The sequence below is a fragment of the Electrona antarctica genome, assembly GCF_951216825.1.
Source record: "Electrona antarctica genome assembly, chromosome: 4".
In the NCBI taxonomy this organism is placed as follows: domain Eukaryota; kingdom Metazoa; phylum Chordata; class Actinopteri; order Myctophiformes; family Myctophidae; genus Electrona; species Electrona antarctica.
The window spans coordinates 43168517-43240605 of record NC_136809.1 but is presented as its reverse complement, the minus strand read 5'-3'; the positions used below and the strand labels follow the sequence as shown (position 1 = coordinate 43240605).

The 72089-nt window shown below is 42.2% G+C and overlaps 5 protein-coding genes across 5 annotated transcripts; 1 reads left to right on the top strand and 4 right to left on the bottom strand.

Annotated features, from left to right (window-relative positions):
• Positions 1-6358: 6358 nt before the first annotated feature.
• nxnl1 (nucleoredoxin like 1) lies at positions 6359-12038 on the bottom strand. Its single transcript, XM_079498548.1, has 4 exons — positions 11722-12038; positions 9543-9792; positions 9301-9390; positions 6359-6782 (listed from the first exon to the last, which is right to left on the bottom strand). Exons 2-4 carry the CDS (start codon positions 9776-9778, stop codon positions 6401-6403), a joined length of 708 nt encoding a protein of 235 aa, XP_079354674.1. The 5' UTR covers positions 9779-9792; positions 11722-12038; the 3' UTR covers positions 6359-6400.
• A 2953-nt stretch (positions 12039-14991) lies between these two features.
• On the bottom strand, positions 14992-30029 carry LOC306921420 (procollagen galactosyltransferase 1-like). The gene is made up of 12 exons (XM_079498545.1): positions 29600-30029; positions 25748-25858; positions 25348-25465; positions 22319-22453; positions 21224-21428; positions 20971-21090; positions 20724-20800; positions 19188-19294; positions 17777-17909; positions 17418-17545; positions 17076-17282; positions 14992-16922 (listed from the first exon to the last, which is right to left on the bottom strand). Exons 1-12 carry the CDS (start codon positions 29818-29820, stop codon positions 16652-16654), a joined length of 1833 nt encoding a protein of 610 aa, XP_079354671.1. The 5' UTR covers positions 29821-30029; the 3' UTR covers positions 14992-16651.
• Positions 30030-31257: 1228 nt separating this feature from the next.
• Positions 31258-35552, bottom strand: LOC306921326 (protein Niban 1-like; the record flags this gene model as incomplete). Its single annotated transcript, XM_079498435.1, has 8 exons — positions 31258-31535; positions 31806-31917; positions 32169-32267; positions 32416-32532; positions 33306-33386; positions 33706-33792; positions 34514-34692; positions 35447-35552. 8 exons carry the CDS (start codon positions 35550-35552, stop codon positions 31258-31260), a joined length of 1059 nt encoding a protein of 352 aa, XP_079354561.1.
• An 8951-nt stretch (positions 35553-44503) lies between these two features.
• Positions 44504-47923, top strand: LOC306922064 (E3 ubiquitin-protein ligase TRIM35-like). Its single transcript, XM_079499452.1, has 7 exons — positions 44504-44769; positions 45544-45639; positions 45954-46184; positions 46295-46317; positions 46451-46569; positions 46814-47004; positions 47113-47923. Exons 1-7 carry the CDS (start codon positions 44527-44529, stop codon positions 47908-47910), a joined length of 1701 nt encoding a protein of 566 aa, XP_079355578.1. The 5' UTR covers positions 44504-44526; the 3' UTR covers positions 47911-47923.
• A 1744-nt stretch (positions 47924-49667) lies between these two features.
• On the bottom strand, positions 49668-61557 carry LOC306921419 (long-chain fatty acid transport protein 1-like). The gene is made up of 14 exons (XM_079498544.1): positions 61426-61557; positions 60120-60312; positions 59763-59901; positions 59274-59529; positions 58867-59034; positions 58053-58122; positions 57133-57224; positions 56810-56919; positions 54994-55203; positions 54155-54281; positions 53287-53424; positions 51676-51840; positions 51202-51348; positions 49668-50867 (listed from the first exon to the last, which is right to left on the bottom strand). The coding sequence occupies exons 2-14, from the start codon at positions 60287-60289 to the stop codon at positions 50710-50712; spliced, it is 1950 nt and encodes a 649-aa protein (XP_079354670.1). The 5' UTR covers positions 60290-60312; positions 61426-61557; the 3' UTR covers positions 49668-50709.
• Between the last annotated feature and the right edge of the window lie 10532 nt (positions 61558-72089).

Sequence of the window (72089 nt, the reverse complement as noted above, 5' to 3'; positions counted from 1 at the left end):
GACATTTAAAGAGAGCATATTGTACGCAGCGGTCTGTATGTCGGCAGTGCTTAAATGTTGTGTTTAGATGTTTTATATGTCTCAGTCTGAAGCGATAAATTTTTACCTCTACTAGACTACCCGATTCTGTTCTGCCTCCTTTTGGGTTTTTTGCTTTGATTTAAATAAAATTTGAATTCCAAACAACAAAATGTAAACACCAATCCAAGGTAGGGCTTTCCAAACTGCGCTGGCCAAAGCAAGGAGAAGACAGAAATTGGGCTGCACAGCAGCAGTAAGGGGCGAATCCCTATGCCCCCACTTGCCAGCCTTTGTCTTAACCCACAAACATTTCACCAAAAAATATATATATATTTAGTTATATTAGGGTGCTTTACCAGTAGTAGTTATATAGCTGTCCTTAAAGCTCTCATATTGTTACAGTCCAGCCTATGGGAATGACAATGTGTGACCACGTTGTGACCACTCAAACCACCCAATGAACCACCCGCAAGCAGGAATTTAGTCATGTTTTTTTTGTCTTCAGAGTGAAGACAACTAAACAATACCTACCCTAACTTAACTACAAAAATTACCGGTAATGTAACCAAAAGACAACTGTTAACCTAACTAAGTAAAAACAATGTTCAACCACCTTTTAAGTAGGCTTTTAAGTAACTAACTTCAGCAGTATACAGAGAACAGAAATGGGCATGTTTGCTGGCTAAGTGCAAGAGAATAAAGAAATATGCTGGTGTTAAGAAGAGTTGGCCTTTTATCTTCCTCCACCATCAGCCTGAGACCAATGACCTCCTGGTCACCACCTACTCCTTCAATCAGTCGTTCAATCACTCAGATCTAACACCTGCCTCTGCCACTCACTCATCACACACCTGCCACACATCACTCTCAACAGGACCACCTGAGACATGGGCACAGAATTGGTATTGTATTTTATATCATTTTATTTGTTGATTAGTCACCTTTACAACGAGGTATAGCTTGTAAGGATCGTGCGTTCGTGTAATGAGCAACACAGCTAAACGTGTGGGTAGCGCCTCCAAAACAAATGCCAAAATGGCAAGTGGTTGGTTGAGTTGCTTAGTGAATTGGATGATTGCACTCTCACACAGTAATAAGGAAAAAAAACACATATTGGCCATTTTTACACTTTATTAATTTTACACTCAGTGTTAGGGAACTCAGTAGGGTCTGGAAGATCCATATGCAGCCACAACTCCTCATGCTGGTCACCAACTAGCCACATTTTGCTGTGCAGGGCTGGACTGGCCATAGGACGTACCGGGCATATTCCCGGTGGGCCGCGACCGTAGGGGGCCACCATGATTTGTTTTGGACAGGCAGGCAGGCCAATAGGCGGCAGGCCACCAGGAAAGGTCCGGGCATGCTGCCATTCTGCCAGTGCCATCATGATAATTTCACTGTACTTGTATCAGTGAGTGACAAAACCCTCTTCTATCTTGAATCCTTTTGCCAGCATGATTCTTGTGAGAGCAACTTGTGTAGTTGTCTGTTGGTTTGTATCATTTATGTTGTTCTGTAAAAGTGGTGGTATTAGGGCTTGTTTGTTTGTGTGTGCCTCGACGGAGCGGGCGGTATAGTTTCTGCTATCTGCGCGCTGGTTGTGGTGGGCTGGTCTGGGCCAAATTCGCGCGGAAATGACCCGGCCGAATTTTTGTCCCAGTCCAGCCCTGGGGATATGGCATCCCATTCCTCAACCAGGATTTGTTGCAAGTCAGCCAACGTGGTTCTGTTTGTCACTCTAGCACGTACAGCATGCCCAAGCTGATCCCACAAGTGTTCAATTGGGTGCGAGGTCTGGACTCACGGCAGACCATTCTATCCTCTCCACTCACAAATTCTGGAGGTACGTGATGATCCTGGCTCTGTGGGGGCGAGCGTTGTCATCCTGGAGGAAGGTGTTAGGTCCCAGATTCTGAAGATATGGGATCGCCACTGGCTCCAAAATCATCCCGATATCTCACTGCATTGAGATTGCCTTCAATGATGACAAGTTCTGTGAGAGAGAGATACTGCCCATTGTGCCCAATACCAAGTGTTGTGGCTGCATATGGATCTTCCAGACGCTACTGAGTTCCCTAACACTGAGTGTAAAAATGGACATTATGTGTTGTCTTTTACCTTATTACTGTGTGAGAGTGGAATCATCCAATCCACTAAGCAAATCAAAGCAAGGGTGAATACCAACCACTTACCATTTTGGAAAATTCTTTGGAGGCACTACCGGGTAGGCGGGTACCCACATGTTTAGCTTTGCTCATCCTACGAACGCCCGATCCTTACTAGCTATACCTTATTATAATTAATTAATTATAATCTAATCAACGATTAAAATGATATAAAATACAATATCAATTGGTATTATTAAAGTGGAGAAATAATGGACCAAACTTTCCGAACTTTTGTTGCTGCGTTTATATAGCACTTGAATCAATAATGTTGCCAAACGGTTTGATATGGCTGGACCAAGTGGACCATGTGCTGTAGCCTACTGCTGGATAATGGAAATTAGTTTTACTGTTCCTAACCACAGTTTAAAGGGCCATGTATCTGCCAAAAACACTAAACAAAGGGCACTCCAACTAACAATTGGCTGTGTTTGTGGGTGGGAAGCCATGATTGTGTCCTTGTCAATGCACTAGCAAGTAGCAACGCCAGTGCCTCATAGACAAAATTTCAGGGCCCCCCTCGGCCGCACGGTGCGCAATTTGGGGGTATTTTGGTTTAATTTTGGTTTAATTTTGGAGTACCCAACCCCCAAAAGAGACAGACAGACAGACAGACAGACAGACAGACAGTCTGTAATGGAAAAACCCTATTCCTCTTTTCAGGTCTGACTTCATCGCTGTGGTGCTCTCCCTCCTTTTCCCATTCTCCTTCCCATCTCCTCCTACAGTATCCCTCTCGATCTCAACCTCTTCCCCATCCTCTCCACGTCTGCCCTACCCGCTACCCCCATCGCCTTTTCTGTGCATGGCTTTCTCTGCAAATTCTTCATTGATCAAGAAGTTCCTGGCCTGGGCCGCAGCTGAGCGTTCCAGGCCGGTAATCCAGACTGACGGCGTGTCGCGGGTTCGAGTCCCGAGCCCGTCGGCCTTTGCCGCATGTCTTCCCTAGCCTGGCGCAGCCAGACTTCATCCGCCCCTAATGCATATGCATATGCCCCGAGGCAGATGTATGGCAAGCCGTTTTAACATTAACGCGAGGCTATGTCTTCCCCCCCATCTATCTCCCCTTTCCTGTAATACTGTACCCTATCAATAAACATTTTTTAAATAAATAAGTTCCTATCAATGAGCTCTGACGCTTCCTGTCAGTTGCGGAACTTGCGGAGGCAGTTAGGGCCGAGGCTGCTGCGTTCAGAATGATAATGGAACAGTCAGACCACTGTGGGCAGCTGCTGCACCTCAAAAATAGTTTCTAGATCCCAGAGGAGAATGGAGATAGCATGCACACACATGTGATGATTTCCTGTATGTAGCTAAAGTGGTTGTGTTTATTTTACATTATACAGTACTACCTCATGGCTCCCTAGCTATTCCCACCCACCTCCTGTAGGGGTCATCATATGTCAGGAACAAACACTTTTTGGACAGCTCCTTAAGAGAAAGCTCTCCAGCTGTTCCTCTGTCTAGTCCAAGCTGGGAGAAGAAAGAATAGGATATTAATTTGTTCCTGGCTTTGTGTGTGTGTGTGTATGTGTGTGTGTGTGTGTGTGTGTGTGTGTGTGTGTGTGTGTGTGTGTGTGTGTGTGTGTGTGTGTGTGTGTGTGTGTGTGTGTGTGTGTGCGTGCGTGCGCCCGCGTACGCGTGTACGTACGTGCATGTGTGGTGTGTTTACATAACATGCAAGTGTGACTCACATATACCCTCCGCTCTACATTTATATTCGTGTGTGAGTGTGTGGATCTCTGGTATATCATAATGGGCACTATGGTTCTGAGCCTAGTGTTCCATGCCACTGATTGCTTGGAATGTTGACAATCTAGCAATTCCATTAGTCAGGGAATATTATCAGTATTACCAGTCAAATCTGGGAATACATTTCTTACCAAGAATTTTCTTCACCAATGTGTTTGTAAAGGTGTCTACTAATGTATCCCACATTGGTTTATATTCAACCACCCTAGGAGAATTTTTGACAGCTGCTGAAAGTTGGGGTACCATCAACAGTCATGGCAAAATGTTCTACATTTCATTATGCTTTAAATAGCATGTGACGTGTCAAACTAGGGGGTTTTCATCATTCTGAATCCATTCCAAGCATTTGTTTTGCACGAAAAACACTCCTTGGGCTAAAAACGGCCATAGACACTTGCCCAATTGTGCCCAAATGTGCTGATCTCATCACATTTGTGATGACGTCTATGGCTTTTTTAAGCCCAAGGAGTGTTTTTCGTGCAAAACAAATGCTTGGAATGGATTCAGAATGATGAAAACCCCCTAGTTTGACACGTCACATGCTACTTAAAGCATAATGAAATTTATTTGTTTTTGCCTTATAATGGTTGTATGGTACCCCAACTTTCAGCAGCTGTCAAACATTCCCCTAGGGTGGTTCAATATAAACCAATGTGGGATACGTTAGTAGACACCTTTACAAACACATTGGTGAAGAAAATTCTTGGTAAGAAATGTATTCCCAGGTTTTATTAATATACCCTGACTACATGGCTTCACTTGTCATAAGCTTCTGACAAGTGTGTCCGTGCTTGTTGTGCATGTGTGCGACGAGCGTGGGCCCACATATGTCTTTATGTTTACATATGCATCTGCTATACCTGATGTACTGTACAGCAGAACCAGCTGTGCAGAATGATCAATGTATCACTCATCTGTTAAGTCTGTAAGTGTTGGGACAAACTCCTTGGCAGCTCTCACACTCAGCAGATGCAACGAACAGCATCAGTACGCACTTCTGTAGGCGGTACTGGTCCTGTGTGTGTGTGCGCGCGTGCGTGCGTGTTTAATATGCCGCATTTACAGTATGTGTAATAGCAGGCCTACAGACTATAAGACCAGGAGCCTATAAAATATCCTGCAGATTGTCTTAAGATTCTCTGTTTCGGAGGCTGGAATCAATCCACATTTGAATCTAATTACAGTATCATTATGTCTTGTGCAGTTTGCTTATCATTCCGCATACGCCCTTTTAATTACCAGAGTCCATCTTGTTTTGGTAGCAGATAATGGTCTGGTAATCCTATATACAGTAGTTGTTTCGTCAACTTTACAACTCACAGTAAGTGATTTCTTACCTTCAGGCTGTAAACCCAACAGTTTGTTGCTGCGTTTCTTTCCCTTTCACTTTGTCTCCCTGGACTAACTGTGCATCTGTCACCTTTCTCCTCTAACTTGATGGCATCTGCCACTGCCACCTCCTACACTCCCTCCCTCCTCTGTTCCTTTGTGTCGCTCCCTCCCCTTCTCTGTCTGGAGAGGGAGATTACAAGGTCAGGTGATGAAGGGATAGAGAGATAAGAGACACACTATACTTTAGACTATGTGTGTGTGTGAAGAGAGGTGTGTCAGTGACACAACAAGTGTAGCCATTATGATATGCACATTATTCACTTATGCGTGTAGTTATTTATTAGCATTAGAAATGTGATAATTGTTAAATTAAAAATATACTGTACAATATTTGTTATAGAAGGAAAACTTAGAGTGATAAGTAAATAGTAGTAAAATGTATATAGAAAATCATTAAAATAACCTCAACTGAAAACATATTAAGCATAAACAACATCAACAACATCTTCATTTATCATGAAACCATAAAGTCAACTTTGATGGTTGTATTATTAGGCTATGCATCCAAAATGTTATAGATTAGACACTGGCTAGTTGAAGGGTCTGTGATGGGCAACCAGTGAGAAATGGGCCACATCCACCCATGTAGGCCTTCAACTTGAATCCTACAGGCACCAGAGTCATAACTCATAATCGATTGTGGCTGGGATCGATTTCAGCACCCATAAGAGCCATTCACTCTCACCTACTAGCTGTAATTCAATGGTAATTCAACAGTTGAACACCACTTTAAAACATGACTACCGGTAGCTTTAAAAAATGAATGGGACAGCTAGGAGCTAGATAAGTGAGAATTTGTATTTCAGTGCCATTGAAAAAGTTTGGTTGTTTTCCTTAAGAAGAAAACTGAAAGCGAATTATTTATAATTTACAGTATACTGTGAAAATAAACATATAGGCTTCATCCAACTCATCCATGTCAAATGTGTGAACTGAAGCAGACCTTTAGTAGACCTACTCGTGGGCATAGAAAACTTGATTCATGTGAGGAATGGGAATAGTTAACTAGGTATTGTTCTAGAGTCCAGACACGCTTGGCTTTCACTACAAGTCTTTTCTACCCTCTTTCATTTCAATCTTCTCCCCCATGGCCATCTCCCCCCTTCTTTGTCCTTGGCCCATGTTCCATCTTGCTGTTCATCCTGTCCTTCATATCCCTCTTTCTCTTTCACCCACGGTTTCCACCATCTCTTTTTCCTCTTATCATGTTCAACCGTGTACTTGAGTCTTCTCACGGGGTCAGAGGCACTGTGCAAATTCAGGTCTTCAAACTCCTCTCTGAGCATGAAGGACCTCTCGATGATGTTTGCCGACTCATGCCAGTTTCGGAAGCTGTCGGTGCCGTAGCGGCGGATCTCCTCCACACCATTGGAGGACAGGATGGAACTGTCCGGACGGAGGACCATGACTGTAGGTACATCCTTCACTTTAAACATGGCCTGTAGTTCACTGAGGAGAGAGAGGATACACATTTAACATCTTTATTTGCATTCACATTTAACAAGAAATTCTTGAACAATAGTGGATGCGCAAAACTCTACAACAAGTGCTTCAGGAGGATACAGATCACGGGTACAGAAAGCATCGCCTTCTCCATATATGGCGACTGCCAATTATTGCAGACGCTGAACAGAATTTTGCAGATGCCTTAGCTCTCGGCTTGGGCATGCCTGCAATCTGCAGGCCCCTCACGACTGATTTATGGACATTACCACGGCTTCCAAATATGAACAGTAGTTTACATTTGTAGCCAAGCTGTATAATAGCATCCTTAAGATGCTGGTACTTAAGCACACACACACACACACACACACACACACACACACACACACACACACACACACACACACACACACACACACACACACACACACACACACACACACACACACACACACACACACACACACACACACACACACACACACACACACACACACACACACACACACACACACACACACACACACACACACACACACACACACACACACACACACACACACACACAAACAGGAAAGCAAGCAAGATATGGCTTCTCATTAAATCTACAACAAAATACCATTCATCTGAAATGGCAGAATCAACTGTAATGAGGACAAATGCAGAACTCTGTAAGATTTTCTTCCATGCATGTTATTGTTTACTTATCAGTGTGTACATTTGAATGGGCTGACTTCAGGGCTATGTCCACAGAAAGCTTTTTTCCTGAGCTGCCAGTACCTTTCAACCATACATTTCTATTGTAAAGACACTCCTCTTCCCTGGGCCGTGCATTTAGGACAGTCAGCTAAAAAGGGCCGTGACCCAAAATAAATTGCAATAGTAATCGTTCAAGCTTTTTTTATGATCCTTAGGGTCATCCAAATAACATATTAAAATTTGATAATTTATTGTATAAACTTTGGATCATGGTAAATTCAGGGGTTGGATGTTGAGCGTACCATTGAAAACATAAGGCAAATATTTCACATTTGAATTATGCTTTAAGTAGACATGTCAAACTAGGGGTTAAGCCCAAACCACACCAAAGGTCCGGGTGTTGGGACAAAACGTTTTTTAAGGTAGACCATACCAATGCAACTCATTGCAACTCAATGAGTTGCATTGGTGTGGTTTACCTTAAAAAACGTTTTTTCCCAACCCGACCCTTTGGTGTGGTTTGGGCTTTATTCCTGATTCTGCATTAGTTTAGCACAAAAAAATAACTCCTGGGGCTAAATTCGGCCATAGCCACTTGCCCAATTGTGCCCAAATGCCGCTTTTAACCCAATAAGGAGTGTTTTTCGTGTTAAACTAATGCTTGGAATGGATTCAGAATCATGAATAACCCCTAGTCAATGTCTATGTCACATGCTACTTAAAGCATAATTCAAAATTGAAATCTTTGCCTTATATAGGCCTAGGTTTTCAATGGTACCCCAACGTTCAACCCTGTTCTTGGTTTTAGTTATTGTTTTACTTTTCTGTTGTGTTCCTGTGATTTTGAAGTATTGTGTTGTTCCTAGTGTTTCCTGTCTGCCTTGTTTGCTGTCACCTGCCTTGTCTCACCTCCCTGTATTAGTGTAACCCTAGTCACCTGTGTTCTGTTTGCCTGTTAGCCTATCCTAGTGTTGATTGTCACTTGTGTTCACCTGTGTCCTGTTTTTCCCTGCCTTCCCCTGTTCTGTCAGTTCCTTGTCCGATTGTCTCGGTGTGTTCTGTTCCTTGAGTCTTTGTTAAATGAAACTGACTGGCCTAGTCAGTACTTGTGTTTCAGCGTTCTCAGCACCCAGCGTCTTTTGGAAGTGCGCTCTGGGCTGTAGAAAATACCTTTGGTATCGAGCGCTGCTCATTTAGTGGCACTTTTTTTCAACAAAACCAATCAAAATTGAGGAGAATTAAGTGGGACTAAGAACTGTCATTTAACCTTGCTCCCCTCCTTTACCTAATATTAAGTGGATAATCGACAAAGATACACAAGTATCTATGTTTGCTGTTTCTGGATGGGGGGAGGGGGGAGGGGTACAAAAACGGAACTGTAAAAAGGAATAAAAACTAATACCAAAGATAAGCGGTTGATTCTGGTTGTGTCTGACAACCAGAATCAACCAGAATGTTAACTATTTGACTTTGAAGTGATACTAGACCAATGAAGTCCCTGCTCAGTAAGAAGCACTCTGGACATAAAATAAACGTTCCTCCACTCAAATATCGCTTTCTGTGGACACAGCCCCTCTGCTACCTGGCCACTTTAAAGTCTTGTTTTGTGATTTTCCCACACCAATTCAACATTAATGGTATATTGTATACCAGAGAATACATTCATGTAGCCTTCAAAATCTCTTCAAAATTGGCTAGACAAAATTAGACTGGTATGGTCCTATAAGCCGCAAATAATTAATTTCAGGCTTTTTCGCTCGAAAATAAATCCCTTTACTCTTTTTGCTTCCACTGTCACACTCAGTCTATCACTATTTCCACCCACTTCCTGTATGGGTCCTCGTGGGCCAAGAACAAACACTTCTTGTGCATTTCCTTGAGGGTTCTCTCCTGCTGTTCCTCTGATTTGTCCAGACTATAGAAGGAAAGGGAAAGAAAATTATGAGACAATAACTCTGTGAGCTTGTGTGTGAGTGCGTGCGTGCGTGCGTGTGTGTGTGTGTGTACGTGCATGCATGCATGTGTATGTTTATGCAACAGGCCAAAGGTTAGATGGAGACCAGCCACCTGATGTAGATCAAGGCCAGCAGCGCTGGGTATTCTATGTAGAACGGATCTTTGAGACGTTTGAAGAAGTCATTCAGCGTGGGGAGAAACTCCTGACACCGCTCGCACTCAGCAGACGCAAAGAACAGCATCACGATGCGGTTCTCCAGGATCCCAGTGATCTCACGTTCAGTGTTCAGCTCATCCTGGTCCCAATTATTCTCCACCAGAACCCGGCCCATGAAAAGGTCCACCATAGTGAATAGGTTCACTAGCAGGGACGTGCAGAGAATGTTAGAGAGGCTGGGGCTTGAAATTCCCCAAAAGGGAATTGTTGGCAAATAGAAATGCGAAAATAGCGGATCTACAAGCTCACAACGTGTTGCATTGAGAGCTTGTAAATCCACATTTTTCGGGGCTCGAGCCCATACACTCTTTAGCTACTGGAGATTTCTACACAAAGGACAAATTCTTTCAACGTGAAATTCTGTGTTAAAGTTCAGGAGGGTTCGGAAAACAACTGCTTTCGGGTAGGCATGGAAAGGGGGGGCATTTGCATATCTTTCACCATAGTAAATGATGCATTCATGGTCTGGAGAGGGCAGTTTTGAGTACAAGGGCAGGGGCTAGAAAGCCCCTTTTGATGTCTATGTGTGCACGTGCCTGTTCACTATATTGTGAAACCACCAAAGCCCTATTTTATACTTGGTTGTAATGGTATAACGTGCAGGAAAAATAGCTCATAAGTATGTGCTATTCTCACTATCCTTGAATTGTTGCAAGGTTTCGCCAACTGTATATTGAAAAGCCCAAAATATAGGAATAGCAAATGGTTAAAATTACAATTTAGGCATTTAGTATTTAATCAGACTGAGTAACTTAAAGGACCACTTCACCACTTTTCAACCTATCTTCATATAATAGGTCCTCACTAATAATCATGATAAAATGGCACGATTTCTTTCTACTCAGTCTGTGTCTCATAGGAGGGCTGTGGGCAGTTTAGAAACCGTCCACCAGTGACATCATCATTAGGCAGATTTCTTTTTTAAACAAGATTTCTTTACAAAAATGTTTAGATTTTCATTATCGTGAGAACGATGGCTTCCATTTCCGCATTGCAACTTTTCAGGACTAGAAAGCCTGCAGTTTCTATTAGCTTGTATTCCCCATCGATGATGTCACTGGAGGACGGTTTCTGAACTGCCCACAGCAGCAGCTGAGACACAAAAAATTGCATCATTTTTTCATGATTATTAGTGAGGACCTATTATATGAAGATAGGTTGAAAAGTGGTGAAGTGGTCCTTTAAGTGCATGATCGGAATAAGTGTCATGCCACTTAATGTCACATCGGAGTAATCCGATGACTAGATTGACTATAGGGCCTCCTATAGACAATAAACGACAGGGTAATTAAATAGTGCAGAGAAAACAATTAACTGATACCAGGATAACATTAACGCCATCAAACCTAGCATCTGACATAACCAACAGGCTGTAAATGACATACTGTAGCCTCTACGGACAGGTTTTTGAATGGAGGTGCACCTCCATTTAAAAACCTGTGCCTCACATTCAAAAACCTGCAGTATTGTTTCTCGTGCCAGACAGCATAGTTATGGGTTCACATTTTAGGTTAGCTCTTTTGGCCTTGTCTCTAACTATTATTGTAATTATAATGATTATAGACTTTAGGTTGGAGGCAGTGTTTTGGGGTTTGGAAAAGTGTTACTGACAGAAGAATATGAATGCATATTTATTATGAGCAATTGGTGTGAACAGAAACACTGATCATCAATCTGTACTATTCTCAAATTGGCTTTAACAGGACTTTAGGTCTTACGCTACTTGCTAAACACTACAAACACTGAGGCAGCACACAGACAGGGTTATTTGACTTTGAGTCAAATAACACATTCAGGTAAAGCACTAAAGCTCAAACAAGCATTTTGTGTGTCAACAAACTCGGCCTGCATTTCATAGTATAATGATTCACTGCACGTCCTACTGTTTTTTGTTTTTTTTACTTCATTTTTTTAATATATTTCATTGTTATTGGTTTATTATTATTTGTCAAATCAAATCAAAATGCTTATTTCACTTAACCTTTTACAACATATTCAATGGTTGCAGTTGATGTTATGCTATAAATCTTTGTTGTTATTACAGCAGCTTAACAGTTAAGTAATTTCCCTCACCTTGAACTCAGGGCGGGAGAAAATATCCAAGTGGTTCTCCTCTATTTTATGCCATTTTAATTCCTTAGTTTATTTCCCCCGCTTTCTTCGTCCTTCACTTCAGCTTCACTGTCTTAATTCCTTGAAGCCGCTCCAAATCTGTCCAGTTTGTATTCCTCTTACATAATACTGTTGATCAGTGTCCCCTTGAATGACGCCTTGCTTCATCTTCCTCTCTCCGTCACTTGTCTACCCTACACTCTCCTGTCCACAGGGTGAGATTATAGGCTAGTACAAAGTGGAACAATGTAGGATGCCAGGCCGACAGGGGGCTTGTCTACTTGTGTATGTGTATAGCCGTCAAAGCTCCAACGGATCAACATGAACAATCCCATTACTTCAAAGGAACAAGGGAGGGAGTGAAAGGAAGAGAGGGATGAGAAAAAAGAAGGGCCAATTGGATTGTGAGGAGGCAAAATAATTGATATAAGTCACGGTAAAGAGTGAGAAGAACAGAGAGAGAAGTCTGTTGTGCTGCAGCTATAGAGGACAGAGAGATAATAGTCTTCCTCCACCACCACAGGTCAAACAGGGCTAGTTATATGATTAACTTTACTGCTCTCATTTTCCAATGCCTTTGTTTCCACCAACATTTCATGGTGTTTTGTTTTTGTTTGTTTGTTGGCCCTGATGCAGAAAGGTAGCTAGCTATTGATATGCACTGGCACCTGCTGAAAATACCTGTTAATCTCACAGAGGGCAGGTGGAGCAGCTAGAGAGTAAGAAAAAAAGAGTAGATGTAATAGGATTAGTCTGAGACACACACAGTCATGCGCAATTGCATGTTGTGGAGCCCTGCAAGGCTTGTTGTGGCATATCAAACACATTATACACGTATACACAAAGACACCTGCTGTGTTTTCTTAATAATTCCTTAGGTAGGCTACATGATTCAGTTCAGACCTGTCATGTTTATGATCCATTACAACTTACAATATCTTCCTGTGCCCAAACTGTCATAATTTATAATGATAACAAATAAATGAGCTTGACAACCTGCAGGAGAACTTGGACAAGGTTTAGCTACTCACCAATATTATGGTCAGTAGCAATATTATGCATTATTATAATAAAATGCAAATCACTTTGCCCGATACTGTATGTAGAGCCTACAGTGTAGTTGGTGACCCTATTGATGGGCAGTGGTTGTGGTGGTCACATGAGTTTATGAGCATGTCCTGTCATGTAAACACACACACACACACACACACGCGCACACACACACACACACACACACACACACACACACACACACACACACACACACACACACACACACACACACACACACACACACACACACACACACACACACACACACACACACACACACACACAGGAAAGCAAGCAAGATATGGCTTCTCATTAAATCTAACAAAATACCATTCATCTGAAATGGCAGAATCAACTTCTTACAGTACATCTGCTGTTTACGTTATAGTCAGAAAAGAAGACCTGCATATTTTAGTGAGCTTGCATGCTGTATCGTTTTTTTGGATAACAAAGTCCTTTGTGAGCATGCCAAGGAAGGACAGAGCAGGTGTGCAGTGAACACAACATCAGCGAAAGGACAAGACGTGTGGGAAGATGGTGTCATGCTACTATGAAGGTGATGAAGTTTGAGTGAATGGTGGAGGAGAAAATGAATGAAGTATAACTACGCTCAGCATGCAGCAGTGGGCAGACTGGGACTGTCCATATCCTTGGAGAAATACAGTGACATATACGATATTGAGAAGGCTCACTTTGATATTTTACGGATGATTGTTCTTGCTAGAATTATATACCCATAAATCGGACAGGGTTAAACTAAAGACCAGTTTGATTCTGGTCATTTAAATACTTTTCCGCTCATCTGCACGTCCCTCACTTTGGTCTGAGGAGGTGCATTGCTATATCTTATACGTACGGTGAGAAAACTTTAAAATCCATTGCGCTTAGACCACTTACAGTAGCCTACATCCAGAACTACAACACAGCAGATATTTTGGTAGCACTTGATATGCATTCCATGTGTATAATACATTTTATGTGCCACTGTGCATCAGTATCCTCTATTCTACAGTATATAGGGCCCAATGTACTGTACCTTTAACTGAGCTATGCAGGGCTATCTATCGTAAATGTACATTCCATTTTTGGATAAGCTAAATGACTGTAAAATGACATTACCAAACAACCCTTTCGTTACAAAAGTCATTTATTCTTTGGTAGGCACAACTTAAAAAGTGACTCAATGTGTTAGAAATGTTAGGAAGATTAGATTATTGTTGAAGCTATACTTCAACAAACAAAATTTTGTTTATTTAGTTTGGGAGGAAACATTGTTCAAAAAGTTAATATTTGCAATGTCAATGAATGTGGATTTTTAGCATAAAATACATATGAATTGTGTCCTATTGATGAACTATTATCTTATGAATGAACACTGTATAAAAATAATGTACATACATTATCAAATCCTTGAAAGCAAACAGTGTGGTGAATCAACCATACAGTAGGAAGGTACAACCACCACACCACATCAAACAGTGTGGTGAATCAACCATACAGTAGGAAGGTACAACCACCACACCACATCAAAAATGTATACATGCAACTTTAAAGGGATAATGAACTTCTTCTTGGATTGTATAGGTACCCGTCCATGAACTACAAATATTGCCAATATGTTCCTATAGTAAGGGCATTTTATCAGGTATTTGACCAATCTGGGAACTAAATCGTTACCAAGAAATGTCTTCACCAATGTGTTTCTAAATGTGTCTAATAACATGTACTAAAAGTTTTAAATTCAACTCCCGTGGGAAATTGAGTTATTAGCATAATATGTGACCATACCCATAACATCCTATATAAGGCAAAAAAGTCCAAATTTCATCATTCTTTAAGTAGCACGTGACATATGAAACTACAGTAGGGTGTTTTCATGATTCTGAATCCATTCCAAGCATTAGTTTTGCACAAAAAACACTCCTTGGGGCTTGGGCTAAATTAGGCCATATCCACTTGACCAAATGTGCTGACCTGTGATGACGGCTATGGCCGTTTTCCTCCCAAGGAGTGTTTTTTGTGCAAAACTGATGCTTGGAATGGATTCAGAATCATGAAAACCCCCTAGTTTCATATGTCACATGCTACTTAAAGAATTTGGACTTTTTTGCCTTATATAGGATGTTAAGGGTAACGATTTAGTTCCCAGATTTTCATAGATTTCTCTTACTATATTATCTGTGAGTGAGTTCTCTTCTATCATTATAGAACTTAGAAGCCTCATCCAGTTTGGTGACAGATTGCTGGTAGTGTGGTAAAAAAATAAAAAAGGTGAAATGTACTATTCATCTGAGGATTGCGCTGCCTGAGGCAACCACTGAACAGTGACAACATTTGTTACTGTCAACTGTACTATATAGTATACTATAACACATTCTCTACGGGCCCTCATTCAAGGTGATTTTCACTTTCTTTAATTTCATGCCAATATTAATTAATTAATGTAGGCATCAACATTTTTCTGTTTAGACTAATCTTACAAGAGAGAGAGCTATTGCGTGCCAATGCACCAGGGTGGTAAGATTTATTTCAGATAGGTCAGTGAAGACAGATGGGCCTTGCGGCCATAGGAAGCAGTCCAGCTGAGCACTTTTACACATACTGTATGATAAATTAATGTGAGTAAATCAGATTGTGAGTATTTAAAAACGGCTTATATTTGCGAGACATGGCCAAAGCATTTCCGGGGGTCCCCAGCCAAAAACCTTGAGAACCCCTGGTCTATATAATATGGATTTATAAATTATAAGGTTTTAAGAAAATATTGCGTGTTCAAAAATATCTTCATATCGTATTTTTCTTTAAAAGAAAAATAAATCAATTAGGGAATGTACTATGTACTATGTACTGTGATGACAACATGGACTGGAAGGGGCTAAAAGACATCAAATGTTTCTGGATCAGGCCTCAAGGCCCTTTCAGACACGACACACTATACAGCACACACTTTGGGGGAGTTGCGGAGGACAGAGCAAAATAAGCAGTTTTCAAAACTTTTAGTGGGACTACTACATAATAAAATGCTCTGTATGATAATTATACGTCTTTACCGCATTACCTCAATTAAGACACTTTAATGGGTGTGTAGATCTATCACAGGGAACACATAACAAATCTAAGCTAAGTTTGTTTACCATACTGTAGGCTAACCTAGTCTTGTGAAGCCAGACAAACAGAGATTTTTGCCAATCATAGGGAATCCTACCGTAAATGCAAGGTAGTTGCTGCAATGTTGAGCGAAGTGTATTGAGTTAAAGACAGACTTGTAAGTCTAAGGCAAACCCTTTTTTAACGACTGGTAAAACATATTTGACATGCCTTAGTTCTTGGGTGGAAACATGTTTCCAAGATATGATTTCCTCCTGAGGTCTTAATACAAACAAACATAATGTCATATGTTATGTCATATACTTGAGGAAATTCAGATACACACATTATCATTTCCTCCATTTTGCCTTCCATATTGGAAATAATGGGTTAATTGCGCAGTCGTGCCTCTGTCCTATTGTGTCTGAAAGCCCCATTAGTCAAAAGACAAGAGAAGCAATAAATAAAAGAAAATTTGCTAGTTGACTTTTCAAGAATTAACTCTACTCAAACGTCCTCTTGAGGTTGGGCATAAGGAAATTCCTCTTGACAATCATTGTTTGTCCCTCATATACCCTGTGTCCCTCTGCTACCAAACTGCCCCATTTAATTCCATTAATTTACCCCCCTGTCCTAAACCCCTGTACCCCTAAATTACAGCACCTCCCTTCTAATCCCGCTTTATCACAGCTTTTTTCTATTTCTATCCCAATTTCTATCTGCCAGTACCCCCCCCCCCCCTTCCCCTTCATCACAGCTCATCCCGTGCACTCATATTTTCCAGTTCAGACTGCAGGACGTCAGAGTTCTGAGCCTCGGAGCTCAGCACCTCCTGCTCCTGGGTCTTCCTGGACTTGGCTCGGTCCCAGTCTGTGCGGACCGACTCGTTGTCCCAGACTACAGAGGTCTCTGTGTCGCTGATGTAGCCGTCGTCTCCTGTGTAGTGGGTTGGATACACCAGGAGCGGCTCGGCGGAGAATGCACGCAGGTCCCGCTGCTCAAAGTGTTCCATGTACTCCGACCTGGTGAAAGAGACAAGCCTGTTGTTAGTTGAGTTAATAAAGAAAAAACAAAAAGGATAAGGAATAACGGAGGAATAAAGAGGCAAAAACTAAATTGAAAATGATATATAAAGCGGTAGAAAAAGAGGAAGAGCAGAGAGTGGGTGTACTCACACAGGATGTTTATTGTACATAACAGGAAGGAACTCATCCACCGGAAGCAACTTCAACAGGGGCTCTGCCCTAAGGAGCTTCTGGGCACCTTGTAATGTTATCATATAACCCAGAGTCCAATAAGAATAATCTGCCTCCACCAGATTGCGTATTTTTGGAACAGATGTTTCCGGGTGCTCCACTTGCATCCGCTTCCTCCCAATGTAACTGTGTTGAAGAGTTAAAAACAGAGACTTATCAAGAGACAGGCAGGCAGAACCATGAAGACAGCTAACGCTACTACAGAAATAATCAAGTCTTTCCTTGTAAGTATGGGCGTCTGCTTTTGAGGGCGACACTCACATGAGGTCCCAGTCCAGTTTGTGCTTGGTCACCTCATACAACAGGTTTTGGAGACGTCGTTTGAAGAACACCTCGAAGCGAAGGTCATCTTCTATGACCAATGAGGTGTGGAGACCACGATCTACAATCTATATACACAGACATATACACATTTGCCATACCATCTAAACTTAAGTTGATCACAGAGCTTCTTTCACTATCAATATTGGTATGTTCCTTAATATATATACCACGTCTGCATTAGTATTGCCAAATTGCTCTCACAAACATGCAATTTTTGCTATTTTTCTATTTTATTTTCATTGGGGTCAAAACAAAAAGGTATGCCAAGAAGCTTGTGGCTTGCCTGAGCAGCTCACCTCCTTCCATATGTTGTAATGGGAGAGGAAGCAGCCAAGCTCGCCTTTGGAGAGCGGCCGACCGTGGTAGGGGTCCTTGTAGCCTGGTAGCATCGCAATACCCATTGTCTCGATGTCACTTTTATTCAGGGCCCTGCGAAAAGCCAAGTGGAAAACCAGGCAATGAGGTGAGGAAGGTGTAGGAGATGTAAGTAAGGCAAGTTAATTTGAGGACTGTCATTTTGCTCTTACATCATACAGGGTGGGGTAGCCCACACTCACAATTATGATGTAAGAGCAAAATGGCCAAAAAGGATGCAGGTACTATCTATGCCAAGTTAGTCATTCTTTATGACTTTTGGACAAATATCAGAAATAATGTACAGTATATATTTGGTTCAATCTATAGTGAGTTGTACAGCGCACAATAAAGGTGAATAGAGTGATGTCATATATGGCCTTTGTTCTGGCTGGACTGCATTGAAATTTGATTTGTCACAAAACACTGAATGTAGAAAGAAAGCATCTATTAAACAGGGCTGTGGAGTAATGTTTCCTCAGGGGTAGTAAGGACAGAAACATCTAACATTATACACTGGAAAGGTCAAAAGGTTGTTTTCAGTATTAGTTGCGATCGCAGGTCGCATTTACTATGAAAACATGCATTTCACGTCAGTTGGTTGGTTGGTTGGTCCGTCACCCCAGGCATGACCATATTGTGTATTTGTGACATCATGTGACATGGGATGGAGATCCCTGATGTCATCAATATTAAGCCTATATGGGAATGCCCATATATGGAGATCCCTGATGTCATCAATATTGGCCAGCAACTCTACATCTAACCTCAAACCACAAACCCTTAGATCTCCAAATATGGAGCTGACCTGTTATGACATTCCATATGTTGATCCTTCCCCATCCATCCTTCCTCTTCGATGTCTCCCTTTTGATACCTGTCCATTTAAACTGTAGACGGGCCTGCCCCAAAGTTATTTTGGCAGCCGGCGAAAAATAGAGTTCTCAACAGGCCCGAATATTAAGGCCGGGCCCTACCTGGGCCCTCATTAAACCCTGTACACTCAAGACACTGCCCCCGCTGCCACACTAGAGTTCTCATCAGGCCCAAAAATTAAGGCCCGGCCCTACCTGGGCCCTCATCAAACCCTGTACACTCTCAAGACACTGCCCCCGCTGCCACCCTTAGATCTCCATATATGGAGCTGACCTGTTCTGACATTCCATATGTTGATCTGACCTCATCAAACCCTGTACACTCAAGACATGCTCCATATATGGCCAGTACAGAATTCATTTCATACCTTTATACTGTATGTTTACCTTGTTATCGGCATAGCCCTGTTTTTCCAAATATATGATATGAGTGAAGAGAGAAATGAGGGGAGATGGTAAGTAAAGATGAAAAACGTACTTGCCATCCACAGCAGCAATGACCTTACAGCTGACTTCTTGGTCGTATAATGACCTTAGCATTCGTTCACGCCGGTCCACTCTCTCTACCAGGTTTATCATGAATACCTAAACACACACAAGTAAAACTGGAGATGATGATGTACACAGTATCATACTGTATGTGACGGCCCTCCTGCTTCAGTAGGAGTATTGGTTTTAGCCTATATTTTATTTTATAATAATTACGTTGATATATTTTTTTTAAAGCCTGAAAAAGCCTTTTGTGATGATGAAGGCTGCAGATTCTACCAGTGTCAACAAGTTGGAAGTGGAACGTTTTCAAATAAAAATATATTCAATACATGTTCAAGCCGTTTATGTTGGGATATGGGCCGACATTTCAATAAAGGTGCATCCCTAGTTTTGGAATAAAGATACATTGCTTTTTCAAATTCAGTGTTTATAAGCCTTTTTCAGAAAGGGCTAATGACTAAGAATGAGATCATATCGACATTGGTTCATATTGTTTATCGTCTGTAAAAACAATTGATTATAACGGATAATCTATTTCGGCCAGACCTGGTGTCATCCCAAATTGTTTCACATAATAACTTACTCCATCTACCATAACTTGCCAACTCGGGCGGCATGCTCGATCATTGGATGCACAGTGTGGGCACTCACATGCCTATGGCTTGCCTGCCTTGTTTTCAAGTGATTTTAAAAGTCATGCACTGGTTCCTGTCCCCTTGTTTGTCTGTTATACTGCTGCAGTTCCCTGGTGGACTGTAATCAGCACAACTGGGAACACCTGGCCAGTTTCCCAGGGGTATTTAAGACCTGGCTGTTCCAATTCGCACAGCTTCTGCCACTTATTGAGCCCATTGCACTCACAGAGTCCATTTTCTTTCCACAATGAGATGACCTCCTGAACACCTACAGCGAAATTAAATTGCTGTCTGACAAAGGGCTGCGTCATTTTGTTTTCCCCAATCTAACCCAGTTCGAGGCCAACATTTGTTTTCACCGGATGTGTTAAAAACTAATAGGTGCAAGATTGCTTGCGACTTGTGTGCAAAGAGCTTCAGATTAGCATTATAGTATACCCCAGTTTGCATTCATCATCCAAGCACACATCCATCTGCTGACACACTGATTGACACACCTCATAGCTTTAGTAGGCTATGGTTTTGTTTTTGCCAACCAGTAATTTGACATTTGAGCAACAAGAGATGCTTACGTTGCATTTGGAGCATGAGGAATGGAAACAACGAGCAGAAATTGAAAAGCATTTGGCATTGGAAAAGTATGCAATAAAAGGTGTTGCAGCACTGCAAACGTGAGTGTGAAATTGTTGGCAGATGATACTGCACAGTCGGGCGGTTCCTTGTTTTGCCTGAAGTTGCCAGAAGAGGGTTTTAATATTCTGGGTAATTTGTGGTTGTTGACTAAATTTCATGAGAAGGATCCAGGAATGTTTTTCTCCTGTTTGAGCCTTTGGCTGATACAGTACGTGTGAATGTGAATGTATGTGGGTCTGTACAAAACAGCTTACCTCATCAAAACCCAACTTGTCTGCCTTTTTGGGAGGAACAGACAGAACACTGGATGGTTCCAATGGGGGATTATTCACTGCAAGAGAGAAACGGAGGAGTTGATATCTTCCTGATCACTGAGTCTGTGATCACACTGTAGGTCAGATATGTGATCTTATGTATACAGAAGAGGTCAACTGTGAGATTCAGGGAAAGATTGGTCACAGTTCTGATATTTCTGAAGTCTCCTCTGAACACCTCACTCACCCATGATCTCCAACTGTGTGTGCAAGAAGCTCTCTGCCTCATCCTGCAAGGTATTATGGGAGCGTATTGGGACTGGGAAATACCCATATGTTTCTCTGTTGCATACATACATCTGTACATCTGACAAAGAAAGACAAAGGCCAGACAGAACAGGTTAACGCACCTCAGCAAAGACATGCATTCATGCACGGAAACATACAGGTACAAAATGCACGAGCAACAAGCAAGTGTCCCTTCCTTCCACTCCCATCACCTGCCATGCGCGCTGAGTATGCAAAGATGATGACATCATCCAGGGCCCAGTTGTACTCTGGGTGAGGAGGGTAAAAGGCAAGCTGCTGGGAGGCCTCTTTACGCAGGTCGACCAAGAAGGTGGAGTGGACCATCGGTACAGCAAAACAACCCAGACGCTCCTGCTTACGAATGGGCATGTAGGCTGCCGTACGCTTGTAGTAACCCTGCAGGTAATGCACACAAACAAAGACATGTCTTAAAGAGAAAATTCACACTTTAACAATCTTTAATTTAGAAATAAATGTAGACATGTCCCAAGATGCATGTACTGTAACTCATGTTCACATGAATAAAAGTGGTGACGGGCAACCTGCCAACCAGCATTCACACAGAGAACCTACATAGCGATGGGGCCCTTTCCATATTCTGCAAGTGATACTTAAATTTTCCTCAAGGATATTATAAGAGTTTGATTGCACAATGTCATGCATCTTTTTGCGGGACTGCGACTACCCATTACTCCGACTACATGGCTTTGGGTGCGGTTAGGGATAAGGTTAGTAATGCGGCGAGTTGGACCAACACACCGTCAGAATAATACTTTCCTGTTTCTCTATGATTAGAGTAGTAGTCTAATCTAGAGTATGTGAATGGTAAATCTCCCATTTTGGAATAAAACACTTTAAAGCAGGGGTATTCAACTAGATTAGGCAGGGGGCCACAACTGTAGGATGATTGTGTGTGGGGGGCACAGTAATTTAAATGCGCAGGATAATATACTGTATGTCTATACAGGTATATGCTTCCTTAGAATAGATGTAGACTTATTTGATAAACATAAACATCATTGCCTTTACATTAACGAGCATCAGCGAGCACCAGCGGGACAACCGAGAGTTGCAGAGATAAGCAACTAAGTGACTGGAGTCTGTCTCATTTCTCTCCAAAAACCCTTGAATATGATGGAATCTGATTATGAATTCCTGTCATTATGGTAATCTCACACTTCATATCGCACACACCATACCTGTAACTTAATAATAATATGTTGAAAACCCCTGCTTCAAAGCCTGTGTACATGGTGAACACCGCAAAACAATACAATGCATCTTACCTGTGAAGTCATGCCACACCAGTAGTTGGAGTAAGCAGCTCTGGACTCCAACATGGGAGCTACGATGGTTTTGTTCTCTTTCATCAGCATCCACAACACATCTTCATTGGTCAGCAGATTGTCACAATCAGCCACCTAACATGTAGGACAGAGGTAAACGGATCAATGTGTGCAACACACACACACACACACACACACACACACACACACACACACACACACACACACACACACACACACACACACACACACACACACACACACACACACACACACAAATGCAGCATGCAGTAAAATATACCAACCACTGAGGGAATTACATAACATTCAACATGGCTTGATCACAGAGCACACTGGGCACAACCAAACTATTCCTTCTAATTAAACAACCTACTATTTGACATGACCCATTGACCCAGGCTGTATTTACATGTGCAGTGAGCTATTCTCTACACTGGCATCTATGTATTTAGGAAGACTACTGTTCAGTGTCCAGAGAATCTGCGTTTTTCCAGTGGTTCAACCCAACATTTAACCCCATGTTTGTCTTATTTTTTACCACCAAAAATAAGCACTGTTTGAATGAAGTCGACAGCTTAGTCATTATGTTTACGGTCGACTGATAGTTTCTTCAGCCATAATGTTCGCTCCAATTAATTTCAGTTTAGTTGTTACTCTTCACATGGAAAACCCTGCTAAATGCCCACAGCATATTATCTGCCTAAAAAAATCTATATCCTGATACCTTTTAACTTTCATGTTCTCACAGTATTTGGCACGGCAGCAGAGATGAACCATGTACTTTGCTGTGCACCTTCATTCACCCCAGATCTGACTCATTTTGGTTGCCATTACGTCTAGACTAGTAACACCCTTAGGCCAAAAGTCACGTTGTAACTTTTATTTTTTAAATAATCATGCTACTATATTCTATTTCACTTAAAGCTTTTGCTGTTGTTTACAATGTGTTGATCATGCAGTTAATACACAGTGTACCGGAACAGGTTTACTTTGTTTTGTTTTTTTACTGACTGTAAGAACACAGCAGTCCACAGATGTGGACGATACCATCACACATGCATGTGTGCATCCACAGTGAGTATCCAGTACTGCATGTGACCAAGATATTTATTATATACTGTACAGTACAGGTATAGTCATGCAAATTATATGTATATAGAAAAGGATTACAGTCTCACAATCTACGCTTATAGAGAGGCCATTTTATTTTCGCAACATCCAATCATACCCTAATTGGAATCCCATGTTGAGGGGCCTCTTTATAGGGGGAGGGCATAGTGACGCGTTCGGTAGGATTTTGGCTTATTTGGGCGCCATCTTTCTGCCTACATGTAGGCTAGTAGGATGCTAGGCTACTTGGCTGCCAGTCTGTAGTTCGTAAGTTTGCTTGTCAATGACACTGGTGTGTACACTTTCACTGCAGTACACCATCTTCCACCATCGTCTACTATCTTTGACATGTCACAACTCACAACTACTCTATGGCTCTGGATCGACGGTGGTATTATTATTATTCACCGTTAGAAAATGTTCGGGTGTTCTGATCTGATAGCTGCCTCCCCTCCCCTCACGTCAAAACAGTTCTCAATGTTTACATCTTACTTGACGAGAAGACATGTGGACATATCCTATTATCCTTATGGAACCAGGGAGAGGGGGAAAACACCACGAGAGTGACGAGTGATATAAACATGTGTTCTCTCCGCAGTAAATAAATAATCTGTCTGTATGCAATCTGACCATTATTATTTTGATTACACCGTCATGCTCGTTTGAGGACAGGTAGAGAGCAGAGCATACATGTGTTTGGGAATGTTGCTGAAGGTTATGTTATTTTGTCAGCTGACACCCAAATCAAAGAAACCATACAGCGTGTATTTAATTATTTGATATCTCCGACGCACTGCAAGGCTACAATGGAAGCATAATTCTGACGGCCTGCGGTGGAATGGACAAGTTAGAGTATAAAAACGGACAGGGCAGACCAATTACTGTTGTGGATCAAGGTTATGTTATTTTGTCATCTGACACCCAAACCATACAGTGTTTATTTAATTTTATATCTACAATGGTATATGTCTCCACAGTGAGGCTGGAAAATATAGCCTAGCAGCCTACTACTATAGCCTACTAGCCTACTGGTAGGCAGAAAAATGGCAACCAGAATAACCCGTTCTGAGTGAAACTCCTCCCTATGCACTGGCCCTATAGAGTGCATAAATATGAATAAAGTCAATGGTTTAATACTATACAATGTGTACTGTGCTCAACGTTTGAATAAATCATTGTTTTGCGCAACAAAGTGTTCAGAGACTGCAGACCTAGCTATATTTTTATATTATTTGTTTGTTCTGCACCTGGACTTTGAATTGGATGTGATTGCAGTATCCGATTGCCTCCTCTATAAAGCGCACTTCCAAATCTTCACTTCTGCTCATAGGGGTCACCACAAACACAAACTCTATTTCCCCCACAGCATCTTTGTACCTTTTACCCCATGACTGACACAGCCCTGGGTAGGCAACCATGCCTGGCAGAGATCAGCGCGCCAAGGAGTGCACTTTTCTAGTTATGACTATTTTGATCTTCTTATCTATTTTGTCTACACTGTGGAGGAGGCTCTAGGAACAAGAATTTAACTGTCTGGACTGTTGCCATAGCTGTATTGTACTGTAAGTGCATAACAATAAAACCATGCTCTAAATCTGGCACATTGCTGAGTCATACAGTATATTCTTCGGCATTTGTTCTGTATTTGTTTTGGTCTCCTTTGCAGGATTTGCTCAGTTATTATTTGCAATCACTGAATAATCTAATGCCATAAATAGGATAACTCATAAACCAACTAAGTGGAAAAAGCGGCACTCCAAAATATAAGATGCAAGACTGGCTCAGATGCAATTCTCGTTTATTTGAGAACAGACGCGTTTCGGCAGTAGCCTTCTTCAGAGCACATTAAAAAAGTTACATTTGAAAAATGAAATAGGATGTTTATAGTTTTGACGCACCAGGAAGTAGTCTGCCCATATCTCACGGGCAGTGTCCAGTGCTGCCTGACGAAGCTTCATAACCTGTTCATAGCGAAGATTAGTCCATTGTTTTGGCCCGGCCTCATCTTCATATCCGCTGAGGAACACAAAATTAGAATCAGATTTTTGCAGATACAGTATGAGTATGAACTGGTGGGTTGCTCATAATACCGTAGGTCACATTCATTAGATATCAACAAATTAAGAGTTTTTAGAAAGGGGAGGAAAATGAGCACAAATAGAATATTAAAATGTGTCATGACTCATGAGTAAATAATTAAACACTTGTATGTATGTATGAACATACACTATGTATGTATGTGTGTGTGTGTGTGTGTGTGTGTGTGTGTGTGTGTGTGTGTCTGTGTGTGTACTTCACCTGGGCTCTTCTAGCGGTCTCCATTCCACATAGTGGTAGAAGTTCTGCACATTAATGAGCCAGTCTCTCAGGATGGCTGTGGTGTTATCTATGTTGTGGTCTGTTGCCACCCTGTGGACAAAAATAAGGCAAATGCAGTGATGGGGGGAGACACAACAAATGGAAAAGGATAACGGACGGACGGACGGACGGACGGACGGACGGATGGACAGACAGACAGACAGACAATGAATGTCAATGCAGAATCTGTGGTGCTCAAAAACATAGATACACAATGAGGCAAGACAAGAATTCAGTATGAGAGATTTTACTCGTAGTAAGGAGCCAAAACTTACATGACATAATACAGTATCAATGCAACGGAAACCCAGTCTGGCTCAAAGAACAACAAGGACTTAGAGCTTTGTATACCAGGGATGCCCACACTTTTTGGACTTAAGAAAAGTACTTTTAAAATGACCAGCTCAACAAGATATTCCCATGGAATGGAAGTAGGTTTTCGGGTAATTTGCCATACACATTTTCATATAACTTTGGTACTGACGTGTGCGTGCAACACTTGAAAACAAAGCGTTGCATTGGGGGTTAGGGGAGCTGACCATTTTGATGTCAATCAAGTCACCTTAATTCAAGTAGCAGATGGTCACAGGTTTTGTGATTTTGTTTATACATATTTTAATTATTTTTTTAGAGGCATGTCATGTGCTGATTGTGTTCTACCTGCACAGCCTTTGTGATCTACTAGTAGATCGCAATCTACCACCTTTTAGGCACCCCTATACCTTTCAAAAGCTACTAGTCTTGTTGCATGTCACATGAGAACCTGTTGATTGATTAGGTCAGATATGAAAGACAGCGGCTAATAGTGGCTATAATCCTAGAACAGTGCTAGACACAACTGAGCACACAGTACCTGTAGTAAGAATAATGCTTTCAAGCCGAGATGCAAATCTCGCAAACGTAGGTAAGGAGAGAACTATAACTATTATAACTATAACTATTATTATAACTATTTTAAGTTAATTTAAATGTTCACATCCAAGAATTACTTTGACAACAGACAGAGAGATTATACAAGTATAAATCACAAATAGGCCTATTAGCATGCACCTTTATCAGGTGTGCCACAAACAATGGGAGGAATTTGTTCAGAATTATGGGATGATATTCGGGGCTTTTCATTGCTTTCGTGGGGCTGTCATCATTGCATATTAAGCGTGAACAGAGATGAACAAAGGACAAAGGGGTGTGTGTGTGTGGGAGGGGCTGTTCTTTCTTTGCTGTCTGTGTTATCATAAGAGCTCTCTCAGTACTGCTAGATATGTGTGTAAGAGAACAAGAGTGACAGAGAGCGGGGGGTAGAAAGCGAGAAAGAGAACGAGTAAAGCCCACTTTATATTTCCCCATATACCTGTGTAGCTCACTGTTATAACTGATGTTCTACTAAAAACACCACACATCGAGTTATTTGCCCAATCTTACGACAAAGTATGAATCACTCAGAAATGGCTCCAGCCCTGAATATATACTGAGTGTTTGGCAGCCAGCGTGCTGCAGGTATTGGTTTAGCATCTGGCTGTGCTGTGCTGTAACATGGAAATACTGGACCAGCACCTATATGTGAGAACATCCATCTTTCTCTCTTTCTCTCTCCCTCCCTCTCAGTCAGAGTGATAGTAGTGAGTGAAAGAGATTTATAGCATGAAATATTAGCCGTTGCCGGCGTGCCAATGATGGCACCACGCCTTGATGATAAAAGAATAGCTGGGGGAAGACAGAGAGACAGATGAAAGAGTATGATTTAAGGTATGGTAAAATATCGTCTCATGGGAAGGTGAGCGCCACAAGTCTACAAGCCCTGCAGCATCATGCAGCACACGTTGTGTGAATGTACACGTGTGTGTGAACATTTAAATATAAAGATGTACTGTATATACTAAAAATCACACCCGTGTGAACTGAGTGGTGTAAGGTCTTATATAGACTGATCAGCTGTGGTCTGACGTAATGTCTGACGTAATGAAATCACACCCGTGTGAACTGGGTGACCATAGCAACCATGCTCATTTTTTGGTACGAACAAACTAACAAAGCCAGTTGTAGGAGTGGTTTACACCACTCAACAAAGCCAGTTGTAGGAGTGGTTTACACCACTCAAAAACAAGGAAATATCTCTTACACTCTCTGTAATGTAAGTATGTGCACTGTGCAGAGAGAGAAACACATGCTAATGAAATCTAAACTAAATCTAAATTCAAGCTGTTTCTACCAAAAGAGGGTATAGCAACTCAGGCAGTGCGATTTGAATAACGGTAACCTCATAATTTACTCAAGACATTCCAGTGTACTGGCCATCATCAGTCTGTTGATAAAATGATGGCCTCAGGCCTACAGTATAAACATTAGAGAAAATTATATAGGGCTTTCAGGCATGTTTAAATAAAACTAGAGCAGTGCACGTGGGGCCTCTACAGCGGTGCCCGTTGGGCACTGGCCTACTTGGAACGATGCAAGTTGGAAATGCATGCCCACCCAGATATTTTGTCTGTATCCCTTATATGCCCATATATGGAGTTCTTTGTCAGGCATGCCCAAATATGGGGTCTATGCAGACGTCAGAATGATGTCAGAACAGGCCAGCTCCCTATATGGACACTGGGCAGGGGCCCTGTCCAGACCCGGGCAGAGGCCATTTTGGGGCGGTTCTGGACAACCGTGGGTCCGACCGACTCGACACCGGCCACTGCACCCCCTGTGGTGGTGTGGAGCGCGTGTGTCGAATTTGAAGTCGGTGGAGCGAACGGTTCTCGAGTTACGTGGATTACACACGTACGTACAGACATGCAGACAGAGACTTGGTGCATTCATAGATAGATGTAACTATAAGCAATAAACAAAAAGCACACCCATGTGAAGAAGTGAGGGGCGCTCTTATCATCATACATCTCTTTCGGCCAATCACAATTTGCGTCCTCACTGTTGTCTTCAATGTTTGTTGTTAAACAAAATATTTGTGTTTACACAAACTCTCAAAGCTGGACATAGACGCCCCTCAAAAACAAGACTCCTCCATACATAGCTGTGTCACTGAGTTACATCGTAAATAGATATCATATCATATCATAATCAAGCTAGGTTTGAATTCCGAAACATCAAGGGGGCCTAAGGATACAAAATACACATGTAGTATGCAACTGTAACTGAATGTTACTCAGTCACATAGGCTATATAAACTTGTGACTGTTTATATAGCCAGGTCCATTTATTACCATATCTGAAATACCGTTACACAGCTCCCAAGAATCTACTTCACTTTCTCGAACTTTCCTGTCAAACAACACCGGGTAGGCTATGTTTGTTTGGGAATGGCAGGGAGAAGAAGGGGATGTGGGAAGAGGGAAGAGAAGAGGGAGGGGAACGAAGAGAAGGGGAGGGGAATGGGGATGAGGAGGCAGAAGAAGGGCCGATGAGAGAGAGAAGCCTCTGTGGCTGAATGGAACTTTTTGGACACGTCTCTGCTCGCACGCCAGCTGGCCTCCCCACTCTAGAGGGAATGCGTGATGAAATTCCCCGCCATACCCCAATATCACTCATTGGATGTATCTACTATTATATTAAATACATTAAATGGCTCATCCGGTGATAACTGATGCGCGCGTACACGAGGCACGGACACAAACGCGGGCGCACGCACGACGTTCTACTCCCCTCTACCTGTCCTGTGCTTAGAGTATGGTCCTGTGCTGCACTACTGCCTGTCTTGCCTGAGCAGCAATAACAGTTTTACCATTCAAGTTCAACCAAAATGTCCTGTGTGTTGCGATGAGGGCTAGAAAGATGCGACGGACTCACCACAGAGCGATGCGGTCCTTCGGGTAGTTGAGGCGCTCTATGGCACCGAGAAACAGCGGCAGGGAGTGCTCCGAGTTGCGGCACACCAGCGCGATGAGAACCTGGGGAGCGAGGAGCGGAGACTCGGGGCTCCACCGCTCCTCAGTGAAGTAGCCGCGGATCCACCGCGGGGACAGAAGCGACAGTAGGAGGACAGGCAGCAAGGAGCTGACCCGGTGCATGGCCGGGGGAGAGACACTCACCGCCGGGCACGGACTGATCAGAAGGACCGGGTTCAGAGAGAGAGACGCGCAAAGATGTTACCGCCGGCCGGGGAGCCCTTCTCTGTGATTTGTATTATGCCGACTATAAAAGACGTCTGGGTCAAACTACGCGAAGGGGGAGTCGACTAAATTAAAGGGCAGGGCCAGGCTTGTTTAAAGGGACCTCGCCTATCCACACGCTGTAAACGTGTAATAATCCACATATTCACTGTAAATGGGATAAAGTCAGTGATTATTCGGAATTATCACGTCTATCAGTAAATATGTAAAATGTTTAATTGTCTATTAAATAAATTTAGCCACTGTCACTGTTTGACTTTCTGCCTGATTTATGTTCGGACGTTCGACAGTGCAGCGCACTGAAAATTGCAGATCTACAAGCTCACAAGGCATCGCTTCCTCCGTGTTGTGAGCATGTAGATCTGCTATTTTCAGCGCGCGGCACCGCCGTAAGACGAAGTATCGATCGCTTTCTTTGCTGAGATTTGGTTCTCTCCTTTAAGAATAGCACAACTGTCCATTGGAATCTTCCAGAAAATAGACCCCAACACTTACGTCTACCTGTCATATGTTGAACTGAACTTAACTGAGAAAGAAAGAAAGAAAGAAAGAAAGAAGAAAATCGTGTCAGTTGTTAGTTATTACATTGACACAGCAATGTTCCTTGGAATGAAACATTTTAAAAGTTTCTTTACATTTTATTGACAATGCCTTAATTGTACATTTCAGTTGAAACAACAGAAACATAACAGGTCTCTGCTGAAGGAGAGATAGAGAGAGGGAAAAACAAACAGTAACCACCACCACACTGCAATGATAAATCATCAGTTTATAAACCAAGTTGGCATCCAAAGATGCATAATGCAATTGTTTTTGGCCATAGTTTTTGGCAGCTTCCCTCATCATAACAGTATTCTTTCATGAGCCCATGGATTTCAGATTAGGACTTGAATTACCCAATTTTATCTTGTGTTGACAGACATTTAGACTATTTCAACATTTCAGTCGCAGACTCGCAGTTGATCAAAATAGATATTCTCCTACATCAAGCAGCAGACTTACATTTTTAGCTCAAGACACGGACAAATTAGACGTTTGTCCGGGAGTCCGGGACCCAAAGTAGTGAAAATAGCAGATCTACAAGGCAAGCGCAGTCATAACGCATCACACCGTTGTGAGTTTGTAGATCCACTGTTTTCACTACTTGGAATTTATTTTATTTCTTCATGCAATTATACTTTAAAAATCATTGCAATTGTTTTTTTTGGGGGGGAATATTTTTATAATTTGTTTTAAATAAGAAATGTTGTAGGAAGCAAAAATAATTAAAGGGACCCGTCACCCATTCAAATGTGTCCCCGACCCACAAATGGTCATTGTTTGGGAACCAGTGGCCTACACTGTAGGTGTATCATCATTGAGGCTTTTGATGGTTGCATGGTTGTCTGGTGAGTGGCCCTCAGTGATATCCTGGTCAGGCACAGTGTTCTCAGTGAATGCATGGGATCCCGAGGCAGAGCCTTTGCATGCTTGGCAGCAGCTCTGCTGGCAGCAGGCACCAGAAGGCAGCAGTTCCTGGTAAACACGCTCAGAGAGACTAGAGCTGGAGCCAGGCAAATGACTGGGAGCGACAGGCAGAGGTACACACTGCTGGGGTAGAGTGTGCTTCATCACTGCGGGAACACACACAAACGCACGCACGCACGCACGCACGCACGCACGCACGCACGCACGCACGCACGCACGCACGCACGCACACACACACACACACACACACACACACACATACACATGTGCGCTTACACGATAAAATACTTATAAGCATGCACACAGAGACACACAATTATATATTGTGTGTCTCTGTGTGCAATATTGGAGTTATAAGTCCATCTGCACATTTGGCCCTGTAGCCAACATTGGGATATGCACTTAGCTAGCTGTACCTGATTGGATGTGACGGGTCACATTGTCTCTCAGAATGCAGTGATAAAGGATGTCGGGGTGAATAAAGAGGGCTTGGTCTGAGTTCAACGTGGCAGCATAACAGGACAGATCCTGCACACAGGAAGTTTTGCCATAGACGTAAAACCAGGGGGATATGAGCGCCGCGCACAAACGCACACACACACACACACACACACACGCACGCACGCACGCACGCACGCACGCACGCACGCACGCACGCACGCACGCACGCACGCACGCACACACACACACACACACACACACACACACACACACACACACACACACACACACACACACACACACACACACACACACACACACACACACACAGAGCATACCTGTGTACCCATGGCCTGTGTAAATGTTGGCAATGTTAGCTGCAGAATAGATTCCAAAATTAACTGGGAACGTACAGCCAACAGTTCCACGTCCAGTTGCTGAAGGCATGCATGCATGAGCGTATATTTACGAGAAAGAGAGACACAAACAGAAATACATATAACTGATTAGAATTTCTGTGAATAACATTTCTTTGTAGATACCATGGATCAGAGTAGCATTTTCATATTTCTCTCAGCGACAGACCTTGATCACTTGGTCTCTGATCCTACACAAGACAGCACTTAGCTGTGAATGGTCCAGACAGCAACAGGGATATCTTGAAACCAACCTCCGGAATGTCACAACACACTTATCAACCACCTAAGAGCATAAGAGAGAGAGACTGGATTTATGAAAGCCATGACAGAAAACCATTGAACAGTTTGACACATAGCCGACTAATATGAATCTTAATACAGTATCTCTTCTATTTATCAGTTACACTTAGAAATTGTTTTCCCCTAAAGTACACAGTACAATCCAGAGTGTGTTGATTTAAAATATGCTTTAAGGGATATTTTTGTTTTGTTTAAAGAAACATTTCATCCATTTTCAACCTAAAGTATATTGGTCCTCAATGCTCATAAGATTGTAAAATGTCGGTCTAGTCTGTTTCTCAGAGGAGGGCTGTGGACATTTCATTTTAAACAAGATTTGACTTTTATTGTTTGAGGGGCGCTAGCCCCTCCTATGTCTAGCTTTGAGGGTGTGTGTAAACATAAACATTGTCCTAACACATTTATAATGAATGGCCAGTTTTACGTCATTGTCCCAACCCAAACATGAAATGCCATTGACAATGAATGGCCAGCTTTGAGTGTTTGTGTAAACACAAACATCACAAAGTACAAACATTGAAGACGAAGGTGAGGACGCAAATTCGAATTGGCCGGAATGAGATGATTGATTATGATGTATGATGATAAGAGCGCCACTCACTTCACACGGGTGTTATTTTTATTAATGCAAGAACAATGCATTCTGTTTTAGCATGCTAACTTTCTATAGGACGTGAAAGGCTGTATGGTTTCTATAAGCTGATGAAACCATGTATTGATATTCCATTGGCTTGCATAGTGTGGTTGCAGAATTACCCTGTAGAGAGAATTCTGAGCTTTGAGCTGCAGAGGCCTCCAGGTTCCACTGTGGACTCTCCATGTCTCCTGGAGCCATGCCTTTTGTCATATAAAAAAAAAAGAATTGTTAGAATAATATTGTGCGCACAACGGAGAAGCTCGACAGTGGCACAGAGCAGTACCCTCGGTAGTGGTGGTATTAATTAGGGCTTGTTTGTGTGTGCCTCGACGGAGCGGGCGGTATAGTTTCTGCTATCTGCGCGCTGGTTGTGGTGGGCTGGTCTCGGCGAAAATCGCGCGAAAATGACCGGGCCGAATTTTTGTCCCAGTCCAGCCCTGAATTTACTATATGCTCATTATCACACTTTAATATAGCAAAGGTTAAATGTAATATAAATAGCATAGTTTTCTTCCACACCTCTCCTTCTGAGCCCATCTCCAGCCTGGACAGGTAATGCCACATCCTGGCTTCACCTGGGCCAAGACGGCACAGAGGCACCAGCATCTGGGATAAAATATATGTAGATTACGCCTACAGCTTACAATAGAAGTAGAACTGGAGAACAGATTGCATTGCATACACCAGACAATGGTTGAAACTCGTTCTTAATAGTTGTGTGTAATAGGCTGTGTGTGTTTTTGGTGCAATTTACTGCCGAGAACCTGTTATTTTGTAGCTTATGCTGAAATCATGGCTTTAGGGTCCATGTAACCACTTAAAAATCCATTACATAATTTCAAAATGGTGTGGTTGTCAGTTGTGTGTATTCCCTGTTGCCTCAGCTGGCCTGTGTATAATGTTGTGGTGTCCAGTGGTGGAAAAAGTAACACATTTTATTTTATTATTTTTTTTACTTAAAGGGATAGTTCATCAATTACTCACTTGCAGATCTACAAGCTCACACTGTGATGCATTTGATGCAGAGTACAATATTTGCCTCTGAGATAATAGTGGAGTAGTAAATGTAAAAGTACTGAAATTGGAAATACTCCACTAAAGTCAAAAGAATACCTCATAATTGTACATAAGTAGGCTGCTACAGTACTTGAGTAAATGTACTTAATTACACCACTGGCTCTGTCTAATGTTGGTCTGTACCAGTAACATTAACAGATGCACAGTGTGCTCAAGAAAATGTATTCATTTCTTAATAGAACAATAGTTCCTCGCTGCCTGGCAACTGTAGTACTATACATTTTTTAAATGATTGACTTTTAGTGCACACCGCTTTCACCGACGTGCCCTCGGATACTTCAGCTACGATGTCATCGCACGTATCCAGGAAGTATTGCCGGATAGAGGCAAATGCGTCACAGATTGGTGTGGACACTTCCTGCAGAGTTTGGTCAAGTCTTGGGATGATGACACGAAGAATGGACTGTAACATCAGGCCACACATGTTCTCTATGGAGCAGCAACATACACATCGTCACTGTTGGGCAGTAACCTCCACATTTCATCTGTTTATTTTTATTTTTTTAAATTATTTATGAATGACTTATTTTATACTAGACTTATTACTCTACTTGTTGATCAGCTATTTTAGGTATTTCTGAAATATATTTGTTTTACATAATTAGCCTACACTTAGTACACTACACCAATATTTTGGAGATATTACAGTATATTGTCTAAAATAGGAATGCTAGGTTGAAAGTGGTTAAGTTTGTTTTATGAATTTAACCAATGAAAAATATATTGAAGAACTTGTGATTAAATAATGTAACCTCCATTGGATCTATTGGTACACAGATTATTTTTCCTGATTCATATAAAGTAACAGTTTTGGCTTTTGGGACAGTGATGACATGGTCTCTAGGGAGGAGAGGACAGAGGACATCGCAAACATTATGCCCCTCTTAGTTCTTGTTCCTTGTTTAATATCCTGACATTTTGTTATGTGATCGTCACAAAGGGTCACAGGAATATTTGGGGGCTAAATTCTCGCATATATGTATTTGTAATGTAGGCAGTCAGCCTTTTCCCTTTTGTGAGTTGCCCTCGTTGTGAATTAGTTGAGCAGGATGAGTCATCTAAATGTCTAAAAATGTCAATGCAAACTAAAAGAGTGAAAGGCAGCCCCTCTCTTCTCCCAACTCCTCGGAGGACACACGGACGCAGCCCACATTCACCACACATACAAGGCATGCAGACACACCCATCATAGTGTGAGTGATGTGGTCTTTCTGTTGTAGCGCTGCTGCAGTAGTGCGTTGTTCCAGCTCACAGCGACGTTCAGCCAGCTCTTCTTTCAGTGATGCCATTGATGCCTTAATCTGGGACCCTGCTAGCCTATAGACTTCAAACAACAGCTGACAAGCATGCATGCACAACATGCACATGCACATACACACATGCATCCATACATCCATACACGTAAAGAGATCAATTAGAGTCTGTGTGTGAGTGTGTGAGTGTGTGTGTGTGTGTGTGTGTGTGTGTGTGTGTGTGTGTGTGTGTGAGTGCATGCATGCATGTTTTACTCCACATGGATAAGAACTATATAGTGTTCATCATCTCCATTATGTTCTGCTCACTCTGATCCAAGCCTGCTACCTTCTGCGGGTGCTGCGAACCCTAATCATTCTCCGAAACACCTGCTTCCTCAGGTATGACATCACTTCCTCCATCACCATGCACACCAACACCTGCTTCCTCAGGTATGACATCACTTCCTCCATCACCATGCACACCAACACCTGGGCAGTGGAGGCAAATACTGTCGGTGAGACGGAGACAAATTCTCTTATAAATGTGAAAACATACTGTACATGCAGATAGGGAGGTTCTCAAAGCTATAAACAACAACAAATACAACAGACAATAATGACAACACTAACGCTTCTTTTCACTTATTTTAAGTATGACACTGACCTCTTCCTCGTTGCCCATCAGGAGCACCCCTAGTTGATAGCAACCCCTTTGTTGCTTCAGGGAAGACAGAGCATCTAAGAAGGCCCTGGATTCTGGTGAATCTCCATGCCACAATGCTAAAACATGTAGACAAACCAAATAACAACCAGACAACGCCTAACCAATTTTCAAGTATAGGTATGGTGAAGGTATAGGCCTACACAATCAAATCCAGTTCAAAATCTTGGTTACATTATGTAATCTCTCAGAGTTAAACCAAAAGTCTTATGTGCCCCTGACTTTCAGCTCAGGGACAGGTGTGTTGGATTAAAATTAATTAATTCATAGTGTTTAATTGAGTACCACAGACGAAAAACAGTCTAAGTCCAAATTTCAGACTGACCCCTCCACGAAAAGGTCTCGTTGTCCTGAACCCTTATCTATCATTTATATATTATGGATCAATAGTGTGGACTTAGACTGTTATTCGTCTGTGGTACTCAATTAAGGTTTTACTGCGTATCAGCATGCTGTGCAGCTAACGTGCAGTAATGCTACACCAAAGTGAAATATTATTAACCTCAGTTATGAGTTTACCATCTGGTTACCCATCTGTTAACACGGTCAGTGTACAAGGCATGACTTTAAATCTTTGGTGATTTCTAGCACTGAGGCAAATGAAAATAGTTCACATGATTTTTTTTAGATTGGCATGCCTTTAATTGATGTGTGAATGACATAGAGAGAGAGCTACAGTATGCTATACACTACATACCACAGCTCTGGTGCTGTACTACTGCCCGCAGTATGTTGGCCCATTGTGTCTGTTCCTGCCGTGATGCTGTGGCCAAACACACAGGGGCGCTGTAAGGGTGCTGGATTAACACAGGGAAAGCTGTGGGGCAGTCCCAGAATGCCATCCTGACGCCTGATCTACCTGAGATATGTACACAGAACGCACGCACGCACGCACGCACGCACGCACGCACGCACGCACGCACGCACGCACGCACGCACGCACGCACGCACGCACGCACGCACGCACGCACGCACGCACGCACACACACACACACACACACACACACACACACACACACACACACACACACACACACACACACACACACACAGTGTGCCAGGATAAACACAACAGAGTGTCTGCCTTGTCTATACCTCTGGCGGGCAAGGATTAGAAGTGTCGGTCTGGTATACCACCTACCTGTGATGTGTTTGCACATGTTATCCACTAAGATAGAATGCTCTTCTTTGGAGGTGCAGATCTGACAGCTTGACAGAACCAGCTCTTTCTTGCACCCCCAGCCACCTTTAAAAACCTGGAAACAGATGTATATGTACAGGAGTGTGCACACACATACATTCATAGTTTGTCATGTCCTGAAAAATGAACATTTTGGAGTTTGCTGGTTTCTGCCCGACAGCAGAGAATTACACATAATTTACATCCGCATCCACAGATGAGGTGGATTATAGTGGACATGGTAGTAGTGGTAGACATGTGTGTATTGTACAGTCTATAGTGCACAATATGTACACAAAGGGAAGGTGTTTATAAAACACACTACCACTGCTGTAAGTCAATGTACATTAAACAAAAACAAAGAAAGTGCACTCCTCTGAGTGCAGATCTCCACCAGGCCGGGTTGCCTTCCTAAAGCTGTGTCAGTTGTGGGGTGCATCTAAAGAGTTAAGTCTTAAATGGTACACACTGATAGCCAAAGTGCCGATTATTTATATATACCCTGAAGAAGGCAGTTGTACTGCCGAAACGTTGGTTCCTACTCTGCAGCCTAATAAATAATCTGCACTTTGGCTATCAGTGTGTGTGGCCACTCTTTTGTCTTTTTAAGACTTAACTCTTTAGATGTTTCTGCCGTGAGCTGGCACCACTACTAAGACTGGTGTGTGTTTAGCATCCTCCTGCACAGTTGTGGGGTGCATAACACACCTACTGTACACGCCTATGGGCAGACGTGAAATAACCTTTGGAGGTGTGATCTAGGCCCCTCAACATGCGCTTCAAATTTGGGGATAATTGGATGTTGTGTTGATGTTGTTTAAGATACTGTCTGCTTTTGTAAGAAATAGGCCCTGCCCATAATTTAGTGAATGTAATTACTGACAAACGATATGGAGTATGAAAACGTAGTTTGACGGTCATTATTGTCACAAGACGCACAAGAGTATTTGTGTCTAACTTGGTGGGGAAAAGTATGAAAACATTCTCTCCGCCTCGATCACAGCCATTCCGGCCCGTTGGAGATAATGAGCCATCAGCTTCATAGTGCGTACATCTCCTACAGTAGTTGTCTATCTGGGAACCAGTGATCTACTGTATAGTAGTACCTCTTTGGAGTCACGGCTCTCAACAGCAAAACTGTTAGTGACCTGTAGGTGTCGCTGTCTCCAGGTTCCATCCAGGTACTGTGGCAGACTTCCCTCCAAGAGAATCCCACAACCTGGAACAACGTCCTCGTCCTGAAGTAAAACATGCATACACCCAATTAACTCTGTAAAGACACACAGAACAACTCTGTTTTGTACGTTGTTGGTAGGATGAGGAGAGTCCACAATGGTCTGGATTTCAGACTACACATGAAGTCGTCGATATTTGAAATCAATATACGTCAAATAATGATGTGCATGTGCTTCTGAAATGGACAATTGTAAAATTCTGATGGGTTGTTTAGACATGAGAACGGATGTTAGCTTTTGTCACGTTTTATTATAGTATACAAATTACATTCAAATAATGTTCTGATTATGGAGGACCTTAGTTAGTGCTGTAACCTGACATTCCAGACCAGAGTCACTGAACAGCCAGCAAAACCTCGGCCAATAATTAATCAATAGTTGAGTGCTGCATTTTAATGTCACGAATGAATACTAACAATAAACCGCTCTCTCCTAAGTTTGTCATATTCATCAAAGGAGGATGACATTAATTGTTGGGATATTCATTGATTATATTAAATCATGTTGGTGTGATTCTCTTACTGTATTCTGAGTTATTGGTCTGGGTCGGCCAGGTTCCTGATCTCTGTTCCTCACATACTCCAGGAGGTGTGAGCAGTAGTGTCGGTGATAGAGGGGTGCCAGGGCCTCCATCATGCCTGTGATGTGCTCTGTCCATTCACACCATGAGAGACAGTGGGAATTACCAGCTTCCGATCCGTTTCTTTTCATGTCAAGGACTCCCAATTCTATGTATTTGGCCACAGTAAGAGTGAAAATTAAAATAAATAAATAATACTAATACCCCATAAGAGAAGATTTGTCAAGAGTTTTCTAAAATAAAAATAGCTGAAAAAGAAAATAGAGCCAATTGTCTCCAGACTCATTTTGCTGTGGACCCCCTGCAACCCCCTAAAGGACCCCTGGGGGTCCCCGCACCTCACTTTGAGAACCAGTGTCTTAGACCATCAATTCCTTTGTATTCAGACAGGATGAGGCATGAAGCCTTGAATATGTTAGGCAAGAATATCTCAATAACATCAGCAATACATTTAGTTTAGTGTGTGTGTGTGTGTGTGTGTGTGTGTGTGTGTGTGTGTGTGTGTGTGTGTGTGTGTGTGTGTGTGCTTGTCTGTGTGCCTGTCTCTGCATGAAAAAACACACACACACACACACGCACGCACGCACGCACGCACACACACATGCAAGCACACATGCAAGCGCGCGCACACTCACACACACACACACACACACACACACACACACACACACACACACACACACACACACGCACACGCACATGCTTGCACTTATGAGTAGGCCTATGTTTAGTAAACCATTGCAGAATGTTCACTGCTGAGCATGAATGACAATGAAGAGAAAATAGTTAGGTTGATGGTGGCTGCAGTGTTGGAAGACAAACACATGCACACAGACTAAGGGCTGGGCTGTGATTAGTTATTTACTTTTCTTAGAATTTGAAGTTCAAATACTAAGAAAGTAGTGACCAAATTTTGAACTCAATAATGATAATGCATGAAATAATACTGAACCACTGATTAGTGTTGCTAGATCTTTGAGCAAGGTTCTTAAAAGCAATTTGGGAAATGATAGGTTATGATATTATTGTTATATCAATTAGTTGTTCATACAGTATTATTGTAGGACTAGTATTGGTCCAATAATAAAGATCTACAAGCTCATAGCGCGCCACCGAGTGGCGCGCTACGAGCTTGTAGGTCTGCTATTTTTGAAAAATCGTGAAAATAAAATTTTAAAAATCTTTTTTTTTTTTTTATATAATTTGGGGACCCCCTAAAATAATTTGGCGACCCCCCGAGGGGTCGCGACCCACGGGTTGAGAACCCCTGACCTAGGCTACATCAACGCTGTACTTTCAGTTACCCCCATACTTCAAAGTTATATTTTTCATCCTCATCTTTTTCCATCCCCACCCTTCTCTTATGCCTCATTTGACAGCTATAGCTTCAATAAAACTGATTCATGTTGACAGTCAATACCCACTACAGCCCTGGCAAAACACCCTCGTGGTAGCATTATAACATCAGCTCTCCAATACTACAGCCCTGCCAAAACACCTCATACAATAGTATTTTAAAACAAACATACAACGTGCATTCTCCTTTTACAGCACTGCCAGTGCCACCCAAGTGTGGAATGCCCTGACCCACTCCCTCAAAGAAATGCTAGTCACTGCATGGCGTCTTTAAAACAGGCCTGAAATCCACCTTTCAGCAGGCCAAAGAGAGAGGAAATGATTGCTCCTCCCTTAGTCAAGTAACTATACCCCCCCCCCACCTCTTTATAACCCCTCTACTCCCCCCCCCCCCCCCCCAAACTGTAGGCCTACATATCTTTTTTTTTAATTATTATTATTTTCTATGATGATTTGAATTTCTTTGTTATTTTTCATGTCATGATTATGGATTGAATACCCAGGACCTGAATGGAAACACGACTGCAAGTGATATCCTTTTGGACTAAGTATTTGACTGTACTACTACTCTGTACCGTTTACATTTCTGCCAATAAAGTATTCAATCAATAAATCAGTTATTAAAACATCAACGTTCCAAATACACACAAACGACATAATACTTTTAATGAAATTATCCACAGTATATAAGTAGTAAAGTATAAGTAGCTGGTGTGTGTGTGTGTGTGTGTGTGCGTGCGTGCGTGCGTGCGTGCGTGCGTGCGTGCGTGCGTGCGTGCGTGTGTCTATCTGTATTACTGACATGAGAACATGAACATGACGATGGTGGAGGGGTAGTTTGGACGTGGCATCCGGTCTGGACCTTCATGGCATGCCGTGTGACTGTTAGTGACCTGTGCGGTGAAACAAACCTATAATAGGGACAAAGAAGAGTTGATGGACACTGGCTACTGAGGGTCATACACAGTACTGTACACTGGCTACTGAGGGTCATACACAGTACTGTACAGTCATGTGAGTTTTGTGCACTATATAGGTATCTTAGAATAAGCAAGGTAATTTCAAGCCATTACACTAATTGTAGTGTTTATCTCATGTATGTCACTGCATTAGGATGCAGGAAATAGGACACCAGTGTGGTGGAAGTACAGTATAGACTGCTAATGAATCCGATGCTATTTCTGTGTGTGTGTGTGTGTGTGTGTGTGTGTGTGTGTGTGTGTGTGTGTGTGTGTGTGTGTGTGTGTGTGTGTGTGTGTGTGTGCGTGCGTGTGCGTGTGCGTGTGTGTGCGTGTGTGTTGAGTGGGGCGGGTACAGGAAAGTGAAGGTGACAGCAGCTGAGCTAACTAATGCATTTCCATTCACATCTAAGCCTAAACCGAAAACAATCAATGGTGGACATATGCCCAGTAATTGAGTAAATTACCCCAGGTCAAATATTACTCCACTATAGTGAAATCTGTCAAATGTGTATTTGTTATAGTATTTGCTTTTAAAATACTTAAAGCAGCACTATGTAACTTTCATCTTCTACTGTGGAATCTTGACTTTCAGGTCAAAATTCGTGTCAGATCTTGTGTCTGGGTGAGACATGACCTTTGACACGATCTAAATGTCTCAATAGAAGAGCAGTGCAAAAATAGCAGACAAAAATAGTAAATACCCCAACTGCACAAGTTATATTGTATAAACATAGGCTACTATACCATACAGATTGGACAACAGTTTATTTTATTTATTTTAAATAATGTACATGGTGCCACTTTAACTGGGGACAGGGAGGAACTCCCAAAGTTAAAGCAAAGTTACTATATTTACCCAGGGTATCTGGGCTAAGCTTGTTTCCAGCCAGGCCCTGCTCATAGAACGTTTCATGGTAGTGGTTCAATGCCTTGCTCAAGGGCACTTCAGTGTCCGCACTCTATAGTAGGGAGACAAATCACAAAAAAGAAAGAAAAAAAGTGATATTTGAATAAAGTGCAATCACTGAATATACCTTTAAGTATTCACATTTTTAAAATGCATTTTCTTTTTAATAGCAATGCATTGCTGTATTAAAAAAAGAATAATAATAGTGAAGACAGATCTGCACGCTCACAATACGTTGTATCACAACAATTCATCATGTAACCTTTTCCCTTGCTAGAAATGTAGTGGAGTCAGAAGTACAGAACAGTAGTCCAAAAGTACAGATGCTCAAACAAGTACAGTACACAAGTAATTGTACTTAGTTACTGTCCACTACTGCCAAAGTAAATAAACTATATATAGGGCTAGTCTCTAGTCTGCATTCATGTCCATACCAGCCTACAGATTTATGGCATGTCACCATACCAGTGCATTAGGAGTCGGACATACTGCCTGTATAGAGATGTGAAATGTGAAACTGTCCAGGCTGATAGTATGTCTTAAATGTGCCTCATATGCTCAGCTTTGGAGTAGATACTAATACTGTGGTGACAGAAAGACAGACAGACATGCTGTGCAGTGTGTACACGCAAACAAACACACACACACACACACACACACACACACACACACACACACACACACACACACACACACACACACACACACACACACACACACACACACACACACACACACACACACACACACACACACACACACACACACACACACACACACACTAATTCCCATTTAGTATACGATCCTTGCATTTCTAGTGGCTAATCTGGCTATAATCAAAGTATAGTATATAGTCAAATTCACGTCCTTGCTGTTATTCTCAATACATCTGTGTTTGAACAGATACATATATTGGTTGATAATCAACATTTAGAGGTAATTTCATGGAATGAATAGAGCAGGATAATATATTGTTAATAATGTAAGAAATGTCCATATATACGACCACAGACTCATCTTTAAAATACATTCCGCTTTTCTCAAACTGCAAAACAGTTGACTTAATTAAAGATCCAGTTGTTTTTTCTGTGCCAGTCCGTGCCTGGCGAGGTTATATATAACATGTAAGACATGAGTTTAGCCTTAGTTATGTGAACATACAAGCCAAGCACAGGGAAACTCATATTACAGTGTGATATATGGCGTAAACTAGCTTAACCTAATTGGTCTCAAGTGGGAGCTTCTGTAAGTGGATCTGTATGACATTAAGACCTCTCATATGATACTGTATGCATGTGTAACTGGCAGTCTTTCTGTGTTCAGCACTTTGCTTCCTACAATCCTACATGGTTCATCTCCCCAGCATTCACCAGTATTGCAAGATTTAAGAAACAGTGTGCTATCTGCAAATGTTCCCCCACAGAGTAGGGACGGTATAGTGTTCAAGATGTTAAATATATCTGCAAATGTTCCCCCACAGAGTAGGAACGGTAGTGTTCAAGACGTTAAATATATCTGCAAATGTTCCCCCACAGAGTAGGGACGGTAGTGTTCAAGACGTTAAATATACATGCTTTTTACCCAGCTCCACTACCTATATGCTATGGTTGGTATGGTATTGGTTACAGTTCAACTGGTGGAGTGGGGTTATGTGAGAGTGATTATGTCAACTATAAAGCTCGAGTTTACACTAAGGCTGTAGTGTATATCATAAGGTACTGACAACATTACATGTGCAAAAATGTATCACACACACACACACACACACACACACACACACACACACACACACACACACACACACACACACACACACACACACACACACACACACACACACACACACACACACACACACACACACACGTCTAACTCAGACATTGGTACACTTATATCATATACTGTATAATTGTTATAAGTAATTAGTGCTACTTATGGTAGCACTTGTGTGTCAGTGTTGTCTAACCCTGCCCACTTCTCCTCCCCTTTACTTATACGAGCTCCTTGTGTCCTCTCTCCATCCACTTCATTCTATCCCTGTTCGTACCTTCTCTCTGAAGCTGCAAAACTGATTTTCTCTCGTTTTCATGGCTCTGAATCCGGAAGCCATGCCAAACCTCTCCCCTCTCCCTAATGCCCACCACCACGGGGCTGAGGCGGAGGGTCGCCCCACGTCACCTGGATCTCCTGAGCAGTGTGGGGAGCACAGTGAGAGCCTGTCTCTGTTCTGTGTGGATGACTTGGAGCCTGTATGCAGACAATGTGCTGCAACTGGCTCTCATGTGGGACACAGGGTCTATCCCATAGCAGAGGCTCTGGACGACTGTAAGGTAGGGGCCAAGTGTTTGCGTATTGTATATATTTGAAAGAAATGCATTATAAAAACTATACAGAGAGAACTTGATCTGTAGTCCAACCAGACTCTCTTATGACGTGATGAAGTTGTAATGGACAAAGAAAATGTGTAACGATAGCTAATGGTGAGAATTCCAGCACTATTCATTAACAGTGTAATACTTACATTTGATTAAAAGGAAAAATGCTGTGTGTATGTGTGTGTGTGTGTGTGTGTGTGTGTGTGTGTGTGTGTGTGTGTGTGTGTGTGTGTTATCCACAACTTTACTGCAACATACTGAATGTTGTTCTTATTGTGATCACTGAAAATAAAAATCAGGTCAAAGCATTAAAATGTGTCATGTGCCATTTATGAGGCATTATTTTTGTTCACACATGATCATCTTATCTATTCTTACAAGACATTTTACCCACACCCCATTCCGCCCACCCCAACCCAACGCAGACGCACGCTCGCAAAACACAGAATCTGCCACCAGCCCTAAAATGCTATAAATAGTCTGACGAGCGGTTATACACAGTGTCATTGGATACTTAAGTAAACAAAACAAAAAACACCTGACCATCTCACTCAGTGATCGTTAAATGGGATAAAGCACATTGGGTTCATTTAGGTAATAAATTCCAGTGAGGTGAATAAGCTATAAACTCAAAGTAACTCTACCCAATATAAATCATGACACATGCCACAAGTAACAGAAAGATTTTGACATGCCAACAACCAGAACTCTTCTGTATTTGAACACTAGGGGGAGCTCCGAATATCATTGGATGGACTGCAGAAAAACACGATTCAGCTTGAGAATGTCGCGAAAACCTGTGGACATGCATTAACACACAACCTGGTAGGGTCACAAATCTTAATAATGTATTGTTCAAAATGTTCAATATTCATGTTTCAAAACACATAATTGTTGCTGTCTAGAAGAAACCAACTAACTCCATTTTTGAGTGTTTAGAAGCGAAGTAAGTAAAAAAGACTCCATCCTCAAAATATTTGCCAAACCAGCAACCATCCTAAACATAAATCAGAGCTATTGAACACAATAATTTACGTCTGTGTTTTGGTTACATTTTGTTTGGAGTGATGGTTTCTTCCAGACAGCAGAGATACCTTGCCTTTTGTATCCCTGGCCTCTCTTCTTTCTCTTATATCCAGGTCCAAGGACAGCAGACAGAGACGCAGATTAAGGAGGAGTTTAAGAAACTTCACCAGTTCCTGAGAGAGGAGGAAGGAGACAGACTTGGTGCACTCTGGGAGGAAGAGGAAGCGAGGAAGAGTGAGGTAGAGGAGAAACTAGACTCAGTGGGCCAAGTGATACAGTCTCTGGAAGAGAAGATCCAACAGATGGAGGAGGAGATGGAGGCGGGGGAAGATGAGTTTTTACAGGTATTGTCTATAGACAAAATAGAGTGATGTGTGGCAACTCAAAGAAACAGGACAATTGATTCGAATTTAAGATAATAACCAAAACAAATAATTACATTATTCTTTTACAGAATTTCAAAGACACGATGAAAAGGTATAAGTATAAGATACAGCAACATGCACACGCACACATACATCTGTCATCCAAAATCACACATACATACAGATGTTGCAAACCTGGAAAGGTGTATGTATGTCCAAATGACCATGTGTGAATCTTGTTACAGGGTATGGCGGAGTCACAAAAAGGCAGACAGGGCTTGTGGAACTGTAATAGATGTTAGCAAACACCTGGGAAACCTCCGATTTAATATCTGGGACAAGATGAAACATATCGCCCCTTACAGTGAGCTTCTTTCAGACACACACACACACACACACACACACACACACACACACACACACACACACACACACACACACACACACACACACACACACACACACACACACACACACACACACACACACACACACACACACACACACACACACACACACACACACACACATGTATTCTTCCATTCTTTCACTACTCTTATATCCGATTCCTTACTTCACATTTTCTCTTCCTTTCGTCCACCGTCCAGCTCCACTGACCCTTGACCCGCGGACAGCCCACCAGTCTCTGAGGGTGTCACCTGGGCTTGTTGGCGTCCAGATGGACCCAGGCCTTGGTGGGAATGTCCCTATGCCAGACACCCCTGAACGTTTCCACCCACACTCCTGTGTCCTGGCCCGACACGCCTATAGCTCTGGAACTCATTGTTGGGAGATTGAGGTATGTATGAGACAGACAGACCGACAGCCTATACAGGATACATATGTACCATAGATGGATGCACAAACAATCAACACACATTCACTCACTCTGTCGCTCCGATCACAGGTTGGTGACAGCAACAACTGGACGGTAGGCGTGGCTGGTCAATCCTTGTGCAGGAAGGAGGCGTTTGAGGCATGCCCAGAGGCGGGGCTTTGGGCTATCAGCCTACGAGAGGGCGAGTATAGAGCACTGACCACACCCTATCAGCTCCTCCACCCGGACAAGTCACACCTCCTCAGGGGGGTCCGTGTCAGGCTGGACTGGGACCAAGGGCAGTTGGAGTTTTGTGATGCTGACTCTGGGGCACATCTTTTCTTGTTCACCCATCACTTTGCCGAGAAGGTGTACCCCTACTTTGAGAGTACATCCCCCGGTAGGGAGCTGGTAGTGCTGCCACAGAAGGCGAATGTGAGTTTAGACCACGTCCCCAGTGAAGCTCCAGCTATCACCGGAAACCCCCAGGTGACAAGAAACAGATCTTTCAATAAGGGAGAGATCAGTGAGGTCAATGGGACGACCACCACCAGTAATGACTACTTGGAATACGGATGGGAAAGTAATAATAATCACACCTCATCAACAACATCTACTGCTGACCAATCACCAGAGAGGAAGACAACATGTGCCGTGATGCAAATCCAGAGCCGGGAGAAGGAAGAAAAACTTGACTCAAAGATGCCCATAAGCAATAAGGACCAAGTCACCATATCTAAAACCAGTGGAGGACCAAATAATACAAACCCCAAGCCTCGAGGGAAAAAGAACAGCAGCAAGAAGAGATTCAGTGTGAACTACCATGTTTCACTGAACAGAGCTCTTAAGGAGGCATCTCCTGACAAAGACCAAAAGCCTGTTATATAGGAGATCATTGTGTCTGGATTAGTGATGGGAAAATACACATTAAAACTCTCACTGTATAATACTCTAACATAAATGAAACCAAATGAACCCATGATTTCCCATGGGTGAAATTAGATTGCACATTTAACATTAAAAGGAATTGACCTTGAGAAGCTGGTTGCTAACACAGCAAACATGTTAAACATTTGATACTGATGTGCTAAATGTATAATATTCACAAAGATTTATATATTGATTGTATATTGTGATCTTTTAGGGTAAAACACGTCATCGCTTGCACAACATATTTAGCATGTTGAATGTTCCTCTAAAATAATGTCATACCAGGTAATGTTGTTCCTTAATGTTACCAACCAGCTAGTTTGTATCAAGGAATGAAGACCAGGCACAAATTCAAATATTGATTAAATTAAGATTATTTAACAAAACTATGGAGTATTTAAGTATGATATAGCAGTGATGTGAAGCCGCATGTACTGAGGGATGGAGTGTGGTGTTTGGATGTTGCCAGGTGTTAGTTGTTAGGTGTAAAAGAGTAACTAAGCAAAATGCCCAGGAAAAAAGAGACATTGAACTCAAACAGACCATTATGTGTGACCTGATAGCCAAGTCGTTATGACTGACAACCAGTCCCTAGTTTGATTGGCGGGACCAATACTGCATTTTCTGCATCTCACTTTCCTACTCTCTCTCTCTCTCTCTCTCTCTCTCTCTGTGTGTTCCTGTCTCTCTCCACTGTACCTGTCAAATAAAGTCTCAGAAAAGGCCAAACAAGTAACATAACAAAGAAACAAAAACAATACCGTAATTAAAACAGCAGATTTGGTCAAAGTATGAAGCTGATTATTTATTTGAAGAAGTCTCTAATCTCTATCTCCTTCGACATTTACATTGATAAGTGCCATTTCTATCCATGGCAAAAACATAAACAAAAACTAGATAGATTGTACAGACAGACAGACAGACAGACAGACAGACAGACAGACAGACAGACAGACAGACAGACAGACAGACAGACAGACAGATAATGCATTCAGGTATCTCACACAATGAGGGGGTACAGGTTAAAACTCATAGAAGACCAATATAAAAATATACTATGAATAAACAAGCATTACAATGTGTCACTGGGAATAATAATCCTTTGTTATTGTACATCTGTAGCTAAAAACTAGTAGTCCAGTTCATGAGGCTTACACTAGCCGATAATCGAGCATTTTTGACGCTCGGGGGGTGCCCGACTGAATCGATCTGCTCGGGGCCGCTCAAAGCGTGGATCGGCCCGATCAACATCAAGAATGTTTGATATTTGCTCTGCCCCGCTCCGATTATCCTGTAGTGTGTGGTGATCAGATCAGATTGAAAAAAATCGGCTAGTGTAAGGCCACCTTAACGGCTGGTCATGGAGTTGAAGAGCCATGGAGTTAAATTGCTGTTTGGTGTGTTCTTAAAACGCAGATCCTTGCGACTGCTTTTCTGGCTTGCCAAGATGTTGTGTAGAGGATGACCCACATTGTCCATTATGGCCCACATCTTATTTTGTGAGCATCTCTCCACAACAGACTCTAGTGCAGGGTTCCCCAATTAATTTTCCTCAAGGGCCATATTTTGACTAGGGTACCAGGCTGGGGGCCGAGTCCGCACGCACAAGGTCGAGGTCTTGCCCTGAAAATACATTTTCAGGGCAAGACCCCATTTGAAAAGGATGCCCAGTTTGACATGCATAGGCTACTGACCCCCATTTAATTCCATTTATATCTGGGACCCCCTCAAAAAAAAAAAAAACGTATTTATTTTAATTTTTTTGAAATTCTTCCAGGGGCCACAAGGGGGGCGCTCCGCGGGCCGCAAATGGCCCGCGGGCCGCCTATTGGGGAACCCTGCTCTAGTGAGTCCGGCCTCTCACCTATACTGAGCCAGCCTTCTTCACCAGTTCAGTCACTTAGCAATTAGCATCCTTCATCTCCAGCAGACTGCCAACAGAACACTTGTCACTGCTGACTGGTACAGCAGTGTTTCATAAAGCACCCTGCTGCAAGACAGGGTCTAATAACATTGTGGCTTCTCTGTGCTATCTGTAGCTATGGATACCAAGTGAATAAATGTACAGTTTATGAACAAAGCAGCAGCAAAGATGTGCGCATGTGCTAATGAGCTGAATAACTGAGCTGCAATTGGCACGATTAGTGGATGAAATGTGCGTGAAAGAAATTGAACAGTTTTTCCCAATAAGATATCGAGCCTACGTTTTGCCTTGTTGTATCTTTTCATAAACTCTCAAAGTCAAATCTCATGAGACTGCAAATCTTGTCCCAGGTTTCCCAAAGGTGAGTGGTGACACACGACACCTTCATGTGTTTCCAGTTCAAATCTGCTGCTGAGCCAATCTGACGAAGCTATGGGAAAATAAACCCAAACATTTGGTCTGAACTAGGCTTAACAGGCACTATAGCAGGGGACAGAGGACAGCAGGGTTTCCTTCAAAGTTCTCTTATTTCTGTACAGCACCAGAAACCTACATTCACCTGCTTGCCGGGTGAGACTGCATAAATCAGCCATCACCCACCCGATTGTCTATCTATACTTTTGTGGAGACAATCGATTGGTCTACTTTCCTTGCGTCATCCTTGGTCTACTAACGGGAGATACAATACAGACCAAAGCTGTTGGATGGCCCCTTTGATGCCACACAATAAAAACATACTCCTCTCACAGAGGCTCCAAATGTGTAAGCTGCTCAAATGTTCTTTCCTCCCCTCTTTAGGGATAAACATGTGTGCACAGGACATGTCTGTCCTTTCATAGAAACGCCCTTCCCTCTGTGATGCCACTGTGTAGTTCCTCTGTGACGGCCTCATAACGCCCAGCACGGCTGTTTAGAAAATAGATGGGATCGCTTGTGTGTTGTGGACTGTAGCCTTCCTTCTGCAGCCGCATCTTCTGAATTTTAAAGGTCCCTGTTGACGAACAGAGAAAAGGTGATGATTGTGTGTGTGTGTGTGTGTGTGTGTGTGTGTGTGTGTGCGTGCGTGCGTGCGTGCGTGCGTGCGTGCGTGCGTGCGTGCGTGCGTGCGTGCGTGCGTGCGTGTGTGTAGTACATATGTGTGTGTACTGTATCTGTCTGAGCCTGTGCCACCTTTGTGCATGTGTGTACACTACAGTATATGTGTGCATATCGTACCCAGTACCTACCCATGTATGATGTATGTGTGTTGTTGAGTGCGTGTGTGTTCAATCATACACTATACAGTACCGTATACATATACACATATACATGTATGGATGCCTCACCTGTTGTGTCAATTTGTGTCATGAGTCGTATGAACACAGGCCATGCGTAGGAAGGCAGGGCTTTCTTTGTAGCGGTCAAGAATGTGCCACAGTCAAACTGGCCTCCTGCATGAGTGATGGCAGCCATACCAGCCTTCCCTTCCACACCTGGAAGATGGACAGAAAGGTTAACAGACAGGAAGCTGGTCAGGTAGACAGATATTGTTGACATACTGTGAGATATTACACAGTATATAGAGGTTTTAACAAATCTTCGAATAGACATATTTTGGTCATAATTCTATTATTTCCTATCCTAGCTAGTACTAGCTCTATAGAAGGTATGCATGCATGAAGTGAGTGGCAAATCGAGTGGTAAGACTTTTCTGTTTGGATGTATGGGCTGTCAAGGCCAGAAAGTCATTTTTTGCTAACTTCTGGATATGATGATGATGTCTCTATTCTCCCTCTCTGTGTGTTGTCACTTGTCAGTACCTGGTACTGACACTCCGTACACAGCAACGCCTGTCTGTCCCAACAGGCTGCTGAGGACTGCTTCCACCTCTGTGGTGGAGACGTTCTCCCCTCTCCAGCGAAAAGTGTCCCCAGTGCGGTCCCGGAAATAAATGTAGCCAAGCTCGTCCATCACCAACACGTCACCTGGGACAGACAGACAGACAGACAGACAGACAGACAGACAGACAGACAGACAGACAGACAGACAGACAGACAGACAGACAGACAGACAGACAGACATACAGACAGGCAGGCAGGCAGGCAGGCAGGCAGGCAGGCAGGCAGACAGACAGACAGACAGACAGACAGACAGACAGACAGACAGACAGACAGACAGACAGACAGACAGACAGACAGACAGACAGACGATTGAAATATGTATTAACAGTTTGCAGAATTACAGTACATTTCAAGCACAAACTCAATACAAAGACTGTTAACTGTGAGTGGACAACCCAATTAAGCATCACACTTGTTTACAAGAGGGTCCACCTTGTTCAATTCATCAAAACATTTATAGACGTACAAATAGACACTTCTATATATAGTCTGGGTTGTACATGGTTCGTTGCACTTCCTCTGGTGTTATGGGTGTGGACTTCGTTAACATTAAGGAAGTATCTAGACAGGTACATGGGTATCTTGGTGGTGTATCGAATCTTGTGGACCAGACCCATTGCAAGATGCTGTACTCTGTCGTCAACCCTAAGCCAGAGAGAGAATGTGGAAGAGGGACAGACGGGAAGAGAGAGAGACAGGTGATCATAGATGATTTTTACATGACATACCCTACTACCAAGTAAAACATGATGGTATAATATCACAAAATGTATGTGGCAAGGGGCGTGATCTAGGTGCTGTCTGTGAGTGGGGTGACAGGTCTGGCTCTAAGGGGCGTGGTCTAGGTGCTGTCTGTGAGTGGGGTGACAGGTCTGGCTCTAAGGGGCGTGGTCTAGGTGCTGTCTGTGAGTGGGGTGACAGGTCTGGCTCTGCCAGCTCACAGGCGCACTGTGCTAATGAAATAAAGGACGGGCGCTGTGTAAAGTGTGTATATAAGAGATGGCCACCCACGCGGCTTGATGTTTCTTCCTAAGGGCGAGTTTTTCCTTACCACTGTCGCGTAATTGCTTGCTCTGGGTGGGATCTCTGTCGGCTACCTTTGCTCTACATGTAAAGTGTCTTGAGACAGCTTGTTGTGAATCTTTTTTCAAGTTTGCCAGTCTCATTGTCATTCTTTTCTGTTTGTGAAACAAAAAATCTAGCAAAATGCCATTAAACCATGCACACCTGTGTTGTTGTTTGAATATTTAAAAACAACACCTTTCTCCTGACACCAGTCATCAAAGAATTTGACGGCTCATAATTAATTCTAGGCTTCATGGGTTGAGTAATTTGATAGAAGAAAAAAATGTTAGTATATGGACAGAAAGTACATCTGAAACGGTGCTGAAACACTTGTGTGGATGGAGATAATTTTTTTTTTTTTTTAAACTCTTTATTTTTGAATTTTTGAATATGCAAGAGAGATAATTTTTAAAGTGTACTAGTGTAGACATGAGAAAAACTGTAAAACTGTAATGTCACAGATACCTGATATATAAGCTGAATCTCCACTCCCAAAGACGTTGTGAGCAATTTTGGAATTGGTCGACTCTTGATCAGCGTAGCCGTCAAATCTCCTGAGCGGATCGTTCTGGTCGATGTGCCCCACCAACACACCTGGCTCACCTGCAGGACAAACAAGGGGAACATGAAAGAAGAGAGAGTGTTCACCACATGGACAATGCATTGGCAACTGCAGGGTTCTGATTTTCAATTTAGTTTTCTCAATGAAATCTTAGTATAGTGCCAAATCACAACAGGTTGTCTCAAGGCAAGACACTTTACATTATAGGGCATAGAGACCTGTCATTGTCCCAGTGTTGATTTTTACAGACACATTTTGATTTAGTTTAATCAGTCTTTTGAATAAATTTACATTTAGTTTTAGTCCTATTTTAGTCATCTGAAATGTTTGTTAGTTGACTAAATATCATAAGATTTTAGTCGACAAAAATGTAGTTTGGCAGGCCTTGATGGTGTCCTAAATAATGCCTGATTTTACACTTACTGCATGTTGTATGCTGACAATCGCCAATCTACAAGCTCTGAGCTTGTAGATCTGCTATTTTCAGAGCACAACACTTGACCATAAAGCGTGACGCGTTGTGAGCTTGTCATTACAATGGCATCAAGGCCCGCCAAAATACATTTTAGTCGACTAAATCAACTGTAGATTTAGTCGAATAAAATCCTATGATATTTAGTCGACTAAAACTAGACTAACACTAAGACATTCCAGGTGACTAAAATGTGACTAAAACTAAATGAAAACTATTCAAGAGGCTATGACTAAAAACAACAGTGGTATGCGTGCACATTCTCACCAGGCAGACAGGGTATGCGTGCACATTCTCACCAGGCAGACAGGGTATGCAGAGTCCCTGTGTGTCACGGAGCAGCTCCATGGTCTCCTCCTGTACCCTGACCAGTCTGATGGGATAGAACCCTGGGAAGATGCAACTGTTGAAGCCACACGCCCCCACCTGGACAAACACACATATTACACGCTGAACACTGTCAGGAAACAAATCTCCATATTTCATCTATTTATTTATTCTTTCATAAATGAATGCCATATTCTATAGTTTGTCATACAGTAGGCTATATGACAAAGGTGCAGCTTGCGAGCTTACACACGGTATCATCTGCTATGTTTTGCTTAAATCTGTGTATAAGATGCTAGTAACTATACCGGTAAATTGAAGCATATTTTCAATTGTCTGTCCAAATCAAATACGCCAAACTTCTGGGAGTCCAGATTGTTTACAGGCCTGCCTCGCAGAAATAAATCCCCGGATGCAAGGGTGATCTGGCTTTCACTGTCCAAGCTCCTAAACTCTGGAATGTCCTGCCTGAGGCTGATTTTTTATTGTATTTTAATCACTTTTAGAAGAACATCTGTTCAGAAAAGCCTTTCGTAAATCACCTTATGTATCCTGGTTTATCTCTTGGTTCTCGCTCATCTTACATTCTGTTTTGAAGCTCTTTTATTTGTCGTCTCTGTTACCACAACTCTTTTAAATTGTGTGATTCACTGAATTGTTATTTTATGGAATTTTGCTCTGATTTTGAAGCAATCTCTGTTTAAAAAAGGTTGTTGTTGTTATTATGTCCAAGTTATCACTGTGAAATGTTTCATATGTTTATTGCTATTTTGGTACACGGTAAAAGACACATGTATACACAGAAACACACCTTTCCATCTATGTTGATGAGGCTACAGTTGCACTCGGTGGCTCCGTAGAATTCTCCCACTCGTCGTATTCTGAACCTTTTTACAAACTCCTCCCACACGACAGGACGGAGGCCGTTGCCTATGGCAACACGCACCTGATGATGAGCCTCAGCGGTATGTATAGGCTGGGCCAACAGGTAACGGCAGATCTCACCTATGTATTGAATTACCTAGAAAAACGCATACATGTAAGCACGCACGCACGCACGCACGCACGCACGCACGCACGCACGCACGCACGCACGCACGCACGCACGCACGCACGCACGCACGCACGCACGCACGCACGCACGCACGCACGCACGCACGCACGCACGCACGCACGCACGCACGCACGCACGCACGCACGCACGCACGCACGCACGCACGCACGCACGCACGCACGCACGCACGCACGCACGCACGCACACACACACACACACACACACACACACACACACACACACACACACACACACACACACACACACACACACACACACACACACACACACACACACACACACACACACACACACACACACACACACACACACACACACACACACACACACACACACATTAATGAGTCATCGCTAGCTGTTCTATCGTATTTGTCATTGGTTCCAATTCTGGCAGCGCTACAACAGACAAGTCAACACTAAAACTGTTGATTGATATTGGCGCCTGACTATATGAAGAGATGCAGCAACTAGCAGCAGTTATTCTACTGACTATATGAAGAGATGCAGCAACTAGCAGCAGTTATTCTACTCCTGCACAGTACAATCCTCAGTGTTCACTCAACTCTAAAAGTGCAAAGTCCCATTTGGTGACCCAAATGGGATACCAAAGACACATACAGTAGGCCTCCAATTTGGTCGCAGCCTTTACCCGCAGCGCGGCCCGCAATTCAGCCGCTGCCCGAAAATTACGAATAATAGGAGCTTTCTCTGTCCCTTAATGGTATTTTCGTCCAGCATCACCCGCTATCGTTTTAGCCGACACCGGTATTTGCGCCTAGAGGTGTGGTCAGGGGCGTGTTGGCACGCTTTCCCCTAAATTGCTATTTTGGTCACACATATTTGGGAAAGCGATAGTGGCATTTAAAAGCACCCGTAAGCCATGCCAAATTAGTTTGGTAAAGAGCGGCCACTGCGCGCTTCAATGGAGATGTACAGGCACAGACTAGTCAGGCTGCCTCATCTCTCCAATATTCATATTGCATCTCTTTGTTATTTTCCTATAATCAGCTGAAGTGAGTGTCTGCCACTTCCTGTGTCCATTGTGTTTATATAATTGTATAGTCAAAGAAGTTATTTGTGCCAGCCTGCCAGCCACCAAATGAAAGCCCTAATTTCGTAGTTTACATAGAACTTTGACATTTTAAAAATGGGCTAGATTTGAGCGAGTTGAAATGAAAAGACGAGTGTTCTTGGCTCTTTGCGTGTGGAAAAAAAAAGAACGACACGGGGGGCGGGGGGTGCAGCACAAGTGAGGCAGCAACGGGCTGAGGCTATGAAGCAATATAGCACTAACGGGCAACGCATAAGGGATCTATTAAAGGCAATGGGACGTGGACTGGTGATTGGCCCAAACCACACCTATGCATAATATAACGGGTAACGGAGGTGTTTAAGGGATTTAGACAGGTAACCAAAATACCAACTTTAGTGGGGGAACACCCTTTCCCCACTCCTAAATCCCCAAATAGTGGCTTTAGGAATATGAGACAAAAATGGAGCCCTTACTGTGCTGTTGCATTGGGTCCGTTTTTAGAGTGTGTGTAGTACTCACCGTACAGTTGTACTTGGCACAGTCTTGCCAAAAGTTACGGGCGGAGAATTTCCTTTTAACCACAACAGTGAGACCAAAGAGCAAGCACTGGCCTACACCCATGATATTACCTAGATAACGCACGCACGCACGCACGCACGCACGCACGCACGCACGCACGCACGCGCACGCACACACACACACACACGCACACACACACACACACACACACACACACACACACAATGAGCTATTAGAATCGGTCAAAAAGAAATAACTTTTATTACTCGTTTACATTGTGTTATTGTGTAACTTATGAATAGTAAGGAAGTGGCACACAGTACCTGCAGAGTGGTATAGGGGTAGGCAGTTATACATGATGTCATCACATCGCAGACCAAAGGAATGGAAGCCAAAGGCAGCAATGCGGTAATAACTGAAAGACATTATAGAACCCTCTAGTCTAGATCAATGGATCTCCACTAACTCAGGCTTCTGTGAACCCAGAGTACCACTGGGATGCATTTTAGACAATATACCTAATCAGGGAATCATTTGGACTCAGGATCAGGTATTAATTACAACCTGGCATAATATAGTCCGGCAGCCAACAGCCAACAGGCTTCTTTTGCTTAAAGTGGGAAATGTGGTATATGTGACCGAATACAGTGGTTTGAGACACAAGTAGGCCATGGTCAGGGACTGATTAACCCCCACAAGGGCTCCATGGGTCGGTAATGTTTTAGGGGCCCTCAATGGCCAATTTCAGGGCCTCAAACCTAGTACCGCGCGGTCCAGTTTCCTCGAAGGGCCCCTGAGAGCCAAGGGCCCCTGGGCTATTGGCTAATTTGGCCCTGATTGTAGGAGTTGAGGCATTACATTTGTTTAACTTGGTTCCAGATTGTAGCTTGGCTATTTTCTTATATATTTGACAATGTGGCCAATGTTTGACCAGTATTCATAGTATAGTTTATTCATTACTTTTGATGCAGTAAATGGTAGTTTTTCTTTTTTTCTATCTTTCTTTCTTTTATTTAGGTATTAAAAGGGTCTTAAACGTCCTTAAAGGGGAATACCACTCATTTTCAACATTTTACTATGTCATTAATATACCTTAGAGCTAATAAAAAGTCCCCCCATTCTGTGTTTCCTAGAACTGACATGGTGAAACACATCTTGATGACATCATGACCAGGCTTTTCTCTTTGCAGATGAGTAAGGCTGGAACCGAGGCTAACCAAGGCTAGAACAGCTACGTACTCACCGACTGTGTACCACTATGGCTGCCTTTGGCATCCCCGTAGTACCAGAGGTGTAGATGTAGAATAGTCTATCTGTACAGAGAGAGAGAGAGAGAGAGAGAGAGAGAGAGAGGTTCAATGCTATAGAGCTGTCTTCATACTTGGTCTGGTATGCAGTCACATACTTACTCCCTATACCTATCTATCCCTGCCCTCATCCTGTCAGCATGTAGCTGTACATGCAAAGGCTTGAAGAGCATTGTTAGGAATGTTAAGTGATAACTCACACACATGCCTGTGCTTGCACGCACGCACGCACGCACGCACGCACGCACGCACGCACGCACGCACGCACGCACGCACGCACGCACGCACGCACGCACGCAGGCACGCACGCAGGCACACAGGCGCGCACACACACACACACACACACACACACACACACACACACACACACACACACACACACACACACACACACACACACACACACACACACACACACACACACAAACTAAGCCAGAGGGAATGAAGGAGTAACGTTTTTATTAAAAAAGACAGTCTGACTACCGTATGCAACTGCACTAATAATTAATAACATGAGTGACAATGTTGCATGGATGTTTCTAAAAATGTGTTTCGGTGGAAAGAGGAGATGTGAGCAAGGAGTGCACAGCCAGCACACTCTGACATGCAAGGGCTTGCTAAGTTTAAAATATATACTTGCAATCATTATTTTGTAATGCGTATATCATTTTAGCAAGTGATATAGCCTGTACCTGCATACCCTACAGTACCTGCACTAAATCACAACGTGCCAATGAATCCTAGCCTTACCATTAAATCCTTTCTTGAGTTTGTGTGCTGGAGGGTGTGTGGGTGACGAGGCCAGTAATGGGTCCAGATTCTGTACACTGAGGCTGGACATTTTGTCTTCATCACTCTGGTTCCCAGTGCTGAGCAAAACCACGGAGGGCTCCAGAGAATCAGTCACCTCTGACACGGCTTAGGAAGGGAGCAGCAATAACAGACACAACATACACAAAATGCATTTTGAGAACCCACACATTTTCAAGCTTCTCGTGCACGCTGTGCGTATATGGTGAAACTACCTCGTAAACTCACAGGAAAGGATACACCAAAGGATACACCAGACATCATTGTTTGCAGTATCAAAGTCTATTGCAGTTCTATTCCATATTCAAGTCAGTCACAATGGAGAATATTATGTTCTGTATTCTTACCTTCAGAGAGCTCTGTCCCAAACACCACGGCCTGGGCCCTCGATGCTTCCAGACAGTGAAGCAAGGGATCCTTTCTCAAATTGTGGTTGATGAGCGCAGCCTCCACACCAATCATAGCCAGGCCCAACCACAGAGCCACCAGCTCTGGGCGGCTTTCCAAGTACAAGGCCACCACGTCCCCCTGTGTCCAGCCCTGAGCCAGTGCCCAGTGGGCCACAGCGTGGCACCTCTCTGCCAAGTCCCTAAAACTCCACACCTGGGATTGATATGAATATCAATATTATCACATTGTTTTGATATTGTGTATTCTCATTGTTGTAAAGCAATTGTAATACAATTAAGATAATTATATTAGCATCAAATACCTGAGCCACTTAAGTAGCCATGGAATAAGCAGGCTAATGTACTGATACATTTTTCACAAAGTCTATAAAAATAATAATAATATATTTGTACGTATATCTACATGCAGCCTGCTGGAGCCCTTACCTCTCCCGTGGCCTCACACACCAGGGCAGGCTTGTCTGGGTACAGCGCCACCGTCTGGGCAAACAGAGCAGGGATGGTGCAGCCGCTGCGCAGGTGTCTCTTGAGGGCAAACTTCACCCTCAGTATCACAACCAAACAGCTGCCACAACAAGGGGAGCACAGAGAATTCATTTGAGTGTAACACACGCACGCATGCACACACACACACACACACACACACACACACACACACACACACACACACACACACACACACACACACACACACACACACACACACACACACACACACACACACACACACACACACACACACACACACACACACACACACACACAGTCGCACACACTACTTACTGAAGATCTCTCTTGATGGTTCGAAGAGCTACATAGAGGAACCTCCAGGTGCCCCTCAGGGTCATGCTGAGCCCAAGCCCAGCCAACAGACTCCACAGCCAGGGGAGGGAGCACAGCCTGCACAGCCCCATGGAGCTCAGGCACACTGCAATACTAACCATCAGAAGCATAGCGGTAGATGGGACGAGAAATTCTGAGAACAAGAAAACGGGCATACATGTTTCTCATTTACAAATTAACAGGGAGGACAAACAGGAAGGGATACGTTTAACGTGGCACCTACGGTCTCGTGTGTGTGTGTGTGTGTGTGTGTGTGTGCGTGCGTGCGTGCGTGCGTGCGTGCGTGCGTGAGAGCGAGAGAGAGTGAGAGACGGGGGCAGAGAGACAGAGAGTGGGAGGTGCAAAGGTATGAGGAACTGAACATTATAGGCCTATGATTAAAATGTAAAATGCTCACTGTTGAAGGTGTGCATAGTATTTTATGTAGACATAGCACTCTATAGTGTAGTTTCATTGTGGTAGAGTGGCTGGAACGGTATGGTACGGAATGGTAACCGCAAGGTTGCCAGTTCGAATCCGGGCTCCCCCAGACTTGTTGAAGTGTCCTTGAGCAAGACACTGAACCCCTAATTGCTCCTGATGTGCTGGTTGGTAACTTGCATGGTTTCTGCTGCTATCGGTGTATGAATGTATGGGTGAATGTACAGTAATGCACAATCTATGTAAAAGCGCCAAAGGCGCTATATAAATGCACCATTTACCATTCGCTGTTAGATGGATGTTAGGTTCTTAGCTTATTATGATTCTTGATGAGTAGTTTGAAATTAAATGTATTTGATAAATGCCTTAATTGTAAATTGTGTAGGCTACTTAGCATAGTCATTCTCTATTCACTATGCACACCACTATAAACAGTAAACACACACACACACGCACGCACGCGAACACACACGCACGCACGCACGCACGCACACACACTCACTCATAGGCTTAATGAGTAGTTAGTCCTACTACTTGCTGCTGCTACAGTATGATACCTAGCTGATGCATCCATAGCCTAATGTTTATTTTATCTTCTGTAGCCTACTTTGGCAAAACAAAACATATCCAATCATGTCTATAGATGTTTTCAGTCTCTGGCACTGTTATTCATGTCAAGTAATATGAGGCTTCAGAAGTTCAGAGGCTATATCATCGACATCGCACGCACGCACGCACACACACACACACACACACACACACACACACACACACACACACACACACACACACACACAAAGACAGACACACCGGCGATGAGGTTTACCTGTCTGAAGAAATTATGTGACTCAAAGAATTCAAAGCACTCTGGTCCAAAACTCCACCAAATCCCTTAAATAGCCTATATCCTATCATCAGCAACAGTTCGAAATTATATTAAACTATAGGCTAATTAGGCTACACGCCTCTGTTCAAGCCAATGTGCAATGTCAAATGCTCAAAAACATCGAACAGGACAGGCGGAGGGCGTGGCAATCGAGAATGGAGAAACGTCACAATTGTTGGATAATTGTGCTGGGTAGGCATGGCCTATGTGTGACTCGATCATGTTTGTTCACAGGTGTCAAAATATAAATCAGTTGGGGGCGGGCGGACACATGTCTGTGTCATAGGTAAGGTAAGGCCAATGTGTCATACAGTATAGGTACGTAGGCTACAGAACACAACAGATCTGGACAGGACGAATTTGGCACGAACATTTGCCTGCCTTCTTTCTTTCTTTCTTTCTTTCTTTCTTTCTTTCTTTCTTTCTTTCTTTCTTTCTTTCTTTTGTTTTTGTTTTTAAGATTTTGAGTTGACACATCAGGAAAAATTTCTGTTAGGCTACAAAGCCAAATTTGCCCAGGTCTAAAATGTAATGTCCTCCATGTTGGTGATTTGCCAATGGATATAGAACCATGTGAATAATTTAGCAAAGCAATCTTCTGAAATGTTATATGTTCTGTTTATTAAAGAGCTGGAGAGACAAGTAGATGAGTCTACCTGTCTTTCCAGCTCTTTAATAAACAGAAAATATATTTTCAGGTAGGTGACAAAATTTCAGCCAATCAGGAGAGAGTATAGCCATTTACTGTATCAGCTTAATTTATATAGTGTACCCTCAAAAGCTGGACATAGGGGCTAGCACCCCTCAAAAATTGACAAAAGTATTGCTATAGTATTGCTATAAATTGACAAAAGTATTGCTATAGTGTTTGTTCAGTAACAGGAGTCCTGTTACTGAACAAACACTATAGCAATACTTTAGTTTTCAGACATGATTGCAGTTGCCTCAATCCATCGGTAGAGGGAGACAACCGACATAAAATGTATAGATTGTAGCTTTAAGTTAAATAACTCTGAAACTACAAATCATTTCAAAGTAAAAAGTTCCAGCATGTGTCTACACAGTAAGCCGAATTATAAAATGTGTGAATGGAGTTTCTAGGTGAAAGTGATTGTTGGACGTGCCATAGAGCTGCCATTGATCCCCATTATACATTTCTCAAATTTGAAAGCACTATATTTCTAAAACTATGAAACATTTCAAAGATTTATTTTCAGGCATCTCCACCGTAAGATGAACTATAGGTTTGAATGGGGTTTCTAGGTAAGTATGTAGGACTAGTAGCATTGAGAATGCATTGGGCATTTAAGTACTGGGGGTCATATTTTGACAGCAGAAACTGCCTGTCATCCTATTCCAAAGCCCCCCCAGGTAGGCCTACATTATATATTTAAACTATTTTCAGCAATGGCACAATTATTTTTTCAGTGGGTAGATCTTGTTGAGCTCGTCATTTTGAAAGTAGATCTCACGTCATAAATGTGTGGGCACCCCTGATGTAGGACTAGTATAGCATGCCAAAGTTTGTGCTATTGCCATTGAGAATGCATTGGGCGTTTAAAGCATACATGGGCAACTGGCGGCCCGGGGGCCACATGCGGCCCCCACCTTATGTCCCGCAGGTTAATATCAGAATGCTCATATTGATTTCAGCTAATTACTACAATTCAAATGCTATTGTCTTTTTTATGTCCAATGTATTTGTATTTAGTTAACAAACCATAACTATAACTAAATTCGAAATTAAATAAAAAGGTTACTTTTCAGGATTCCAATTCAAAAATAGCATAAATAAATAAATCAGGATTACAATTAAAATGTAAACATAGCTTACATTGATCTTGATTGATCTTCAACGTGAATAGTTAAGTAGTGTGTGTGTGTTCATTGCACATTTCGGCCACTACCACTAGGGGGGCGCTAGTGAGCACATTCCTTTCTTTGACAGCTGACAGCTGACAGCTGACAGCTGACAGCTGACAGCTGACAGTTGACAGTATCCAGTACTTTGGTGAAACACGACTAATGAAACTCACCAGACTTTGGAGTTAATGTTGTACGTGCAACCTCGTAGAGAAGAAAGCTTGAACTAGCTTGGGTGTTGTGGATGCCGCAAATATATTAGAAACCGTTTTGTATAATGGTTAGTTAGAGGGGGTGGGGACTATTGAGCAGCATTTCTTGCATTCTTTGCATTCCTCACATACCACGTACAGACATCTGGTTGCAACTGTGTCACTGTTTTGAGGAAGTATGATGTAATGATGTAATGTAGGCATGAGTGACATCACTTCTCAATTCTAAAAATAGCTCAGGCAGTTATCTCTTATCAGGGGCGTCCAGATAGACAGGATGTAATCAGCAGATGGTTAGGCTGCTTCCTCGTTTGGTCAACAACCTTTTTTATGGTTGTAACAGTTTTCGCTTATCTATCTGTCACAGACAAACTGTCTCAAACTGTGGTCTGTCACTGGGTTAGGGTGTTAACTAGAGGGGTTGGTCTACTGTGTGGGTGGGGTGTGTATGGGGGTTGGTCTACTATGTGTAGGTGTGGTCTAGTGTAAATGTGGGGTATAGCTGGTACTGCAGGTTTAAACATCAGGTTGGTCTGCTGTCTAGCTTTTTTTTTGTCTAACAGATTTGTCCATTTTATGGTGTAATTCCATTTTTGACCCATAGACTATGGATCTAATAATGTAGGTGTAATTCCTCATACAGCCACTACAGACCTGTAGGGGGTTTCAGCCTCTTAGTGCAATTCATCTATTTATTTTTCGACCAGTGGTTCAGAGGACACCCCCATCCATGGGCCCTACAATGGGGTGTAATACCAGTTTTGGCCCATAGACTATGGATTTGAGAATCTCAACGGTGTAATACCGGTTAACACCACTACATCCCCATGCACTGGGGTTTCAGCCCCCTAGGGGGGGTGTGGATCGCAGTTAATTTCACTTTTGGGTCTAAAGTGCTGGGGTTAGGTGGTCCACAGGCTGCTAAAATCATGGAGAGCAGGCAAACAAATGGACTCTTAATGAAGGCTTTATGATTATAGGGGTAATGATCAGGCATGTAGGGATAGCCAGTATGAGGTATGAGTCATGTTTTACTAGTAAATGTAGCAAGTCTTCAAAATTACTAAAAACTATTTAGTTGTCACTATTCTTTAGACTAGTAATTTAGGCTTTTTATACTAATTCAGGCTTTCAATGCTCAATGCTATTGGTGGGATGGTAACCAAATGCCCCACTGTATAGGGACCTGACTGTATAGCTATCAGATTGTCTATCTGTCTGTCTGGCTGTCTATATGGCTTTCTATGGGGATGGTTTACTGTCTAACTGATTTTCTATCACTATGTCTGTAACCTAGGTCTATTATGGACAGGTGGACCAAATGGATCCCATTAGATATTTAACTCTTGAGATGCTATCTAACTGTATGCTTGGTTGGCTGTATGCCTATCTGGCTGCCGTGTGCGTGTGCGGAACCACAAAGGGTGTAATATCAGGTTTGTCCCATAGGCTGTGAATTTAAGTAATGTAGATGTAATTCCAGATTTACCCCATAGGCTCAATACATACATGAATGGGTTATACATAGCTTGAATATTGACCGGTGTAAATACAGCATGTGTAGCCTATCTGTGAACAATTACACAACATACAGAATAGTATGAGAACCATAGGTGTTTACGATTATTTGTACGCAGTAACTGTCAGATGATATTACATGGATCCAATATTCTCTGCTATTATTTGGTATCCTGCAGACATGATGAGGCTCTTGCATGTAACATATTTGTCCTCTCTCGTTATATTACAATATGGTTATGCTCATAGGGGACAGGGGGTCAAGCAGTGATTATTGTTTATCAGGTTACAGACCAGGATTCATGGAGTATAGCCATGAGGTCCGAGTGTGACTCGCGACGTGGGGGAATATAAGTATATGTTTTTAATTATGGTGAAAGTTAATGATAGCCACCTAGCGACCAATTTCTATAGATGTTGATCAACCAGCCATGCAAACGATTTCAGCACCCTAGATAGCACTATGCCCCTATTGTTAGGACTGATAGTACATCTTATGTAGACACAGAACTCTATAGTGCATACGTATTGGTTCATCATATAGATATTCCACTGATGGATTGATGGTAGGTTACTAGTTAGCGTATGATTCATGTTGACAATCTTTTGAAAAATTTGAATTTACGGGGATTCATATGGTAAAATGCCTAAATTGTAAAATTGTAAACTACATAACAATACTATTTACAGCATCACATACACAAAAATGATACAAAAACAAACAACAATTATACAACAACAGAAAATCAAGACAAAAATTACACAAAAGCAAACAACACAAAATAAAAAAACTACACAGCAGACAAGACAAAAACTGGACAAAACAAAAACAAAACACACATTAAACAAATATCATGACACAAAAGCAAACAACAATCATACAACAGCAGAAAAACATGACAAAAATAACACAAAAGTAAACAAAAAACAACAATACGAAACAAAATCAAAAGAATACACAACAGACAAAACAAAAACACGAACCATAAAAGACATTGACAAAACACAACACAACAAAAACTTGACAAAAAAAAAAAAAAAAAAAAAAACTAAACAAAATAAATAAACTACACAGCAAACAAAACAATACATGACAAACAAAAACACGAACCATAAAAGACATTGACAAAGCACAACACAACAAAAACAAACAACAAAAACACGAACCATAAAAGACATTGACAAAACACAACACAAACAAAAAAATACTAAACAAAATAAATAAACTACACACCAGACAAAACAATACATGACAAACAAAAAACACGAATCATAAAAGACATTGACAAAGCATAAGACAACAAAAACTTGACAAGAAACAACACAAACAACAATACGAAACAAAATCAAAAGGTAATGTAACACGTTATAGTGCTATCATGAGGCCCACAACCTGACAGGGTTACTCAATATTACAAATTATTTACAATTTTATTTTTATTTGTAATGATAAGACGTTTTTTGGGGAAAACGTGTAATTCCTACACATGCAAGGGTTATCGGTGTATACAAAAACATCTACTCGGATCAATTATCAGGGGATTATTTTTACCTCTAAGATTATATTCTTGAAAAAGTTGCTAAACTCTGATGTTAAATGCTAAACGCCTATTGTTTTCTAGATCTACAGTGATCTGTATAGATAGTCTAGTCAGAACAAATCACTAGTCGTCAGTGATAGACAGTAAATCCTTCACCATCAATCACCAGGCACTTTTGACAATAAAAATATACCAATTATGTACAGAATCGGGTGTCTCTGCATCTTTACACACAAATATTATAGCGTTAGGCGTGATGAAGACGATCATTGTATGAATTCTATCAGGGGTTTTCTAGGTGAGGTTTTCAAAAGAGTCAACAAGTTGGCACATTAAACTTGAAAATACTACATTCAAGTTGTTTATGTTCGGGTAGGGGTCACAATTTCAAACAAAATTACTTCCCATCACTGGGGACACAGTCATGTGGACACAGTCACTATACATTGTGGCCATAGATACCCCCCTCAGTTGTTATAAACTATGTTGTTCATGGTGTAAATAAAAATATTATACATTGAGTCACTAATATGACTTAATATAATACCCCTTCTGACTAGACCCATTCACTATTTTTATCATCAAGTTCATCTATTTTTTGTCTAGTGAGAGGCTAAACGCCACTCAAATTAGACTTAACCCTAAACCAAACCAAGCCAAGCTACCAGAGCTAATTAATAAAACAGATACTGATGTTAAACACATACATTGTTGCAGAAATGAATTGCACTAACAAAATGACAACAAATATTTTTATGATTACATATTTTATTATGATTGCATATTTAGGAATAATCACCGTAGTCACTGTAGATGGTACACAATATCAGACCAATATTTTTCTCAATACAGTACATACAATGTACAGTATGTACAATGTAATAATACGAGGGCAGAAAACTGTATGCAATATATGCAACTATACAATTGCTTCATTATATGCATAACCTATACGTGCCGCATTAGCTATATCTTAGATTTGTGCAGGTATATAGGGTAAATCCTTCAACTCATTTAGGTGCGATTCACAGATTTTACGGATTCTTGACAGTGATGCAGTGATTTCCAACACCCGCACGAGTCCTGGTAGAAATTCATCAGTCCATAGCTTGTTCATTAAATCTTTAAAATGAATGTAGAAGTAATATCTAGGTGTAGCACCCAAACACGTGTGTTCGGTTTGGCTAGAATGGTTTATATGGCAGCCGTTGCAACCTACTCTCATCTGTTCAGTTATAGCATTTTGGAGTAGTTTAACAACACGTATTCTGATAATATCTATACGTTTTGTACTGAGCACCCCATCAGTATGGTCCAGGGGTAAATTCACTATGGATGGTGATGGTGAAGGCCTTGCAGTTGAAGTGTCATCATTGTCATGGGACTCAGGTGAATGTATGGGTGATGGCCAGACGAAGGGTGAGTCACGCGTATCATAGGAATACACAGGTGATGATGGAGGTGAGCTCCAGAATGACATCTCACCGTATCCATCATCGTCATCGCCAGCCATGAACCGGGGTGGATTGGTGTACATCCATGGATCCTCATCCATGGCCCTCAGGCTCTCATGGGTCCTCCAGTAGGGGTTGTCTCCTCCACTTGCGCTGTCTTCCCCCATAGAAAAAGTAGAGTCCTCCATAATTCTTACAGGGTAGTATACTATGCTTTGCAACTATTGCAACTAGTGGTCCTTCGGTTTCTAGCTACGAGGTGTATCTGCTGCCTCTAGTGGTCCTTTGGGTTTTCTAGATGAGGGGATGGGATGTAATAGCTCCCTCTAGTGGTCCTTTGGGTCTCTAGCTAGTTAGAAAGCATCACCTCTCTGGGGATACGGTCTTGAATACATGGTGTAAGTAGGAAAAGTAAGTCTAGAAAAAACTCAACACAGCATGTAGTGCGAAATTAATTAAAACATGAAGGGAACCTTCACCACGTTTTGATTAATTTCGCACTACAAACAATCTAGAAAAAAAATCGATATTTTTTCTTAGGATTTCATAAAGATTCATCTTATTTTACCATAGCATATTAGTAACAGTTAGTTTTGAGGTCACAAACATGATTATATCCCCCTTATAGTGCAGAAAATCCAGCATTCGTATAAATACCACAGAAATGTCTGAAAATTGTCCCTATATTTCAGAAAATGCCTGAATATTGTCCTATATTTCAATATTAAAAAAATAACCCAATGCTGTGTTGATTAGCATGTTAGCATTAGCATGTTAGCATGTTAGCATTAGCATGTTAATATGTTAGAATTAGCATGTTAGCATGTTAGCATTAAAATGTTAGCATTAGCATGTTAGTATTAGCATGTTGGTGGCAACGTAATGCGCAATACATTTAGACAAAATAGACCTGGCTTACATGTAACCAAATGGACCCTTACAGGGTCTGAGAGGCTAAATGTCATCAAATGGTGGTCCGTGGCTCAAATGCTGCACAGACTTGGCGAGTTGCAGGCACCCAGTCAAATTTCTTGAAATTTGTTTCTAGTATAATATAATCATTCTTCTTTACCACTTGCACCACAGCAAACCTATTCTGGGGAACATTCACCAAAAGTAGCTGATCTACAAGCTCACAAGCTGTCATGATGTTGTGCAGCCTATATATTTTGGTTCTTTGATTTTATATAGTGCTTAAATTAGTCCTTTAATGCAGACTGATAAAAATAAGGCAACATAAACCCATAATAATTGAGTAAGTGTGGAAAACATCATTGGTTTGTGATCAGCTTGACTGCTTAATGAACAGTCAAGACATCAGGATTAGGTTAAACCTGGCTGTTAAATCCAAAGCATTAGTTTCCATGGGAACTAATGTGGCATTGCTTTCATGAAACCAAATCAAGCCTCAACATATCCACCTTGCTTGCCCGGACCTATTTAATCCATTTAATCCATGTGCCCATCATTTATAGCGCCCGGACCACTTTTACCGGTGCACCGGAAGTTGTTGTGCATGTCTGTGTAGCAGCTAACAATAGCCACACCACTCTAGAGTCGATCGACAACAACGGGAGGTAAGAATAAATCTATCGCGACTAGCGACTGGACCGCGGAAGGCCGTCAAACACAGGATATTTTTTCAGAATTAGACGGGATGATTTAGATCGGGAGTTATGAACGTTTTAAGATTTCCGTTTTCGTCAGCTAAACAGGCAGGGAACATTTTCGATGACGTGTCACTGTTTGACACGTCATCGGATTGGGCAACAAGCGCTCCTAGGCTGTGGAGCGATGCGAACGGTTTTGTTATCATTAATCTCCGTCCTATTTATCAATCTCCGGTTTGGGCACTTGACCATGACCTTGAACTAAGGTAATCTGGCAAGATTAACCAGTTTTCATGAAACCGGTTAATCGCTGATCCAGGCTATAATAAACCAGGATATCTGTTAAATCCGGGTTTAATCGCTAATCCAAGTTTCGTGAAATAGGCCCCTGGTCATATGAGGTGTTGGCCCCCCTCAAAAATAATTGCTACAGTGATTAGAAATTGATAATTCAAAATATGCTCTTCATTGACTTGCATTGTATGCTGAAACAGCATACAGATCTCACAAATCACTTTTTAGTACGTAAACAAACACAAACAAAGTTGATTCAGACACCATCACCAACATCATCATTCAGAACATCACCAAACTCATACTATTATTTTTGAGGGGCGCTAGCCCCTCCTATATACAGCTTTTGTCCCCACACGTCTCAAGATTTGCCATTGACAATGAAAGGGGAATTTAGGTCAAATGTCTGCTAAATCTTGTCGCCACACGTCTCAAGATTTGCCATTGACAATGAACGGAGAAATTAGGTCAAACTTCCACTAACGTACATTCATCAGCCTCACATTGAGACAGCCTATACTGTATGGTGACTTTTCCTTTTTGTCTATTTGTTTAGTTTATATACATTCTCATGATGTTCTACATACACGCAACACACAAACACATTGAAATAACTACACACAAGACACACAGCTGAAATGACTATTTATTATTTAGTTTTGTCTGTTTATTTACATTTTGAGCTGACTGAGTTTTCTTTGAGTTTTCAGTTCACTGATTGGCTGGCCAGAGCAAGGGGAGCCATATTGGCAGCTGCTGTGGACAATCAGACTGTACCACAGTCTCTCTGCACCATGGGGAGGGGCAGGGGTTGTTGATAGTATGTTTGAGTTGCAGTCTTTGTATTTACCCCCCTTGTGTTTCTAATGGTTTGACCCATCCCTATATATGTTCCCGTCATGTGCCATTCTGGTTAGATCAGTTGTGTTGTTCAGTTCGGTTTTTGTTTTGTTATATTTAAGTTGATCTAATTTTGTTTTGGGCCCACATTTCTGTTGAAACTATTATTTGAAACAAAGAAAAACAAACAAATAAATACAAACAAATTAACTTTTAATTTAAACCCACAACAAGTTTCCCTGTGTCTCTCCTTCCAACCAACTCTGTCCCTGACAATAACCTTTATGTAAACTCGGAGTACAATTGAGGGGCAGGCCCTCATTTTCAATGTAGCCGAAATACAAAACACAAAAATCAACAACATACACTAAATACAGCAATATCAAATATATGAATTGTAAAACAGAAAGTGTCCAAAGCTAAAATAACTATAATAGATAGATGAGAATCAATTGAAACAGTTACATTGTTGAGTAAAAGTGCTAGAAATCATTTCCCTGAATTGACCTAGGGAAGGCAGTGATCAGATTTGTAGGGATTTTTGGAGTTCGTTCCAATCAAATGGAGCACTGACAGAAAAAGCTGCTTTACCTAGCTCTGAGTTAGCAAAAGGAACCTTGAGGGTCAGGAAGTCACTCGAGCGGGTCTGATACGGACTTGGGCCCTCATTTATCAATCGAGTGGAAATTCTGCCCCAAATTCGAGTGTAGGATTCGTAGTACACCCACGTCGGGTCGGCATTTACAAAGTGATCGCAGACAGCTGTTCCTTCCTAATTTCATTCCTAGCAGTGATAAATGTGACGGCTGAAATCAATCTGGCACGCCCTATAAAATCTAGCCGCGCCCTTGGTTTTGCGACATGAACAACTGCAATACGACCTGGAAACCATGGTTACAGGGAAAAAAAAGTTTCTGCTGCCCCCTCCCATACACACACACACACACACACAGACGCACGCACGCACAAGCAACTTGTTGTATCTTAAATAAATAAACCTGCATGAATTAAATAAAGCTGTAGGACTACGCTGTCTGTTTCTCCTCTCGCTTCGCTTCCCTTGCTGCCCGCATCACCCCCCCCCCCCCCACGCACGCACGCACATATCGCAATTTGCAAGCAACTGTCACTGTGTGTTGTTAGTTGTATATTAAATTATTAAGTCTTTTTAATTTAATATACAACAAGATATATTGGTGAACGAAAACCTGAACCTGTGAACCATGAATTAAATAACAAATAGGCACACACACGCTGCTGTTTTGCATAGGT

Bases quoted from the DNA above. Each gene is read 5' to 3' on its own strand.
- LOC306921419 (XM_079498544.1), bottom strand. From the start codon at position 60,289: ATGCTTCTGATGGTTAGTATTGCAGTGTGCCTGAGCTCCATGGGGCTG. The intron at 59,530-59,762 runs GTAAGGGCTCCA...TATCAATCCCAG, and splicing joins TGTGTGAGGCCACGGGAGAG to GTGTGGAGTTTTAGGGACTT. The intron at 57,225-58,052 runs GTGAGTACGTAG...AATGTCTTTCAG, and splicing joins GCCATAGTGGTACACAGTCG to TTATTACCGCATTGCTGCCT.
- LOC306921420 (XM_079498545.1), bottom strand. From the start codon at position 29,820: ATGCACCGGGTCAGCTCCTTGCTGCCTGTCCTCCTACTGTCGCTTCTG. The intron at 20,801-20,970 runs GTGAGTGAGGTG...TCTCTCTTGCAG, and splicing joins CACACAGTTGGAGATCATGG to TGAATAATCCCCCATTGGAA. The intron at 17,283-17,417 runs GTGAGTGTCGCC...TCTTCAACACAG, and splicing joins AAACTGGACTGGGACCTCAT to TTACATTGGGAGGAAGCGGA.
- nxnl1 (XM_079498548.1), bottom strand. From the start codon at position 9,778: ATGGTGGACCTTTTCATGGGCCGGGTTCTGGTGGAGAATAATTGGGAC. The intron at 9,391-9,542 runs GTGGCTGGTCTC...TTCCTTCTATAG, and splicing joins CTGGCCTTGATCTACATCAG to TCTGGACAAATCAGAGGAAC. The intron at 6,783-9,300 runs GTGGGTGGAAAT...CTCTCTCCTCAG, and splicing joins CACGAGGACCCATACAGGAA to TGAACTACAGGCCATGTTTA.
- LOC306922064 (XM_079499452.1), top strand. From the start codon at position 44,527: ATGGCTCTGAATCCGGAAGCCATGCCAAACCTCTCCCCTCTCCCTAAT. The intron at 46,185-46,294 runs GTATTGTCTATA...ATTCTTTTACAG, and splicing joins GGGAAGATGAGTTTTTACAG to AATTTCAAAGACACGATGAA. The intron at 46,318-46,450 runs GTATAAGTATAA...ATCTTGTTACAG, and splicing joins TTCAAAGACACGATGAAAAG to GGTATGGCGGAGTCACAAAA.